Source organism: Zingiber officinale, chromosome 4B, assembly GCF_018446385.1.
Source record: "Zingiber officinale cultivar Zhangliang chromosome 4B, Zo_v1.1, whole genome shotgun sequence".
In the NCBI taxonomy this organism is placed as follows: domain Eukaryota; kingdom Viridiplantae; phylum Streptophyta; class Magnoliopsida; order Zingiberales; family Zingiberaceae; genus Zingiber; species Zingiber officinale.
The window spans coordinates 95414561-95486649 of record NC_055993.1 but is presented as its reverse complement, the minus strand read 5'-3'; the positions used below and the strand labels follow the sequence as shown (position 1 = coordinate 95486649).

General features: G+C 42.3%; 2 protein-coding genes across 2 annotated transcripts; both read right to left on the bottom strand.

Annotated features, from left to right (window-relative positions):
* Nucleotides 1–38411: 38411 nt before the first annotated feature.
* On the bottom strand, nt 38412–40539 carry LOC121975597 (scopoletin glucosyltransferase-like). Its single transcript, XM_042527338.1, has 2 exons — nt 40425–40539; nt 38412–40191 (listed from the first exon to the last, which is right to left on the bottom strand). The coding sequence occupies exon 2, from the start codon at nt 40026–40028 to the stop codon at nt 38520–38522; it is 1509 nt and encodes a 502-aa protein (XP_042383272.1). The 5' UTR covers nt 40029–40191; nt 40425–40539; the 3' UTR covers nt 38412–38519.
* Nucleotides 40540–44581: 4042 nt separating this feature from the next.
* Nucleotides 44582–46029, bottom strand: LOC121978412. The gene is made up of 3 exons (XM_042530761.1): nt 46024–46029; nt 45786–45920; nt 44582–45421 (listed from the first exon to the last, which is right to left on the bottom strand). Exons 1-3 carry the CDS (start codon nt 46027–46029, stop codon nt 44582–44584), a joined length of 981 nt encoding a protein of 326 aa, XP_042386695.1.
* Between the last annotated feature and the right edge of the window lie 26060 nt (nt 46030–72089).

Sequence of the window (72089 nt, the reverse complement as noted above, 5' to 3'; positions counted from 1 at the left end):
TAATTTTTATTATTTACCCAAGCATAATCATGGATTTAGATATAATGATAGGAATAGAGTTAATGTAGGTGATAACCCTAGGAAATCATTTTCAAATGATAGACCTAAAAGGAAACAACCTATCTTGCCTAAGGAGAAGAAGGTTGTTGAAAATCTAGGCATTAATCCCAAGAAAGGGAGACACATGCCTAGGAAGGGTAGGTCTAGGAATGTCCATGATGGACATGTTGATTCTAGGGTTAAAACCCTAGAATTGGAAAATCAAGTTTTGAAGGCAAAGATTGAGGAAATGGAGAAAGTTCTAGAGAGGTTTATTATTGGACCTAAAGGACTTGACATGTATTTGCATGGTCAAAGATCCAAAAATGTCAAATTGGGTCCCTCTAAGACTAAAAGGAGATCAATTGCTAAGGTGACACATGACATTGGTAAGGGAGCTAGGAGTGACCAAGGACAAGGGAAAGTCATCCAAGGCCAATAAGAAGGAATATGCTAGGGTGACATATAATTATGGCAAGGATGAGGTATCCAAGGTTAAGAACAAGAAGAAATTAACCAAAGACAAGGTGTCTAAGGTTAAGAAGGTGAGTTTTGTAGGCCAAGTGCCACCCGAGGTGCACCGAAGTGGCCTAGCCATAGTGAATGAGTCACCAAAGGAGGTGACTGAGGTTGAGATTCCTAAGGTTAGGAAGAGCCTTTAGGACCCATGGTAGATGAGTTATCAAATGTGCCAAGTGGTTAGGAGACGGACTTAAGTCTTTAACCTAGTGGGTTGACACAATTAGGATGGTGTCATGCATGAAAATATGACATTGGGGTCATATTGCATGAAAAATAGTTTTTGATGTATATATTCTATATAAACTCATGCTAGGGAAGTATTGGGGTTTAGTATGGACAGATACATCAAGAGAAAGCCAAAACTAGGACTTTAGGTCAATGTTCAATTGAACTATTTAGATAGTTTTGAATTTTGTGTCATTCTTGGGATCTGTGATAAATATATTTTTATATATTTTTTCCAAGTAGACAAGGATAAAATATACCTCTCCATAAAATTTGGGATTTTTTGGAGATCTGTGGAATTTTTGGCGCATTTCTGAATTTGGTCAGAAAAGGTTGATTTTTGTAGAAATAGCATACCAATCAACTGGTACAGTTACCAGTCGACTGATAATAGTAATTTTGAACATAAAATATCTCTGTAAGCTCATTTTGATAATGACAATCTCTTGGGACTTATTACAGTCGACTAATATGGTTTGAAAATATTTTTCATCATTGGAAAATGACCAAAAGAGTGGTGAACATGCATGTAATCTTATGGGGGATTAATACATGTAGTTTATGGTCATTAGAGGTCAAAGGGTCCAATAACTGGGATATTGTTGGAGCTCTTTTTAATGTATGGTAAAGGGAGATAAGTTTAGGTTTAAGTGGGAAACCTACATACCTTTGCAAGAAATCCTAACTCAAGGAGGAGCTTAGGTGAAGGGGGAGTGATTGCTCATTTATTTGTAAAAGGGGGGAGTTTGCCTTTTGCGGAGGAGCTTAGGTGAAGGGGGAGCCTAGGATTAGGTTCCATGATTTATGCATGTGTAGATTGTATATTTATTTACATATGTATTGCTATATTATTTCCCTAACTTAAACGGGTTGCCAAACATCAAAAAGGGGGAGATTGTTGGAGCAATCTGGGTACCCTAGGTTTTGATGTTTGGGCAAAGATTTAAGTTAGGTTTATTGTTGTATTTGATATGCATTGTGAGTGTGCAGGATACAGGTACAACAAGGAAAGTCCAAGAGTAATCTTGGAAGAGGAAAGTTCAAGGATGAATCTTGGCAGTGTAAGTCCAAGCATTTAGTCTTGGCAACGTAAGTCCAAGTGTGACTTGGCAATGGATGAAGTCCCGGAGGCACAACCTCTTGGCAAAGAAAGACCCGAAAATAATGACAAGGCCGATGGAAGCTCCAGAAGGCAAGACGTAAAGGATGGGGAGGCATTCGAGGGGCGCAAGGCTGATGGAGGAGGCTAGAAGGCTAGGTATAGGTTGGTCGGCTGAGGACAAGTGCTGAGTTAATGTACTCAGGGGTTAAATCCTAGGATTAGGGTTGACTGTAGCAGTACTGTAGCAGTCGACTGGTGTTTTCATCAGTCGACTAGTGTGGTCTGTTGATGCAATATCCCTTGGGTTAAGGTTGACCAGGCTGACCAAGCTTGAGTTGGCTCAAGTTTGAGTCTTGTTGTTTAGGTTTCGATGTTTGACAATACATAGAGACTGACAATATATGGATTGTAGGTGTAATTATCCGATTGAGGAGATTGCTGGAGTAATTCTCTTCCAGTTAGGGTTTGACCAGATTGATGTAAAGAAGAGTCAAGTAGGTCAAGATTGACTAGATACTTGACTGGGAAGTCCTAGTGAGTAAAGCTAGGCAGTATAAAAATCTTAGTGAGTGAAGCTAAATGAAAGTCCTGGTGAGTGAAGTCAGGCAATGGGAAGTCCTAGTGAGTGAAGCTAGGCAGAAGAGAAGTCCTGGTGAGTGAAGCCAGACACGTGGAAATCCAGGTGGGTCAAGGTTGACCAGGACACCTGGTATTGAGAAATCCAAGTAGGTCAAAGGGTTGACCGGATACTTGGCATGAGGAGAAAAGACTAAGTGGATCAAAAGGATTGACCGGATACTTGGTGAGGAAATTCTAGCAGGTCGAGGGTGACCAGATGCTATGCATGATGTCCCAACAGGTTATGGTTGACCGGATGTTAGTTGTAGGGACTTTGGACTTGATTTAACAAGTCGTGTGTGAGCCGAATCGATCAACCGATCGATTGGCTCATGCCCAATCGATCGGTTGATCGATTGGGTGAGTCCCGCGACAAAAGCTTCTCCCAATCGATCGAGTGATCGATTGGGGAAGAATCGCTGGTGCACAGAACTCCTGCCAATCGATCACCCGATCGATTGGGAGCCTCCAATCGATCGAGTGATTGATTGAGAGACTGAAATCGCGCGAGGGTTAGTGAATCAATCGGGATATCGATTCAAACGAGTTCCAGAGAGCACAGAGATGCTCTGGATCAATCAACCGATCAATCTAAAGCCTCCCCAATTGATTGAGAGCAATTCAATTGATTGGGAGCCGACCGTTGGTGCTGGATAAAGTCGTTGTGAGCGTTTTCTTTCATACGACTTCCACTACTTCACCCGATCCTTTTACAATCTTGACAGCGCTTTCTCCACTACTCACCGCTAGTTCTTAAAGTTTCTTGGAACAAGGTGTTTTTGCACTTCCAAGGTCAAGAGGCGTTCCAAACAAGAAGGAGAAGCTAGCCAGGGTTTACTGTGTAAAATCTTGTAAGATTTACTTGTATTTTGCTTCTTTTTTTCTTCTTGTTGTTGTGTGAGTTTGTACGGGGTTTCTCCACCTCCGGCTGCAACCTTGAAGGAGTGTTTTATTAGTGGAGAGTGTGCTCGTGCGTGTGGATCCTTGGATTAGTCACCTCTTATTGAGATGGATACCAAGTAAATCCTTGTGTTAGCGTTGTATTTTTGTTTCTTATATTTTCCGTTGCATATCATCACCAAGAAGCAAGCAACGACGAGCGCGACGAGCTATTCACCCCCACCCCCCTCTAGCTACATTTTGACCCTAATAAGTGGTATCAGAGCGAGGTCACTCTTCACCGGAATCATTGTCGGAAAGGGAAACAAGGCTAGAGGGTGAAGAAGTTGGAGCAAAATTCTTCAAGTCAAAGATTTCATCAAGCTCAACTTCAAATGGAATTCGGAAATGGATTCAGATTCGACGCAAGGGTGCCTCCACCATTCACTTCAACAAGCTTCGATCTTTGAAAATCAAGGATCGAAAATTTCTTGATGGTGGAGATAGAGCAATGGTTTGCTCTAATGGAAGGCTTCGAAGCTCCAAGAAATTCAAAGGAAAGATCCTCAAGAAGATTAAATGGAGCCAAGAGCAAGTTCAAAGGAGCGAGGCAAATGATAAGGTGACCAAGCTATTGGTCAATTTATTGCCACGCAATATTTTGGCTCAAATTGGAGAATTCAAGGATGTCAAGGAGCTTTGGAGCAAATTGGTAAAGGTTCATGAGATCCCCTCCACTGTATCAAACCAAGAAGAATCAAATGAGGGTAATTCATTGAATCAAGACCAAAAGGAAGAGGGAGAGGACTCAAAAGTTGAGAGATGCTCAACTTCCGAAGAAGAGGAACAAGAAGCTTCATCCTCTATGAAATGCAAAGAAAAATATAAGGAGGGAGCATACTCCTTATTTTATGTAAATGAGGATAATGATGATGAAGCCTCCACCTCTAGGATTGAGGGGGAGTGTAGATCATTGACACCGGAGCAAGAAGAGGCCTCTACCTCTGGGTCAAGTCAAGAAAAAGGTGCAACCTCCAAAAGCCATGAAGAATCAAATGGATGATCAAGTGTCATCCCTACATGTGAAGGTATAAATGTTTCAATTAAAAATGAAAATCACATTATATGTTTTGAGTGTAGGGAACATGGACATTACAAGAGTAAGTGCCCTAAATTGGCCAAGAAGAAGGGTCAAGTGACACCTAAGGGCAAGGAGAAGCCCAAAGAGACCGTCCCCACAATAAAGAAGAGCAAGGAGCACATTGTATACTTCTCGTGTCATCAAAAAGGACATTATCGGAGCCAATATCCAAAGGGGAAGAAAGCGGTCAAAGTCAAGGGAGGAAGCACAAGTCAAGGGGGAGCTTCCAAGGTAAAACCCAAGGTATCATTTATTGAACCTATTCCTTTGACAAATGGTAAAAAGCATGCTAGTTCAAGTTTATTTCATTTTAATGCTATTTACCATAAAAATAGAAAACATGATAGCATTAAGGAAAAACATGTAGCTCTTCATGCTAAAACTACCACACCTAGGATTAGGAAGGTAGATAAAAATTTAGACAAGAACTCTAAGGATTTTAGTTATAAGCCTAAAAATTAAAATGCTCAAGGGCACAATGAAAAACTAAAATCTAGGGATTTATGGGAAGAAAATCAAGTCTTGAGGTCAAGGCTTGATAAAATTGAAAAGACCCTAATAAGGATGGAAAATATCCTAAAAGGGCAAAAAGAGCATAAAATAGGCCTAGGAGCACATAAGTCATCCAATGGTCATAGGGATTTGGGATATAAACCTAAAACCAAGAAGGATGTGTCTTCTTATCATAGGGTTCCATATAGCTATGGAACCAACCCTAAGTCTAGCGGTCAAGTCAAGGATACAAGGAAAGTTATCCCTAGGAGTATCTTTGTAACAACAAATGTGACTAAGACTTCTAAGAGGTCTAAGAAAGTCACTAAGAAGGTCACAAGGAAAGCAATCCCTAGAGTTGACCTAGAAAAGGTGACCAAGGCTTCTAAGAAGCCTAACAAGGTCATTAGGAAGGTATCTAGGGAAGTTATCCCTAGTGAGTACCTAGAGCATCCAAGGAGCATCAATAGGTTTTGGGTTCCTAGGAGCATTTTCTCTACCCCTTAGATGGGTTAGAGAGTGTCAACTCAAATTGGAAGGGTAGTTAACCCAACTTTGATGAAGTTGACACTCGGAAAGTATTTTTAAGGTAATTATTAACCTTTGAAAATGAAATAGATTACATGTTTACTCTTTGTAAGAGTAAAATGTGCCAAGCTTTGAGGGATTGAATTTAATTTTGATTGGCACAAACAAGAAGAGCACAAGAAATGCCAAGTTAGAATTTTGGCATTTTCTTAAGGAATTAAGGGCAAATTTAAGCCTTATTTTAATTTGCTTACTCTTTGGAAGAGTAAAATGTGTCAAAAATTTGAGGAATTGGATTTAATTTAAATTGACACATTTGAGAAAATGATAAGAAATGCCAAGTTGGGGTTTTGACATTTTCTTAGAAAGTTAAGGACAAGTTATGCCTTAATTTTAAATAATTACTCTTTGAAAGAGTAAAGTATGCCAAACCTTGAGGATTTATGTGTAATTTTAATTGGCACAACAAATCAAGAGTAAAAGAAATGTCAAGTTGGGGTTTTGGCATTTTCTTAAGAAGATATGGGCAAACCTAGGATTACTTTTAAGTTTAGCTAAGGATTTATGGATACTTAGAAAGACAATCTAGGTATATTTTATTTATGCTAATTGTCATACTTTGTTTATCCATCACATACCATGACATCATTTTTACATTCATGCTTATTATGAAAAATAAACAAAAATACCATATCATGTCATTCATATATCATGTAGTTCTAGCGAATTTTCTTTTGGAAAATTATTTACTTTGATGTATCCCATATCACATCATGCATTATTTTAATTCCTTGCAATTAAGGATAATGGCATTTACAAACAAGTAACATCCTAGGTGGATGTTTATAATCCCAAAATGTCTAGATAGATATGCATAATCCCTAGTTTACGGCAAAAACAAACTTTACATCTCACAAAGACCTAAAAGGTGATTTATATGTGTTTTAGTGCACATTAGATACAAGTGAGATGTTAGGATGATGAACAGAACTCAAGATGTTGATTTAGTGCATTCTTTTGAGTTTTAGGTTCATCAAAACATATAATTATGTGGTTTCCAATCATTGGGAAAGCTAGTGTACAAATCATGTGCATTGAGCCCAAAGAATATGGTTAGATATTGGTTTTGAAAATGATTTTAAAATACTTTTAGAAAACCTTGGTAAAGACTATCTTTTAATAGTAATCATCATTGAAAAGTTGGACACAAACTTGAAGAAAACACTAAAGATTTTACAAGTTTCCAAGTTTGTGTCAATCTTTGAAAATAGGAAGTATTTTCTTAGAAAACTATTTTTCCTTGATAGTGTATACCCTAAGTAATGTCTACAAGAAGTTTCACAATTTTTAGAATTTTGTAGAATTTTTGGAGAGTTTCTGAACTTTGCTGAAATCAATTTTCAAAAATGTTAGGCCTTCAATCGATCACCTTATCGATTGAAGTACCTCAATCGATCAGGTGATCGATTCAGAAGGTGTTTATCGCGGACAGAAACTCACTAGATCGATCCACTGATTGATCCACACCTATTGAATCGATCCATGGATCGATTGGGTCAGGTTCAATCGATTCAACCCCCAACTTCAATAGATTGAAGTGCTGATTTTCGCTGGGAAAGCTTAATTTCAGCACTTTAGACCATTTTAGTCTATACAACCATTCCTAACCCCTCAAAACAAATTTGTATACATTTAGGAGGAGTTTTCATGATGAAAACAAGATTGGATTGGTTAAGGGAGACTAAATAGAGGTTGAGGTTGAGGTTTGGTTTCATTATTGAATTTTTGAACCTCAAAACTTCTAAATTTGGGTTTCCTAAAGATTTAGAGATTCCAAGTCATTGTTGGTGCAATGATGGAAGTTACGAGCATGTCTTTAGGTGGATTACTCTTTAAGGACATGAAAATTGATTTTTTTTTCCCCGAAATCATTGAAGGTGGTTAAACCTTCATTTAGAAAAATAATGCTCAAGGTTGAGCGTTGAAAAATAATGGAGAGTGGATATCTTCATTGTGGGGTTATGGATGCTCTAGGTTGAGCATCATAACGTGGAATAATGCTTCAGGGTGAGCATTTAATACAGTGAAGGGTATGGGACCTTCATTGTTGGACTGGTTAACGCTCAAGGGTAAGCGTTGAAGATAATAAAGGGTATTGGACCTTCATTATGGTATTGTGAACAATGAGTGAAGTTGTGAACAACGGTGAGTAACTCTTCAGGGGGAGAGTCCTTTTTGATGTGTGCCAATAGGGGAGAATGAAGGATTTAAGTTAGGCCTTCATTACCTAAAGAGGGAGTTTACCCTCTAGGAAAGGGGAGAATGAAGGGAACCCTCATTCATACTTTGGTAGGAAAGGAAGTTGAGGCTATGTGATTAGCCTAATTTAAAGGTATTGTCAAATATCAAAAAGGGGAAGATTGTTGGTGAAATATCCCTTGGGTCAAGGTTGACCAGGATGACCAAGCTTGAGTTGGCTCAAGTTTAAATCTTGTTGTTTAGGTTTTGATGTTTGACAATATACAGAGACTGACAGTATGTGGAGATTGCAGGTGCAATCATCCGATTGGAGAGATTGCTGGAGCAATTCTCTTCTGATTAGGGTTTGACCAGATTGATGTGAAGAGGAGTCAAGTAGATCAAGATTGATCGGATACTTGACTGGGAAGTCCTAGTGAGTGAAGTTAGGCAGTATAAAAATCCTAGTGAGTGAAGGTAGGTGAAAGTCCTGGTGAGTGAAGCCAACCAGATGGGAAGTTCTAGTGAGTGAAGCTAGGCAGAAGGGAAGTCCTTGTGAGTGAAGCCAGACACGTTGAATTTCAGGTGGGTCAAGGTTGACCGGGCACCTGGTATTGAGAAGTCCAAGTAGGTCAAAGGGTTGACCGAATACTTGGCATGAGGAGAAAAGTCCAAGTGGATCAAAGGAATTGACCGGACATTTGGTGAGGAATTCCTAGTAGGTCGAGGGTGACCGGATGCTAGGCATGATGTCCCAATAGGTCATGGTTGACCGGATGTTAGTTTTAGGGACTTTGGACTTGATTTGACTAGTCGTGTGTGAGCCGAATCGATCAACTGATTGATTGGCTCACGCACAATCGATCGGTTGATCGGTTGGGTGAGTCCCGTGACAAAAGCTTCTCCCAATCGATCGAGTGATCGGTTGGGGAAGAATCGCTGGTGCACAGAACGCCTCCTAATCGATCACTTGATCGATTGGGAGCCTCCAATCGATCGAGTGATCGATTGAGAGACTGGAATCATGTGAGGGTTAGTGAATCGATCGGGAAATCAATTCAAGAGAGTTCTAGAGAGAACAGAGGTGTTCTGTATCGATCAACCGATCGATCTAAAGCATCCCCAATCGATTGAGAGCAATTCAATCGATTGGGATCCGACCGTTGGTGTTGGATAAAGTCGTTGCGAGCGTTTTCTTTCATACGGCTTCACTACTTCACCCGATCCTTCTATGATCTTGACAGTGCTTTCTGTAGGACCGTTGGGCCGGCTAGAGGGGTTGGTAAATAACCTGTCAATTAAAAACAGACAACCCTTCCTCGAACGATTAAGCTAACACTTGTAAAATGAATTAAGCAGATAAACAAAAGCATAAAAGAAAAGATGAGGCACCAGATGTTTACTTGGTTACAACCGATGTGGTTGTTAATCCAAGGAAGATTAAGCTCAAAAACTCCTTTAGGCGAAGAAGCCTCTTACAGCGTTTAGGCACAGAAAACAGAAGCTTAACTACAACTAAAGCATACAAGTGTTTGGAAATAGAATGATCGTGATTATTGAAAAGCTTCTGGACCAAGGCTATATTTATAGCCTTGGTCGGGGCGCCTGGATGGGTTCCGGGCGCCCTGGGGGGATAAAATTTATCCCCCAACGGTTGGATCGAGTCAAAGCTCGATCCTGTGAAAAAGTCCCTTCCGGGCGCCCCGGATGGTTCCGGGCGCCCCGGACAGCTCCGGGCGCCCCGGATAGTTCCGGGCGCCCCGGAGCCAAAAGTCAACCCAGTTGACTTTGGTCTCTGGTCCGGGTCTTTCTGCTCCGGCTCCGCTTGCTTGGGTGATCTCTGACATCCGGAATAGGGCTCACCCGAACCCATCTTCCGGTCTTCTCGAGCGTGCTTCCCTCCGGCTTCTCGTCCCTCGGAATTACCGCGTGTCCCTTCTCGTCCACCAGCGTACTCATCCGCAGACTTCGTCCCTCGGTCGCACCCCGTGCCGACCTTCGCGCTAGCTGCGTCTCTTGCTCCCCAAGCAATCTTCCGCTCCGGCTTTCGTACCTCGGAACCACCGCGCGCACTTCCTTCTCGTCCACCGGTGTACTCTTACGCAGCGCCTCGTCCCTCGGACGCACAGCGTGCCGTCCTTCTCGCTAGCTGCGTCTTCCGCTCGAGTACCTGTGCTCCTAAGCTCCTGCACACTTAGACACAAGGTTAGAAACAACGCAGGACCTAACTTAACTTGTTGATCACACCAAAACAACCTTGGGGTTCCAACAATCTCCCCCTTTTTGGTGTGATCAACCCAAGTTAAGCTAGGGTCAACAATAGATATGAAATTAAACAGTTTATTGCAATAACATGCAACATGATAGAAAAAATTAAATTTCAAACATTCCAAATTTTAATTTTCAATTTTTTCTACCTCCCCCTAGACTTATACTTTCCCTTCTCCCCCTTTGATCACAATAAAAATGGGGTACAAACGAAATCTAAGGGTTGACATTAAAAAAAATTTGAAACTATATTTCAATAATTTTCAGGGAAATATTTCTAAGTCAAGACAAATTTCTAAGTCATTCGACATCAAGATTAAGAAGTTTCTAAACATAAAGCTTTATGCAAGAAAATTTCAGAGAATTAATAACATAAAGAGAAATTTTCTATGCATTTATTTATTTATATATTTTATGCTTTAATCAGAAGGTTTAAATTTCCATTTTAATTTATCAGAAATTCTTAAGTCACACTTTTTCAGATTTAAAGCAAAAAATATTAAACATGCAACAATTTGTATCATGTTAATTTCTATTATTTTTTGAATTTCAAGTTCACAAAAATATTTCGATAGCATAGATTCTAACTTGATAAAATTTTTCGATGCTATAAAAAATTCTTTCGACAATGTGCAAAATTCGTTTGAAAGAATATTTTGTAATTTGCAAGAATTTTTTAATAAAAATTCTAATTTGCAGGAATTTATTAATAATAGATTTCTTAATCCGAAACACTTTTTCGATGACTCATTTTCTGAATTGCAAAACTCTTTCGAGAAAGTAATTTGTAATTCGCAAAAATATTCGAAGAAAGTTTTTGACATCATTTCTAATTTGCATAATTCTTTCGAAAAAATATTTTGCAATTTAAAAAAGTTTTTCGACAAAATTTCTAACTTGCAAAATTCTTTTAATAATAATTTGCAAGGCAAGTTTGACAATTGATTTTCTAATTCAAAAAATTCTTTCAATGATTCAATTTCTGATTCGAAAGACTCTTCAGGCAATTTTTCGATTGAATCATTTAATTGATCAGAGGTTCGAGTCCATACCTGACTTACCTTTCCGGTAGTTGATTCTCCCCCTGTCGAGTTGCTTTTATCCGAAGATTCTCCCCCTTCATCACTCTCGGGATGTACTTCGGCTGTTGGAGCTGTCTCGGTAATTTCTTCCATCTCGGTGTCTATCAAGGTGTCAGCTTCAGTTGGTTCTTCGTAGAGTTTTAAGAACTTTTCCCAAAGTTATTTTGCGCTGTTGTATTCGCCAACTCTATCGAAATCTTCATTTGGTATTGCGGTTAGAATGTGAAACTCTGCCCGACCGTTTGCCATTGACTCGTCACGCTGCTTCTTGTTCCAGAGGCGTAGATCGAGTCTTTCTCCATTCGTGTTCTTCGGTGCTTCATAACCTGTTTTCATTATTAGGGAAATACCAATATCAGAGTTAATAAATACAGTCATTTGTTGCTTCCATGAAGAAAGCTCCCCCTTGAATGCTGGTGGGTAGTCGCTAGCTCCGGCCATTGTTGCTTCAGACGGCGGTTAGTCCTTCTGAGGCGTCTCAGCTCTGATACCACTTGTAGGACCGTTGGGCTGGTAATAGTCTGTCAATTAAAAACAGACAACCCTTCCTCGAACGATTAAGCTAACACTTGTAAAATGAATTAAGCAGATAAACAAAAGCATAAAAGAAAAGATGAGGCACCAGATGTTTACTTGGTTACAACTGATGTGGTTGTTAATCCAAGGAAGATTAAGCTCAAAAACTCCTTCAGGCGGAGAAGCCTCTTACAGCGTTTAGGCACAGAAAACAGAAGCTTAACTACAACTAAAGCATACAAGTGTTTGGAAATAGAATGATCGTGATTATTGAAAAGCTTCTGGACCAAGGCTATATTTATAGCCTTGGTCGGGGCGCCTGGATGGGTTCCGAGCGCCCTGAGGGGATAAAATTTATCCCCCAACGGTTGGATCGAGTCAAAGCTCGATCTTGTGAAAAAGTCCCTTCCGGGCGCCCCGGAGCCAAAAGTCAACCCAGTTGACTTTTGGTCCGTGCTCTCTTCTCTGGTTCAGCTCGCCTCTGGTCCGGGTCTTTCTGCTCCGGCTCCGCTTACTTGGGTGATCTCTGACATCCAGAATAGGGCTCACCCGAACCCATCTTCCGGTCTTCTCGAGCGTGCTTCCCTCCGGCTTCTCGTCCCTCGGAATTACCGCGTGTCCCTTCTCGTCCACCAGCGTACTCATCCGCAGACTTCGTCCCTCGGTCGCACCCCGTGCCGACCTTCGCGCTAGCTGCGTCTCTTGCTCCCCGAGCAATCTTCCGCTCCGACTTTCGTACCTCGGAACCACCGCGCGCACTTCCGCAGCACCTCGTCCCTCGGACGCACAGCGTGTCGTCCTTCTCGCTAGCTGCGTCTTTCGCTCGAGTACCTGTGCTCCTAAGCTCCTGCACACTTAGACACAAGGTTAGAAACAACGCAGGACCTAACTTAACTTGTTGATCACACCAAAACAACCTTGGGGTTCCAACACTTTCTCCACTACTCACCGCCAGTTCTTGAAGCTTCTTGGAGCAAGGTGTTTTTGCACTTCCAAGGTCAAGAGGCGTTCCAAACAAGAAGGAGAAGCTAGCTAGGGTTTACTGTGTAAAATCTTATAAGGTTTACTTGTATTTTGCTTCTTCTTTTCTTCTTGTTGTTGTGTGAGTTTGTACGAGGTTTCTCCACCTCCGGCTATGACCAAGAAGGAGTGTTTTATTAGTGGAGAGTGTGCTCGTGCGTGTGGATCTTTGGATTAGTCACCTATTCTTGAGGTGGATACCAAGTAAATCCTTGTGTTAGCATTGTATTTTTATTTCTTGTATTTTCCACTGCATATCATCACCAAAAAGCAAGCAACGACGAGCGCGACGAGCTATTCCCCCCCCCCCCCTCTAGCTACATTTCGACCCAAACACGGTCGATCGGGCAGTCAACTGGTCACGAATAGAATGCTTCTGTTTGTTCAGTTAGTGTGGAGCAGTCGACTGATGGAAGTATCAGTCGACTGGTATATACTCGTTGGATTGTAATGGTCGAATCTCCACAATGGGCAGTCGACTGATGATTTTAGCAGTCGACTGGTAGGCGGAGTTTTCCAACTCATGGCCTATATAACCAAGCATTAGAAGCTTGGTTAAGGTTGACGAAATAGAGGTGGTTAACCCCTATAAGTAGTCTACCTGTGCCCTAGCATCTCAAGTGTTCTTGTGAGAGTTGTGGTGAGGTTTCTCCACCCACAAGGAGCTACGTGAGCTAGCCGGAGTTTGCCGGGGAGTCATCCACCGACGAATCAAGATCGTCCACTTTACGGGCAGCAGTAGAGTAGGAGCCCTAATCTTTGAACCTCGTTAAATGATCGTGTAGCTTGGTTTGCATTTCTTGTCTGGTATTTAGATTAGCTTTCTAGTTGTTTGTTTGTATTTCCATTACATAACTAACAAGTGTAGGAAGAAGCGATCGATTTTGGTGATACGCTATTCACCTCCCCCCCCCTCTAGCGGACGTCAAGGTCCCAACAGGGATGACCCATTTTCATCAAAGGAAGAAGAACACCACGTATCCCATTTTGCTCTAATGGGAATTGATGATGTAGTCTTCACCTCATCCGAACAAGAAGAAGGAAGGAGCTCAAGTGTAGATGAAGAAGGGAGCTCAAGTGAAGAGGGAGGTTAAACTTCGGATTCGGACTTCTCGGTAAGTGTGGTATATAATTTTCCTCCCCATGTTTTAATTAAGATTATTAAAAGTACAAATAAGGATTTGTTCAAGGTAAAAAGGAAAAATAAGTCCTTAAAAAATGATATTATTTGCCTTGAAGAAAAATTAGAATCCATTACTCTTAAGGAAGATGATATGCATGTTTCTTTTTCTTCAAGTTCAAATGTTTCATGTCTAGAAGAGGAAAATAGGAAACTAAGGGAAAAGGTAGAATATCTTAGCGAAGCCCTTAGAAAATTTAAAATTGACTCCAAAATCCTAAACATGATAATTGGGAGCCAAAAGGTAAGTTTCAACAAAAAGGGTTTAGGGTATAAGGAATCCAACAATGAAAAAGCCTATCATTGTCTAATTGCTAGGGGGTAACCCAAGACAAAGACCATAGATAGGAAATGGATTCCTAAGGAGTATTTGGTAAACTCAATTAAGAAGAACCTCTATTGGGTACCAAAATCAATCCACAAGGGTTAGAGGATTTTAGGTCAAATCAACCATGGAAATCATAATTCCAATTGTTATGGTTGACTTGAGACCTTCAGGGGGAGCACTTAGACTTGATAGAAATTCATGATTGTAGCACCCCACCCTCCTCACTACCAGTCTGTGAGAGTGGAGCCCTACTGGACTACTAACTATACTTAATTAGAGTTGTTCACATGTAATTATCAATACATAAAACTCTCTAAACATGCAATTAGTGACAGCGGAAACATGAATAACTTATCTCTACATTCTACTTCAGCATGTATACACAACTAAAACTATACATCAATCTGAACATGCTGTAATATATGTATTAATCTAAACATGCATGCAACAATGGTACAACTCAAATAGTGAGACTAATATGCATAGACATTTTAATGAGAAAATTCTAAATACATAAAGTCATTCTATGAATAAAAATCATCCACATGAATATACAATTTCAATAGTCTAAATCAAAACAATCTTAATAAATTATTATGCTAAATCTCAAGGCTTCTATAGTCCAGGCATCACACATCCATCTGCACCTCCTTGTCGCCTTCCTTTGCTATAGTTTTTCCTTTCCTTTATCTGCATTAAGAGGAAAATACAACTATAAGCCAAATTACTTAGTAAGCGCTATCTAACTCACAAAACTCGATGTGCATATGCATATAACAAAACTGAATGCAAAAACATATAAAGTTGCTCATGCTTATAAAATAACGAAGAAACTAAATCTGCAATGCTATTAAACAGGGTTGATCATGTTTATTAAATAGCAAAGAAAACTAACACTATGTACTTAGATTAAGGGTTGTACGTGCCACCTCATAGCACAAAAAAGAACTGAACTTCTAGAAACTTTAACTTCTATAAAACTTGCTTTAGAGGTTCAAATAATAATTGTAACGACCCACCTCCTACTAACTAGACTGTGAGGCCGATCATTACATTAGGCTAACTAATTCATGTGCGGAAAGCTGATCTGATGAAAATTTTGCTGAACTAATGAATATGCTTCAGTTAATCGCTATACTATCTGAACTTAATGTTTAAACTACCCCTTGAATTGCGGTGGCTATGCTAGAAGGGGTGTTCTAGGTCTTTGCTATCATCTGGGACTGAACTAAAGTGTTTTCAGCTAGTACTAGGCCTCTGATCGATCCACGGATCGATCCAGCGTGCTACTGTGCACGGAGACCAATTTGGATCGATCGGCTGATCGATCCAGGTTAGGCAATCGATCTAGTGATCGATGCAGGACCCTACTGTACGCGGGAACTAGCATCTGGATCGATCGACTGATCGATCCAGACTGGTCAATCGATCCAGTGATCAATTCTAGAGCTCTCTGTTCTCGGGAGCGATTTCCCGATCGATCGAACGATCGATCCCCAAACTCTCTGTTCGCGACAGAATGCGACTGGATCGATCGGCTGATCGATCCAGAAGCTTACTGTTCGCGGAACCAGACTCCTCAATCGATCCACTGATCGATTAAGGGCCCCAATCGATCCGCTGATCGATTGAGGGCCCCAATCGATCCGTTGATCGATTGAGGGCCCCAATCGATCCGCTGATCGATTGGGGTTGCTGATTTCGCAGCAAAGCTCTGATTTCAGCACTGTTTCATGCCCAAATCACATGTACAAATTCTAAACTAACTGAAATGCATTCTAACATCAATTACCTAGCATTCTAAACATGGCATAGTGCATATTTCACTAGTTCATGACTTTTAAGCAAACTGAGTTGCGAAAACTAAACATAACAAGGTTCTAATAGTTAGACTTGCTAAATCCCTAAGATCATCATTCCAAACTCCTTTTCCACACACATCTTCGTTGCATTGTCCTCCAGCCTCTGCTAGTCCATCTTTCCTTTACCCTTATCTGTAGTATAAGGAAAATAGTATCTGTAAGCTTGAGAGCTTAGTAAGAAACCATCTACCTCACTAAAACATGCATACGATGAAATCATGCTTTTAAAACATGCTATTTGAAATATATGTATACTGAACATGTAAAAGCATAGCATGGCGTACAAACAAACTAGTCATGGCAACAAGTGCTAACATAAGCCATCATAATGTATCAATAGAAACTAAACTGATGCGAACACTGAGTTGAGCTAATTCTAAACTAATGCTAAAGATGTACTGAATCCATATAACTATTTGTGAAGTTTTGAAAGTTATTTTCATAAATAGGTTAAAGTAATAATCATGGTGCTGTGTGGGCCCGGCAACTGTACTTGCTATGCGCGCATCCCTAACAAGACCCGGGTTTCCAAGTCCCTAATTTAGTAGGGTTTACTAGGTTATCTAAACCTAGGGACGACTATGGGAGCCCAACCCAATGGATATCTGATCCAGTACAGTGCCCCTGCTAAAAGTAAAATACTGACATAAGCTAATAATACTTGTCTTGCTCTTACTAGGTTGTCTAAACCTAGAACTAGGTTGTCTGAACCTAGAGGCGACTGTGGGAGCCCACCCATTGGACATCCAGTCCTGTAAAAGCTGAAGCAAGACTACTATATTATCTTAAATGCTTCTGTTGCATCTAACTGAGCTGTTAAACTGGTTAAAACTATACTAGTTATTTTATCGAACATTTGGTGTACATCAACTCTCCTCTCTATTAGGGAGATCACCTCTAGGCACCCGACAACGTCTAAAACCTCCAACTGAAGGGAAAACGTGTCCAGCCCATCTAGAGATGCTCGACTAAACCCTAAACCTGTGAGGAGGGTTAAACACACCCTGTTTGTCGACAAAAATCTGCATATAACTAATTTAAGGGCACACAATCATACGAAAGCTACTTATACTGCAGGTGAGGGGTTTCTTACCTCCTGCGCTAGTTTTCTTACGAATCTAGTCGCTAGTTTTCTGGTGGAGACGATCTTCTCGACGATTCTCTTGCGTCTACGCGTTCTTCTCGTGGAGAGACGTGCCCTCGTGCCGGAGTCGTCGCCGGAAAGTGTTCTTGGAGCCTTTGGGACGGAACCCTAGCCTCTCCTTGGCTTTGGCGTGAAGAGAGGGTGCGGGAGAAAGGGGTTTGGCGGTGAGGGTTTGAGAAGAGAAAATTTCCGATGAAAAAAATAATAACTCCTCACTTAAAGTCCCTATTTATATTAAGTGGGTAATTCAGCCCAACTCAAATATAAATATAACTGATTCCCTTTCTTTTCAGCACGGCCCTGCTGGGTTCAATTGGTTACTAAAGTTATCTATAAGACATAGGGCCTCCTAGGTCTCAGGTTCAATTCCCGCGTAGGCTATTCTACGATTCTATTTATTTTTGCTACTTCTGCTACTCTAAAAATTCTGTAAAAGTATCCTAAAATTCCAGAAAATACTAGGATATTTCTAATAATTATTTTGAGAATTTTCGGGCATTACAATCCCCCATACCTTATAAAAAATTCATCCTCAAACTTAGAATAATTCTGGGTACTTCTGCCTCATACTAGCTTCTGTCTCCCATGTTGCCTCTTCCGTGGTGTGATCTTGCCAAATGACTTTTACTAATGGTACCTCCTTGTTTCGTAGTTTCTTAACTGCTCGGTCTATTATCTGAATAGGCCGACTATCATAGCTGAGGTCTTCGCGGACTGGTACCGACTGGGGCTCAATCACCTGGGTGGCATCTGGGATATGCTTCTTCAGCATAGAGACATGAAATACATTATGGATGACGGACATCTCCTGTGGTTGCTCTAGCTCATATGCTACCCTGCCCACTCTTTTAGTGATAAGGTATGGTCCCACGTATCTGAGACATAGTTTGCCCTTCTTCCCAAAACGCATTACTCCCTTCATGGGAGCCACTCTGAGGAATACTGAATCCCCAACTGAAAACTCTAATGGTCTGCGCCGTGTATCAGCATAGCTTTTCTGGCGGCTCTGAGCTGTCTCTATCCTCTGGCGGATCTGCTGTATAGCTGCTGTGGTATCTGCTACTAGATCTGTCTGAAGTTCTAGTTCTTTCTGTTCACCACTCTCATACCAGCAGATTGGAGATCTACACCTCCGCCCGTATAGAGCCTCGTAAGGTGCCATGCCGATGGTGTCCTAATAGTTGTTGTTGTATGCAAATTCTGCTAAACTCAGATATTTGCACCAACTACCCTTGAAGTCTAGGGCACATGCGTGGAGCATATCTTCGAGTACCTGATTTACTCGCTCCGTCTGACCATCTGTCTGAGGATGGAAAGCTATGCTAAATTTCAACTTAGTGCCCAATGCTGACTGTACACACTCCCAGAAGTGTGATGTGAATCGACTGTCTCTGTCTGAAATAATGGTCCGTGGAACTCCATGTCGTCTGACGATCTCCTTGAGATACAACTGAGCTAGCTGTTCCATGGAGTAGGATATCCTGATAGCTAAGAAGTGGGTTGATTTAGTCAACCTGTCAACTATTACCCAGATGGTATCAAAACCATTCGTGGTTCTGGGTAGTCCCACTATAAAATCCATAAAAATGTCTTCCTACTTCCATTCTGGGATCTGGATAGGCTGCAGAACTCCTCCTGGTCTCTGATGTTCTGCCTTGACCCTCTGACAGGTTAGACAGGTGCTAACATATCTAGCGATGTCTCTTTTTATCCCGGGCCACCAAAAATGTTTCTTTAGATCTTGGTACATCTTGGTGGAACCTGGATGCATCGCATAAGGAGTCCTGTGAGCCTCGTCTAAAATCTTCCTCTTTAATTCCTCCTGATCTGGAACACAGAGTCTGTCACCGAAGTACAATACCCCACTACCTGACACTCTGAATTCTCTACTTTCTGATTCTGCTAACCCTTGCTTGATTTTCTGGATTTCAGGATCCTGTTCCTGAGCTGTCTGAATGTCACCAAGCAGGTTAGATGCTAATATTATAGTAGAGAGTTGTCCCACTATAAGTTCGAGACCAAAATCTGTGATCTCTTTCTGTAGGGGCGGTGACATGGCTGCTAGTGATAGTAAGCTGGCGCTGGACTTCCTGCTAAGTGTGTCTGCCACCTTATTGGCTTTTCCTGGATGGTAGAGGATGTCTATGTCATAGTCTTTGACCAGCTCTAGTCATCTGCGCTGTCACATATTCAGATCCTTCTGAGTGAAGAAGTACTTCAGACTCTGATGATCTGTATACACTCTGCACTGAGCTCCATACAAGTAATGTCTCCAAATTTTGAGAGCGAACACTACTGCTGCAAGCTCAAGGTCATGAGTAGGGTAGTTCCTCTCATAATCCTTGAGTTGTCTGGAAGCATAGGCGATCACCTTACCTTCTTGCATCAGTACTGCTCCTAGTCCCAACTTAGAGGCATCACTATAAATATCAAAGCTGTCTGTGTTTTCTGGTAGAGTCAAAATGGGAGCACTGGTCAATCTCCTCTTTAACTCGCTGAAGCTGTTCTCACAATCCTCTGTCCACTAAAATTTTCTGTTCTTTCTGGTAAGAGTTGTCAGTGGGGAGGCTATCCTGGAGAAGTCCTCTACGAATTTTCTGTAATAATCTGCTAATCCCAGAAAGCTTCTGATTTCACTAGCATTCTTAGGTCTCTTCCAGTTACTCACAGCTTCTATTTTACTAGGGTCTACCATGATACCATCCTTTGAGATGATGTGACCCAGGAAGGCTACCTGATCTAACCAAAATTCACATTTCTTGAACTTGGCGTACAGCTGGTTCTGCTGAAGGGTCTGCAATACTATTCTCAGGTGCTCTGCGTGTTCTTCCTGAGTTCCTGAATAGATAAGAATGTCATCGATAAACACAATAACAAATCTATCTATATAGTCCCTGAATACTCTGTTCATGAGGTCCATGAAAGTAGCTGGAGCATTTGTCACGCCAAAGGGCATAACTACAAACTCGTAGTGTCCATATCTAGTCCTGAATGTTGTCTTGGGTATATCCCCTTCTTTAACTTTCACCTGATGATAACCTGATCTGAGGTCTATCTTAGAGAACACTGCTGCTCCCTTTAGCTGATCGAACAGGTCATCTATTCTGGGAAGAGGATACCTATTCTTGATAGTGACTTGGTTCAGTGCCCGGTAGTCTATGCACAGGCGCATGCCCCCGTCCTTCTTCTTCACGAACAATACAGACGCTCCCCATGGTGAGTGACTAGGGCGTATGAAACCTTTGTCAAGCAGCTCCTGTAGTTGCTCCTGAAGTTCCTTCAGTTCTGCTGGAGCCATGCGATAAGGTGCTTTGGAGATAGGATTCGTACCAGGAATGAGCTCTATCTCGAATTCGATCCCCCTGTCTGGTGCTAGGCCTGGTAACTCTTCAGGAAAGATTGCTGGGTAGTCACATACGACTCGGATCTCTGCTAGTTGTTGGTCCTTGTCCTGACTGGCATTGACTACATGCGCTAAAAATCCCGTACATCCTGAATCTAACAATTTCTGTGCCTTCAGAGCTGAGATAAATTTCTTCGCTTTTCTCTTTGGTCCTCCGCTATACTCAAATTGTACTTCTGCTTCAGGTTGGAATATGACTTTATGTTTACGGCACTCGATAGAGGCACCGTATCTGATTAGGAAGCTCATTCCAAATATGACATCGTAATCAGTCATGTCTAGCACTATCAGATCACAAAAGAGCTCTCTGTCTGCTATAATGACTGGCACTGCTCTGAGCCAGTGCGTGGATGCCATAATTTCTCCTGAAGGTAGTGTTGTCAAAAACTGACCACGGAGTACCTCTGGAGGTATTGCTAACTTTTCGGAAAATGCCCTAGATACATAAGAATGGGTTGCCCCAGTATCGAATAAGACAGTTGCACTTTGCTGTAAAATACTAATCTGACCTGTAACAACTGTCGAGGCATTCGCTACGTCTTCTCTGGTTAAGGAGTAGATCCTTGCATTCGTCATAGCTGGAGGGGCTTCTAGTCTGTCCTGGCTGATGTGTGGACCATCTAAAACTGCCTACATCTGATGTAGCTGTGCTGGCTAGCCTCCATACTGTATCGGCTGTGGTTGAGGAAGACTTGTCTTTTTCGGGCATTGCTTAGCCATATGCCCTTCCTGTCCACATTCAAAGCATCCTCGTGTGCCCTTGCGACAAACTCCTGGGTGAAATTTTCCACAAGTAACACATTTGGGATAACTAGGTTGTTTGCTGGCTGGTCCTCCCTTTGGGTAACTCCCGGGTTTGCGCTTGTTGCTGGAGTTCCCTTTCCAGTTAGAATTATGGCCCTGTTGTTTCTGAGTACCTGAGCCTCCTTGCCCTTTGGACTCTGAGGGGACTTGCTTCTGCTGCTTGATATTGTTCTGATAGTGCTCGGTGGTCAGAGCACTGTTGACTAGTTCTTCGGTGGTTTGTGGCCTATGAACGCCGCCAGCCACGTTCATTGCTATTTTCGGCCTCAGCATCTTGAGCATCAACCGGACTCGTTCTTTTTCTGTGCTGACTAGTTCAGGGCATAGACGAGCCAGTCTATTGAATTTCTTCACGGCTTCCTCAACTGATAGGTTGCCCTGACGAAACTCAGTGAACTCGTCGTAGTGGCGGTTCGTGACCCGCATGTGAAAGAACTCCTCGAAGAATTCTTTCTCGAAGTCAACCCATGTCATCTGGTTCACTGGGCGCTTCGCTCTAATTCTCTCCCACCACATACGTGCATCTCCGCAGCGTAGGAGGCGACTTCACTTTTCATGCTCGCCGCCCGTAAGCTCCATCGCATTTCTCAGCGTTTTGAACCGTGCTTGAGCATCTCATGGTTCACCGTGCCCGAGAAGTTCTCGCTTGACTCTCCGCCATTGGATCGATAGGCTTCTCTCTTTGCCTCTGCTGACGGGGGACTGGTGGAACCTCTATAACTACTGGGGTTGCTATGTTTGGTTCCGGGGTGACCGTGGGAGTATTCTGCTGATTAGCCTTTAAGGTGGCTATCTCATGTTGCTGTTCTGCTAGCTGCTTCTGTAACTGAGCCACTACTGATGTAAGGTCTAGGGGAGGCACTGAACTGCCTGCCTCATGCTGAGGCTCAGTAGCTGGTGCCCTTCTAGCTGGGCGTCCTCGTGCCATTTCTAAAGGAACAAAGGACAAACATAACTAAAGCATCATGTTTACATAGCCAATACTATCATGTTAGTTACTATCACAGATAAGCATACTTTAGTTATCTACAAACATGAAAGCAATAAACATAACAAAGTAAGAGGTATTCTTACTTGGAAGCTGCAGGTTCAATGCTGAAGTGTGTGTAGGAAGTATGGAACTTTCTGCTCTGATACCACTCTGTAACGGCCCACCTCCTACTAACTAGACTGTGAGGTCGATCATTACATTAGGCTAACTAATTCATGTGCGGAAAGCTGATCTGATGAAAATTTTGCTGAACTAATGAATATGCTTCGGTTAATCGCTATACTATTTGAACTTAATGTTTAAACTACCCCTTGAATTGATGTGGCTATGCTAGAAGGGGTGTTCTAGGTCTTTGCTGTCATCTGGGACTGAACTAAAGTGTTTTCAGCTAGTACTAGGCCTCTGATCGATCCACGGATCGATCCAGCGTGCTACTGTGCACGAAGACCAATTTGGATCGATCGGCTGATCGATCCAGTGATCGATGCAGGACCCTACTGTACGCGGGAACTAGCGTCTGGATCGATCGACTGATCGATCCAGACTGGCCAATCGATCCAGTGATCGATTCCAGAGCTCTCTGTTCTCGGGAGCGATTTCCCGATCGATCGAACGATCGATCCCCAAACTCTCTGTTCGCGACAGAATGCGACTAGATCGATCGGCTGATCGATCCAGAAGCTTACTGTTCGCGGAACCAGACTCCCCAATCGATCCACTGATCGATTGAGGGCCCCAATCGATCCGCTGATCGATTGAGATTGCTGATTTCGCAGTAAAGCTCTGATTTCAGCACTGTTTCGTGCCCAAATCACATGTACAAATTCTAAACTAACTGAAATGCATTCTAACATCAATTACCTAGTATTCTAAACATGGCATAGTGCATATTTCACTAGTTCATGACTTTTAAGCAAACTGAGTTGCGAAAACTAAACATAACAAGGTTCTAATAGTTAGACTTGCTAAATCCCTAAGATCTTCATTCCAAACTCCTTTTCCACACACATCTTCGTTGCATTGTCCTCCAGCCTCTGCTAGTCCATCTTTCCTTTACCCTTATCTGCAGTATAAGGAAAATAGTATCTGTAAGTTTGAGAGCTTAGTAAGAAACTATCTACCTCACTAAAACATGCATACGATGAAATCATGCTTTTAAAACATGCTATTTGAAATATATGTATACTGAACATGTAAAAGCATAGCATGGCGTACAAACAAACTAGTCATGGCAACAAGTGCTAACATAAGCCATCATAATGTATCAATAGAAACTAAACTGATGCGAACACTAAGTTGAGCTAATTCTAAACTAATGCTAAAGCTGTACTGAATCCATTTAACTATTTGTGAAGTTTTGAAAGCTATTTTCATAAATAGGTTAAAGTAATAATCATGCTGCTGTGTGGGCCCGGCAACTGTACTTGCTATGCGTGCATCCCTAACTAGACCCGGGTTTGCAAGTCCCGAATTTAGTAGGGTTTACTAGGTTATCTAAACCTAGGGACGACTGTGGGAGCCCAACCCAATGGATATCTGATCCAGTACAGTGCCCCTGCTAAAAGTAAAATACTGACATAAGCTAATAATACTTGTCTTGCTCTTACTAGGTTGTCTAAACCTAGAACTAGGTTGTCTGAACCTAGAGGCGACTGTGGGAGCCCACCCATTGGACCTCCAGTCCTGTAAAAGCTGAAGCAAGACTACTATATTATCTTAAATGCTTCTGTTGCATCTAACTGAGCTGTTAAACTGGTTAAAACTATACTAGTTATTTTATCGAACATTTGGTGTACATCAACTCTCCTCTCTATTAGGGAGATCACCTCTAGGCACCCGACAACGTCTAAAACCTCCAACTGAAGGGAAAAACGTGTCCGGCCCATCTAGAGATGCTCGACTAAACCCTAAACCTGTGAGGAGGGTTAAACACACCCTGTTTGTCGACAAAAATCTGCATATAACTAATTTAAGGGCACACAATCATACGAAAGCTACTTATACTGCAGGTGAGGGGTTTCTTACCTCCTGCGCTAGTTTTCTTACGAATCTAGTCGCTAGTTTTCCGGTGGAGACGATCTTCTCGACGATTCTCTTGCGTCTACGCATTCTTCTCGTGGAGAGAAGTGCCCTCGTGCCGGAGTCATCGCCGGAAAGTGTTCTTGGAGCCTTTGGGATGGAACCCTAGCCTCTCCTTGGCTTTGGCGTGAAGAGAGGGTGCGGGAGAAAGGGGTTCGGCAGTGAGGGTTTGAGAAGAGAAAATTCCCGATGAAAAAAATAATAACTCTTCACTTAAAGTCCTTATTTATATTAAGTGGGTAATTCGGCCCAACTCAAATATAAATATAACTGATTCCCTTTCTTTTCAGCACGGCCCTGCTGTTGGTGCAGTGAGCACCAGATGATCGAACCTGAGTTTTGATTATGGCAAAGGGCTCAAAGTTAAGTGGCGGTGTTATCTAACAAAGTTCATGGAGTTTGCAGGAAAGTCCTAAGTGATACTTAGGCAAAAGTCCTAGCTGCGGTTAGACAGGTGAAAACCCTAGGGGGTGGTAACCCTAGGTCATAGGGGGTGGTAACCCTATGCGGAAAGTCTTGGCAGGTCGATAGCTTCAGGCAAAAGTCCTAGGGGGTGGTAACCCTAGGTGAAAAGTCCTGGTGTCGCGAACCAGGTGAAAGACTGGACTAGCCGGGAAGCGGATGTCCAGCAGAAAGTCCGGAAGCGTCGAGTGCTGAGCAAAAGTCCAGTCGATCTGGAGGATCGCACTGGCATCAGGTAAATCTCCTGAGAGGAGTAGGACGCGTTCCCCGTAGAGGGTCGACCTAGGGTTTCTGGAAGGAAATCTGAAGTCAGACCCGGACAGTCCGGAGACTGTCATAATATTCTTTATCATCTTCATATTTATTATTGTTTTGTGCTAACTTTGTGCTGCAGGGTATTTTTGGGATTAACATATCTTGCAGGGGCAAAAGTGCACAATTACTCTCGGATGAACAGTGTCCGAGGCGCCTCCATGGGGCTTGGAGGCGCCTCGGGTGCAAAACATAAGCTGGCTGCGAAGCAAGCTTCAAGGCGCCTTGGATAGGCTTAAGGCGCCTTAAACAAGTTGATGAAGGCGCCTTGGAGAGGTTGGAGGCGCCTTGAACAGGATAGAATTCGACCATGTCGGTTCTGATCCACGCGGGTGATGCGGCCAGCCTGGAGGCGCCTTGGAGGGGTTTAAGGCGCCTTGAACACTGTTTATAAAGGGGATTCGACCAGCAGCTTCTGCATTTAGCTGCTAACGAACTCGTCCCGAAGTGCTGCAACTCGACACCGACAACCCAAAGCTTCAATTTAGTATTTTCCATTGTCGGTATAAGATTATTTACTGCATTACTTGTAATTCATCTTTGTATACTTTCGAACTTATAGTTGTTGCCCACCGAAAGCGATCAAGGATCGCGGGCCTTCGAGTAGGAGTCGCCTTAGGCTCCGAACGAAGTAACTCCTTCGTGTCTGTGTCTCTTTTAATTTCCGCTGCGTTTTAACTCTTACGATTCCGATAATCGTTGAAAATAGCCACGAGCGCTATTCACCCCCCCCTCTAGCGCGTCTCGATCCAACAATTGGTATCAGAGCGGGGTTGCTTTGAACTGGTGCAACCACCATTCAAGCATTTTTCGTGGCTTTGTCGTGTGTATAGGGTAAAAATAAAACCTTACGCCTTTCGTTTTTTCCCTCCAAAATTATTTTCGAAAAATTCATTTTCATCCTTTCACGGTTTATTAGTATTGATAAAATATTGAATTTGGCAAAATTTGAAATAATATTTTTTAAAATATTTTTTTAATAATATTTTATTATTTTATTATTTTTTGAAACTGGTGAACTTCTATTTCTATCCTTCCATACCGCACTGCTAATCCAGGATCAAGTCCTGGTACATTTTTTTTGCTATTTTTTGTGGGCAAGGTTCTTTTAAATGGCCCTCCAAGAAGGCTTTAGCACTTCTCGCCCCCCGCTCTTCTCCGGCGAAGACTTTACCTATTGGAAGAACCGGATGATCTACCATCTCAAGACGCAAGTCGAGATGTGGATCATCATCCAGACCGGTCTCGAGCTACCACTTGACGGCGCTGGAGAACTCGTTTCATGCACTAACTGGGATACCAGCATAAGAAAGAAGGTCGAAGCTGATGCCAAAGCAACCTGTATGCTGCAATGCGGGTTGACAAAAGAAGAACTGAATAGAGTCGGACCATTTTCAAGTGCGAAGGAGCTGTGGAACAAACTAATCGAGCTGCACGAGGGCACGTCAGACGCTAAAGTAAGTAAGCGTGATTTAATTTTAAATAAATTATATAATATTAAAATGCAGGAAGGTGAGACGGCGAACCAGCTTCACGCACGCATCCGGGACCTACTCAACGGGCTTCATGCGATCGGCCAAAAAGTGGAAAACCGCGACGTAATAAGGTACGCGCTAAGTGCTTTTCCGAGGAACACTTTGTGGGCATCCATGGTTGATGCTTACAAAGTTTCCAAGGATTTATCCTCAATAAAACTAGATGAATTGTTTTCTGAATTAGAATTGCATGAGCAGACTAATGCACGCCCGGTCGAGAAAGGTGTTGCTTTGGTTGCAGGTACTAGCAGAACGCGTGAACCGACGTCAAGGCGCAAATCTAAAATATCAGAGGACGAAGACGATGAATCAGACGCAGAAGATGAAGACGAAGTTATTTCCAAGTTGATAAAACTCGTACGGAAGATGTGCAAGTCGAAGAAGGCAACTCAAATGAACACAAAGGACAGATCAGATGTCACCTGCTACGAAGGTGTTGTGTTATTTGCAGGAACAAGCAAGACGAAGAAGGCATTGAAAGCAACCTGGTCCGAGTCGTCAGACGAATCCGAGACTGATAAGGAAGAAGAACCAACGAGCTTTCTCGCATTACCGGCGCAGGCTAACATAATTGACGAAATCGAGTCCGAACTCGAGTCCGAAGCCGAGAACGAGTCAGAAACAGAGTCCGAGCGAAGCCACGGATCCGCATCCGTTTCCGAAGGCCCGATCCCCACTGTAAGTTCTTTTCTCGCCGAAACTCAAGTAGATGACTTAAGAAATTTAGTTCCTTATTTGCTTAAAAAATTGGCTAAATCCAACATCCGGGTTAGGTCGCTCCAAAAGGAAGTAATAGCCCTTAAGGAAGCGACTGACTCGAGTTCTTTAACTGAGTCAGTTCAAGTTGGAAGTTCAACTCAAGTCCAACAACTTGAGGAAGAAAATTCCAATTTGAAAACTCAAATTAAAGAACTCAAGGATACGTTAGAACGCTTTACGTTGGGTTCCAAGAATTTGGATCTGATTCTTGGAAAACAGCGTGCCGTTTACAACAAATCCGGACTTGGATTCAAGCCCAAAACTAAATATAGATCATATCTGTCGTTGGTAAATAGAAATAAAAGGAACATAATTCAAGCATGGGTCCCCAAGTCCAACCTCGTTAATCAAATTGGACTTGGACAATATTGGGTCCCCAAGGATCAGGTCCACTACCTCGATAGACCATATCGAGGCTATGATCCAGGGGGAGCAAGAAGGAAAACAATTTTAATAAATTAAATTCAAAATTCATAAATCTAAAATTCACAATTAAATTAAAATTCAAATTTTAATTAAAATTCAAAATTCGAAATTAAAATTCAAAAATTCAAAATTCAAATTACAAATTCAAAATTCGAATTCAAAATTAAATTCAAAATTTGAAATTTAAAATTCAATAGAAGGAGGATCCAGAATAGTTGGCACTCCTAACTAAATTACCCGACTGGGTAACCGAACTTAATCTACTCGAAATGGGTAAACAAGAGTAGACTACCCGGCAGGGTAATTAAGGTTAGATAAAATAGGCTAGGTTTAACTTTACTAACAGTACTGGTGAAGTTTTTGGATGATAGTACGTTAGGGAAGCTTGAGCATCGCATGTCTAGGAAGATATGACTTCGACCTGGTGCATTTGGCCAAGTGGAACTGACCGAAGCTACCCTTAAATGGATCCTAACTAGTTAGACCAAGTTTTAGTATTAAGTTCAATGGGTAAGACTATTTGGAAAATCTCGAAGGCATGGTTACTTTAATGAGTTCCTTGTGACTCACCATAGCCCAGAAGTTTATCCAAAGAATGCTTACTTGTTGAACCCAAAACTAAACCTGAATCTAACACAAAGTTAAACCAACCCCTTAAACTGAACCACAATTCATCTCCCCACAATTATAGGATTACCTGATTGAAAATTTAGATTGGGTGAGATGACTAAGAAATTAAAACTAAAATTAACTTAAATCAAGTTAATTCAAAATTAATTTCAAAACTATTTTAAAACTTAATTTCAAAATCATTTCAAAAATCTTTTGAAAATCAATTTCAAAATTATTTAAAAATCATTTCAAAAGTCTTTTGAAAATTAATTTCAAAATTATTTAAAAATCATTTCAAAAATCTTTTGAAAATTAATTTCAAAATTATTTAAAAATCATTTCAAAAATCTTTTGAAAATTAATTTCAAAATTATTTAAAAATCATTTCAAAAAACTTTTGAAAATTAATTTCAAAATTATTTAAAAATCATTTCAAAAATCTTTTGAAAATCAATTTCAAAATTATTTAAAAATCATTTCAAAAATCTTTTGAAAATCAATTTCAAAATTACTTAAAAATCATTTCAAAAATCTTTTGAAAATCAATTTCAAAATTATTTAAAAAACATTTCAAAAATCTTTTAAAAATTAATTTCAAAATTATTTTAGAAAATCAATTTCAAAATCCTTTGAAAAATCTTTGAAAAACTTATTTAAAAATCCTTTGAAAATTCATTTCAAAATTATTTGAAAAATCTTTGAAAAACTTATTTAAAAATTATTTGAAAATTTTATTTAAATAAAAAATCATTTTAAACTTAATTTCAAAATCCTTTGAAAAATCTTTGAAAAACTTATTTAAAAATGATTTGAAAAATCTTTGAAAAACTTATTTAAAAATCCTTTGAAAATTCATTTCAAAATTTTTTTTGAAAATTCTTTTCAAAATCTTTTAAAATTAATTCAATTATTGTCAAAATATTAATTTAAAAGGATTTAAAAATATTTAATTATCAAATTCTGATTGCTAAAGTTAACTCTAATTAATTTTTAATAAATTCTCAAAAGTTTAGCATTTTCTCATTTGGAACTTAAATTTTCAATATTTTCAAATAATCTCATCTCAAACTCATTCGTAAGCTGCACATGTTTGATAATCTAGAATGGATGAGCTGGAATTAGGATAATATAAAGTTCTTCTTATGCTTGTACTCTAAGACCCTAAGAATTTAATTTGGCATTAATTAAGGGGGAATGAACAGAGTCATGCTAGTACTTTAAGGCTAAACAAATTCCTTTAGGGCTCTGATACCCAATCAAGTTTGACTCATGCTTGGACACCTAAACTCAAAGAAGTTATTAAGGCATTAACTTAAAATTTAAATTATCTATGCAACAATTCTTTTCAAACACCTTATGAATTGAGCTAAGTACTTCACCTAATTTTTTTTTTAAGTCTGAGTACTTAACTATGCTACCCTTTAGGGGGAGCTTAAATTAACTAGACTATTTCTCTCTTCTTAATTCTTTTTGATTTATGTCAAAGGGGGAGAGAAAAGTCAAAGTTAAGAAATCAAGAATGAAAGGGGGAGCATAAACTTTAAATTTTATTTATGCATTGATGCTTCTGGTTAACTTTCATTATTTATTCCTTTATTTAAAAGTTATGTTTTACTTAACTTTGAACCAAGATTGTCATAATCAAAAAGGGGGAGATTGTTGGTGCAGTGAGCACCAGATGATCGAACCTGAGTTTTGATTATGGCAAAGGGCTCAAAGTTAAGTGGTGGTGTTATCTAACAAAGTTCATGGAGCTTGCAGGAAAGTCCTAAGTGATACTTAGGCAAAAGTCCTAGCTGCGGTTAGGCAGGTGAAAACCCTAGGGGGTGGTAACCCTAGGTCATAGGGGTGGTAACCCTATGCGGAAAGTCTTGGCAGGTCGATAGCTTCAGGCAAAAGTCCTAGGGGTGGTAACCCTAGGTGAAAAGTCCCGTGTCGCGAACCGGTGAAAGACTGGACTAGCCGGAAGCGGATGTCCAGCAGAAAGTCCGGAAGCGTCGAGTCTTGAGCAAAAGTCCAGTCCGGAGGATCTTGGCATCGGGTAAATCTCACGAGAGGAGTAGGTGAGGACGCGTTCCCTAGGGAACAGAGGCGTCGGGTCGACCTAGGGTTTCGGAAGGAAATCCAAAGTTCCGAGACTGTCATAATATTCTTTATCATCTTCATATTTATTATTGTTTTGTGCTAACTTTGTGCTGCAGGGTATTTTTGGGATTAACATATCTTGCAGGGGCAAAAGTGCACAATTACTCTCGGATGAACAGTGTCCGAGGCGCCTCCATGGGGCTTGGAGGCGCCTCGGGCTGCAAAGCAAGCTTCAAGGCGCCTGGATAGGCTTAAGGCGCCTTAAACAGTTGATGAAGGGGTTGGAGGCGCCTTGAACAGGATAGAATTCGACCAGGTCGGTTCTGATCCACGCGGGTGATGCGGCCAGCCTGGAGGCGCCTTGGAGGGGTTTAAGGCGCCTTGAACACTGTTTATAAAGGGGATTCGACCAGCAGCTTGAAAACAGAACATCCAAGTCTTCCTTCTGTATTTAGCTGCTAACGAACTCGTCCCGAAGTGCTGCAACTCGACACCGACAACCCGAAGCTTCAATTTAGTATTTTCCATTGTCGGTATAAGATTATTTACTGCATTACTTGTAATTCATCTTTGTATACTTTCGAACTTATAGTTGTTGCCCACCGAAAGCGATCAAGGATCGCGGGCCTTCGAGTAGGAGTCGCCTTAGGCTCCGAACGAAGTAACTCCTTCGTGTCTGTGTCTCTTTTAATTTCCGCTGCGTTTTAACTCTTACGATTCCGATAATCGTTGAAAATAGCCACGAGCGCTATTCACCCCCCCCTCTAGCGCGTCTCGATCCAACACCTGCTGGGTTCAATTGGTTACTAAAGCTATCTATAAGACATAGGGCCTCCTAGGTCTCGGGTTCAATTCCCGCGTAGGCTATTCTACGATTCTATTTATTTTTGCTACTTCTGCTACTCTAAAAATTTTGTAAAAATATCCTAAAATTCCAGAAAATAATAGGATATTTCTAATAATTATTTTTGAGAATTTTCGGGCGTTACAATAATAGCTTTATACTTCAAAATAATAATAGCTTTATACTTCAAAATAATAATCAATTCTTTCTTGGGCCCAGGCGTAGTACCAAAGCGCGCTCCCTAATAGAGACTGAGATAGCGAGCCACCAGTCGTATGAGGGTAAAGACCTCGGTCTTACCAGGGCCGAGACCTCGGAAACGGTCACCTGGATTTGTTTAACGACAACCTCGGAAGTCGTGTACTAGCCTCTTCAAATAAAATACTTGTTACTTATAAATACTTCTAATAAAAGATTACCTCGGCAATTAAACAGTAAGCTAAACTGTATAGCAACTCAAAAGGGATGTTCATGTTTGGAGTTTGCAAAGTGATCTGTACTAGAATGCTAAACTGCACAATCAATAATTCTAAAACCTGGTAAAGCTTAAAACCTAATTAAACCTGTTCAAAACTCAAACTTTTACAGAGCAACAGAATTCCCAACCAGTTGAAGCCATCTGCAGTACCACGGTAAGAAAACAAAAAGGAAACCAAATGCTACACATAGCCATTCAAGACTAACACCTGTTGAAACTTGAAACCTATGTAAAAACCTATGCAAAGCTTATACTTTATAGAGTAATAGAGATCTTTGAGCATGTTACAACATGATCTAAACTGGAATACTAAACCATAAGCACAAACTGAAAACTAGGGTCCGGATTATAACACTTGAAGCCATCAACAACAAGATTCTAAACTGATATGATATATTAATGACTGTTCTTGATCAGATTCAACAGATAGTCTGCGGCAGGAACGCTACACTACATACCATAAACCCAGAATTTATCTAATATCATCTAGGTTGCCTCTCTTTGTTCCCTTTTGAGACTCATGGCAGAAAATTCAAAAGAAACCACTGCTCTTTTCAACAAGCTCCGGAAAAAAACAAGAAGCTAACAAGAAATCCGAAACTACTCCTACCGCAGGTGAGAAAGCACTTACCTTGGTGTTCTTGGACTTACAACCGAAGAAAGGCAGCTAGGGCTTCGGGAAAACTCAAGCTCTCGGCCTCTGCTTCGTGCTTACGGCTTCTCCTCAACGAGAGGATCACAACCGTGTAAAGAACCCACGAAATTAACCCCTTGCCGGCCGCCGGAGATGAACCCTAGGTTCGACTCTGTTTTCGCTCAAGCACAGAACGACGCCGCTCGAAATCGGGATCGGGAAAAGGTATTCCCTCTTCTCCTTTACCTAAGCCTTTTTATACTTAGGTATTTCCTGATTCTGTTATGGCTTAAGACCAATTCGTTATTGATTTGTTCACAAAATACTTGTTGAACGCTTGGCTATCGCGGTTTGCTTAAGTTTTGGATCGGGTCGGAGGTCGTGGGTTCGAACCTCGGCTGAACATCTTTTATACTTAATATTTTATGTTTTCTATTACTGCTTAAGTTTATTTCGCTATATATTTAATCAGCACGGCCCTGCTAGGTTCCTGGTCATCTGAAACAACTTAAGGCTTTGCTTAACTAGAGGTCTCCGGTTCGATCCTCGGCCGAATCTCTTTATTTTTTGCAACTTCTTTCTTTTGGTAAAAATATCAAACGAACTTCGAAAATTACATAAAAATACTCTAAAAGTTTCTAAAAAACTCTAGAATATTTCTAAAGTATTTTTAAATATTTTTAAGTATTATTAGGGCTTGTAATGAGGAAATTTAGGCCGCTCACTTTTACCAGGATTCATAAACTCTAGTACTTAAGCCTGGAGGTCTAGAGTTCGAATCCTAGGGGAGACAAAAATCCACTGGCCAGGGGTGGAAAGTCCTAGTGAGTAACGACACGGCCAAAGGGTCGTCGGTCGATGACATTAGAGGTCGCCAAATGGGCTGACGACATAAGGGTCGCCAGTGGGCCGCCCAAGAGGCCAAAGGGTCGGGTCGTTACAATAAAAAGGTGTCTTTTATTGTAACGACCCGACCCATTTGGCGACCGTCGACCGTGCCGTTACATTTACCTCCCCCAGGATTTGAACTCTAGACCTCCAGGCTTAAGTACTAGAGTTTATGAATCCTGGTAGCCAAGTGCTCACTTGGCTACCAGGATTCATAAACTCTAGTACTTAAGCCTGGAGGTCTAGAGTTCGAATCCTGGGGGAGGTAAAAATCCACTGGTCAGGGGTGGAAAGTCCTAGTGAGTAACGACACGGCCGACGGTCGATGGTCGACGACCCGAGGGTCGCCAAATGGGCCGCCAAATGGGTCGGGTCGTTACAATGATAAAGAGGGTTAAGTAGAGGTTACCTTTATTTCATCTCACAATGACTTGCATTATTTTCTAAATACAAATGTGAGATGATAGGATGATACTAATAATTCACTTATGCCTATGACATTTTGACAAGTTATAGAATGTATCAAATTTTTGAGTAATCATAGACCAACTATGGGGAAAGCAAATATTTAATTAATGGACATCTTACCCATAGATCATAGTTGGACATTTAAAATATTTTGAAAATAATTCTATGTTTTATTTATAGTGAATAGTTATTTTGAAACATATGAATTTAAAACTAGGGTTTAAATTGATACAAACTTGTATTTTTTTTATGACTTTTGAGATTTGATCAAAATTTCAAAAATACTTTGACTTTTCATGAAAACATATTTTTCCTAGTTAAAAGACATTTCAAGAAATATGTTGTCCAAATTTCATGATTTTTCAAATTTTCTAGAATTTTTTATGAATTTCTGAAATTAACTTCAGAAGGCTGAAATTCAGTTTCTGTGTGTACCAGTCGACTGTGTCAGCTACCAGTCGACAGCCTTTTGGCATTATGTTGCTTTCTGAACTCAATTTTTTGGTCAAAATTTGGTCATACTTGATGCCATAGAATGTATGATTGTTTGGTACATTTCTTTTTATGGTATCAAAGGGGGAGAAATGAATAAGTTAGAAACCTACTTGTGTGCAAAACTTGAAAATTAAGGTTGAGAGCATATGTTTAAGGGGAGCTTGGTTTTATGCTTCATGTTTACATATTGCTTATAATTGTCAAAGTTATTATTTGTGTCTAACTTAAACATATTGTCATATATCAAAAAAGGGGAGATTGTTGGTGCAATCAACCCAAGATTTGGAGTAATTAAAAATATATGTGTTTCTAAATTATTGTTACAATAAATTTATTTAAATTTTGTCATTACAATACAAGAAAATTTTGATGAGCTCGGCATAACACAAAGGAGTTCATGTGTTAGTGAGGAAATTGAGTCATCTGTCGATAATAATTTAGATTTATGACTTGTAGCTAGTGGGGAACAGAAAGAGGGAAGGATATTGAAATGAGTTCTTTAAGCGAAAATCATAAAGTTTTTCGAAAATCCTTTTCTACCCCAACAGCAGTCACAACTCCAATCAATACCTTGACTAAAGAGGTTTCACATTTGAAGGGAATGATATTAGAAAGAGATGAAGAAAGGAGAGCTCGAGATGTAGAAATGAGAGGTAGAGATGAAGAAATTAGAGCTATGCATCAACAACGATATTTTATTATGAGACATTCAGTTAAGTTTGCTCAAAGTCAATTTCCTTCCAATTTCGATGATAATAGTGATGATGGTGACGACAATGATAGTGGTGATGGATCTCCTTAGATGAATATTATTTATCTTATATAATTAGTATTTTTGAACATTAACTATTTAATTGTGAACGTTCTTTTTTTGTTAATACTGTTATTTTGTTTCAAAGGTTGGTCAAACATAATGAAAATCAATGTTGAAATAAGTAAGTATTAATTTTAGTATTCATATGTAGTAATTTTTTTCTTGTAATCAATGATATTGTTTGTATTTTTATTTTATACAGGAAAAAAAAGGATATTGGAAGATGGAGAAGATTATTTTGGTGATGTTTGAATATTAGATATTTGTTGATGTACGGATAGTTTAAAACTTCTTGTGATGTTTAGATTGTATGGATATTAGATCGTTTGTAATGTTTGGATTTTGATATATGAAATACTTGGATTGTATAGATATTAGATATTCTGGTGTTTGGATTTGATGTATGAATTGTGATTTGGTTTAATGTATAGTTTTATTTTGTTTGATATGATGTGTTGGGTAGGATGTGTATGGATTTGATGTACAATTTGATAAATATTGTTGTATTAACTAGATTAAATGCAAAAAATGGTTAGTTATTTAACGACGAATTTAGTCGCAAATCTATCGTAATGTATTGAAAATAACTATGACAAAATCTACAACAAATTTAGAAATTTGTCGTGTATTCTGCGATAAATCTAAAAATTTGTAGTAGAAATTTATGGTGATTTTCAAGATTCGTCGCATATTTCAACAACGAATTTAGTTATTTAACACAAAATTCAATGACAAATTTCTTAATTCGTCATAAAAATCATCAACAAATTTGAAAAATCATTAGAAAATTTGTGATGAAATAAAAATTCATCGCAAATCTGTATTTGTAATTTCCAATTAATTTTGCGATAAAAATTAAATTCATCACAGAAATTTTTAATTTTTATCACAAAAATAAGCACTGAATTTGAAAATTTGTTGGAAAATCTATGACGAAAAAATAGTCACAGATCTGCGTTTCTAATTTTATGATATTTCTAACTAATTTAGCAACAAAAATAAAATTTGTAGTAAAATTTGAGATGAATTTTTTTCGTCTAAAAATTTAGGGACGATTTTTCTACAACGAAAATTTTTTATCATGGATTTCATTGCAATTATTTTTTAACGATTTTTTAAATTCAACATAAAATTCATCGTAAAACTTTTTTTTTTCAATCGATTACAAGAATTGATAAAAAAACAAAATAAAATAAAAACCTTCTTTCATTAAGTGGGACCACCTGCAAGGGAAATTTTTTTAGTTTTTGTTTCTGTTCTTAGAATCGATTCAAATCGAATCCATAAAGGATCGATTCTTTATAACTTTAGTCAATTAGAAATAATTCTAATTAATTAGAAACGTATTCTAAACTCTAAATCCTAAATTATTATGTGACGTTTAAGGTTGACATCAATTTTAATCGATTGAAAATTTCAATCTACTCGTTAATTGATTCCAATTGAGTCTACTATATTTCTAGAAGAAAAATTCTCAAGCAATTAATAGTAAAATTTTATCACAACTCAAAACTTTTAATCAATTAGAAAAATTCCTAATCGATCAGGAAAAATTTAATCAATTGACCGATCAATTCCAATTGTAATCATTTCTGTGTTTGATTTTAAAGTGCTTAATTAATGGATGAAAATCCCTAATCAATTAAGTAGTCATAATCAAACATGTAATTAATTAAATCAATCGTGTATTCGATCTTCGTTGAGTCAATCGATTGTCAAACCAACGCAATCAATTAGGGCCAATTGATCGATTAAGTCAATCGATTCCTGATAGTTTTGTTCGCAATTTTAGACTCAATAATCGATTGGCCGACCAAGCCAATCGATTACACTATCGTGCTTTAACCGAAAATTAGGTTAAACGGCGATGGTTTTTGATAAAGAAAGCTATAGTCCATTCGTTGAGAGATTAAAAATAAATTATTTTTTTTTAAGATAGAAATTTCATTTCCTAAATTTAGAAAATCACTATTCATCAAATCTAAATTTAAGACATAGATAAGGTAATTAGTAGAGAAACTCTATCTTAAATTTAAAATAAAATTTTTGAATAAGATAATTGATATCGATGCTATAAGTCCAATAATAATCAACCGACTAGCGAAGTAACAATTCGAAACTCTCAAAGAACTCTCTTTTTATTTTTTTTTATGTTTTTTTCATCATCGCTCAAGCTTATTCTCAATCTGCGATCTCAGTGGACATATTGGCATCTGCAATCCACCACCAGACAAGCTAACGGCAAATGAAACTGCAATTTGCCTTGTTTAGAATTTTTGAGAAATAGACCTACTCATGTTTTTTCTGCAAAAATTAAAAAGAAATAAAAAAGAAAAAAAAAAATTTAACGAAATGAAAAATGCATTTCATACATCTCCAATGCAAACTTTTTATAAGATTTATAAAATTAAAAAAACTCAACAAAAAAAACTTTAATGAGTGAGAAGATAAATTTTGAGATTTTTATTTTAAACAGATTTAATTTTTCAAACTTATTTTTTTTCTACTATTAATCATTGAAAAATTAATATTACATGTTTGACTTTTTAAAATTATTAATTATTTTATTTAATAATTAAATTTTATCACTTTTCCTTTGAAAATAAATATATTTGATAAATTAAAAAAAATACAAATGACTATAATTAAATTAAAATTCATAAATTAATTAAATATTAAATAAAAATTAAAAATTAAATTAAAATTCATAAATTCATTAATTTATTAATTAAAAATTACAAATAAATTAAATGAGAATTAAATAAAATATTAAGTAAAAATTATATAGAGATATAAAATGAAAAAATAATAAATAAAGATGTGTGATTTATAATGTAGGACCCATAAAAAAATTATATAGAGATTTTTTTGATTGGAGAGAATAGTAAATTCTTTCATTTGGTATTGACATGATATATTGAAAATTATAAAAGAATTTATGGTGAAATTTAAGTATTGAAAGTCCCCTTAGTTGAAGTCGCGTTTCCCTAAATTATACGTGGCAGTTGGCACTGATATTTTCCTCCAATGAATTTTGCAAGCTAATTTGCCAGTCGATAATATTTATTATTATTATTTGGCTTTAATATATAAACTTCTCTAAAACAATAAATTTTAAAAAAATAAGAAGTGCGTCCCTTTTTAGATTCATAATAATTAAGATAAGCATTAAGGCATCGGGTACCAATAGGATCCATACTTATCGTCCTACATTTTTATTAATTGCGACTAAATTGGAGTAATTGATTAAGCTAATTGGCTCTCTACCGTTCCACGGCGGCCCGCTGCCACCAGTTCGTCGATCAGATTCTCCAGATCTTGCTGCGACGACCCGCCCTCCTCCACCGCCGCCCTCGCCGCCGCCGCTAATTCCGTGGCCTTCTTCGCGGCCTCCTCCCTCCCTCCGCCCGCCTCCATGAACCGCGTGACAGCCGAGGCTATGGCCTCCCGCGGTACCACCGTCTTCTCCGCTTCGGCCTCGGCGCGCGGCCCCTCCCACACCCGCCGTCCCGCGCCGACCACTTCCACCACCAGCCGCTCGTTGATGAACTGCTCGAATACCAGCGGCCACGTCAGCATCGGCACCCCGGCGGTGACGGCTTCAAGAACAGAGTTCCATCCGCAGTGGGTGAGGAAGGCCCCCACGGCCCGGTGGCCGAGGATGGCCACCTGCGGTACCCAGCCCCGGGCAACCAGTCCCCTCTCCTTCACCCTTTCCTCCCATCCCTCCTCCATCCATTCGTTCTCCTCCGCCGCCCTCACCGCCCACAGGAACGGCCGGCCCGATGCTTCCAGCCCAGCAGCTAGCTCCCGCTGCTGCTCGTCCGTGAAGAAGCACCAGCTCCCGAAGCACACAAACACCACCGACCCCTCCTCCCGCTCGTCCAACCACCGCAGGCACTCCTTTCCGGTCGCCTCCCCTGTTTCGCCTGCTCCCCGCTCGATGCCTGCATTGGCGGCCAGCGCGACAGGGCCCACGAACCAGGCGCGTCGGGCGTCCACCCGGCGGTACTCCTCGCAGTACTCGCCTTCGAGGCCGCTGAAGGTGTTGACCACCACGCCGTGACACTTCAGCTGCGCCTGCTTCATCCGATCCCACGCGGCGGTCATGTGATTGGGCGTCTTTAAAAAGCTCGGGAGCTCCGCCCGCGGGATGGAAATCGACCTCCCTGGCAGACCCGGGACGGTCACGATCGGAGTAGGACTACTACTCCCATTGTTGATGGCTAGCTCCGACCGGATGCGGAAGAGGTTGTTCATGACGAGCTGGGGGAAGCAGCCGACGGCGTGGAAGGTAATGCGAGGGATGCCGAGGTCAGCGGCGATGGAAGTGGTCCACCAGTAGGGGATGTCGGCGACCACGGCGTCGGGGCGGTGGAGTCGGATGAGTTCGTCGTGGACGGACTGGGCGAGCTCGACGGCCTTGTGGACGCGCCAGGTGTCAGAGGCGGGGGTGGTAGCGATGTTCTCAACACCATCGGGGAGCCCGACGGAAGGGAAGGGGAAGAGGAGGAGGCGGACGGAGCGGCCAGCGGCGGCGGAGCGGTCGAGGGTGGAACGGATGAGGTCGGCGTTGGCGGGTGTGAGGACGAGTGTGGGCTCGACTCCGGGCCGACCGGCGAAAAGGCAGGCAAGGTCAACCATGGGAATCATGTGGCCGGTCGCGAATAAGGGGATGAAGAAGACGCGGAGGGGCGCGGTCTCGGTGACAGCGGCTCCATCGTCGGAGGTGGCAGAGAAGGATGCGGCGGCCATGGCGGAATGGATTAACAATGTGTAGAAAAGGGCAATGGTATTGGTGGAGGAGGAGTTGATGAGCAGAGCGAGCGCCACTCAGGCCATTTCTCCGGCGCCATATATATCTAGAGAAATCATAGGGAGGACGAGAGGTGACAAGGCGGCAGCGACTGTGCTTTGCCTGCCACGTTTAAATGATCCCAATTTAATTGCGAATTTCTTTTTGCAAATTTATGAAGTGCAACTTATATTTATAATTTATTTAAAACATTAAGGTAATGCGTTAAATTTATTTATTGTTAACATATTAGAAAAAAGTCAATATGGTAAAAATAAATATAAATATTAATTATTTTTAACAGATTTGCTATGGGGAAGAAATCTCATTGCGGTGATACAGAAATAGAAATTCACCTTGCAATCCAGGAGATGACGCCGAAATCTTCTACTAGCTCTCTTCTCGTGACATGATGATTCTTGCATCGAATAATATGCGTCAGAGGAATCAAGAGTGCTCCTTTCCTTGGGAACTCAAGAAGTCAGGAAGTAAAGAGCTAAAAACTCGAGACGTCGGACAGCTCAAAGTTGACTAGGAGCAGGATCTCTGATCCGTTTTTAACGGATCAGATCCTGATCCACTATATTAATGGGAGGAATTTAATGATCTCTATTTTTTAAATTGATGGGATCATTGAATCTCTTCGATCATTATCCTGGATCCAGGCTGGATCATAGCAGATGGGACCAAAAAATCTCATCTGGTTGATTCGATCGTGCTGTCACCCCTTCTAGGGGTGGGCCTTCCTAATCCCTACCCCGAGTGGGCTCCCTCTCACCTCTGTGAGGGGATCGGCACTGCTCTTAAGAGCAGGTCGAATCAACCTTGCTCGGGATGCTTAGCAAGTCGGGAATGAGCCATGTAGATATATAATCTGGAGTCAATTAATACCGATTGTATCTATATTTAGACATAAATTTTATAAATAATTAATAATTAGCTATTGTACAAATATAATAAATAATATTTAAAAAAAGTATTCATAAATTTATATGTGTTAACAAAATGAATTTACTAGTGTTAAATTTTTTTTATTCTTTATATAAATCATTTATAGCTCTGAATATGTCTAAATATTATATACATTTTATCTTTTATTATTTTTCCATTTTGATTTTTCTCAATATATATATTTTGAAATTTTCCTTTTCCCATGTTTTTTAAAAAATATTTTTTCAAATTTTAAATAAGGGGCTGAGCTTGCACACAGTTCGTCCTCGACTTATAAATGTTGTCAATTCATAGTGCACCTAACCCGAAATATAAATGCACCAATAGAATTGGCGCTTTTGGTCCAATTCAATCATTATGATATATTCTATACACATACCTTTCTACACTTTATTTATTTTAATGGTCAGCTATAAGCTGACTTGTGGTTTACTACTTTCTTTTAGATAATTACACTACATTCTATCTTTAACTCTAAAGTATGCAAAAGTATTTTTTTTATTGTAAAAACTAATTCAATTTCACCAAAATAATACTTAATTATTTGATATTTCTTAAAATCTTTTTCAAAAGTCAAAATCCATTAAACTTTTTACTTCCTAATTGTCTTAAATTTATCATATATTAGGAAGCACAAACATCCATGAGGAACATCTATGAAGTCAGTGAATAAGAACGGATCTATTATAAGATAGGTGGAACGTATCCCCTAAAAATGAAGAAAGAGTTTCAAGATAGTTTATTAAAATATCCTTAATATTTTAATCTAGTTCTAATTATATCCTTATAATTTGTTCTGAGCTATTTATATCCTTCATGTTTTACAAACTATCTTAAATATATCCTCAGCATCAACTCCTTTGTTAACTGATACAGAATCAGTCACGTGATAGCCACATGACTAACTTGTGACGAGATTCTTAAAGAAAAAAAAAAGAGAAGGTCGGCTTCGTTTCGTCTTATTTCACGATCCCCCTACACTAAATCCTAATTCTCGCGGGATCGTTGGCGGTGAAGTCGCCAGGCGATGAAGACGTCTAACTCCGATGGTGAAGATATCTAACTCACGGACGACAGTGGTACCATCAACACGCATCGGTAAGTTGCCTGTGAATGTGTTTTAACATTTGATTCATTCAAATGGCTGGCAAAATGTGACTGCATCTTGATTTAGAGGAGTTGAGGGGATTCCAGAGTTGAGGAGACTAGATCTGAGGAGTTGAGGGGATCCCAGAGTTGAGGAGACCAGATCTAACGGGCTAACAAGCGGGCTGGAAAACAAATCGTGATCATCAAAATCGAGCAAGAGAAGAATGAAGAGTAAATAAGTTTGGAAATAGTGAGCCATTTTAGGGATTTTAATATGTGTTTTTGATTATTTATTGTATTTTGGAAATAAGTTTGAAAAATTTTGTTGCAATTATAGGGAAAGACAAAGACATATGTTGTTTTTCTTGGACGAAATCCTAGTGTTTATAGCACTTGGGAGGAAACGCATATGCAAGTTAACAAATTTAGCAGAGTTATACACAAGTCCTATAAAACTAGCGAGGAAGCAATAGCAATATTTACTACAAACAAAGAGAAACAAGCTACTACCTTTACCTGTGCTAAAAAGAAACCTTCGAGCTCAACTTCCAAATCAAACTCAATAGTTGCTTCGAGTTCTAGTAAACCCGACTAATTTGAGATGCTAGCTAAACTTATGGATGCATAGTCAGAGTTAGCAAGCATCGTAACCATTATTTAAAGGTTGCAGGGATGTTTAAGGACATAGAATAAGAATTGAAATCTCTCCGTATTAGAGATGATGTCAAGTAATTTTTTTATATTGTAATGAAGGTTTGAAATCTCTCTGTGTTAGAGATGATGTCAAATAGTGTTTTTTATGGTATAATGAAGGTTGATCGATGTATTGAGATAAACATCAAGTTTCTTTTTCACTTCATTGAAATGTCATGTTTATTATTTAAGAAATCATCCAAGAAATAGAAGGGAAATCATTGGCTAAATTGTAAAAGGTTTGTCATTGAGCAACGATCTAGCCAAGATCATATGGATCAAATCTAATTCTTGGTACATGCATCTATAACTTCAAGAACTATTATCTTGATCAAAAAAGATTATTGTCTCATTGGTTGCTCATTAAAACCTTCTATTTTTTTGAAAAATTTGTCCAGAAAAATGATTTGCATATAGACGTGGAAAATAATACTCAGAGACAAGTTCGTTGTGATCAAACACAGTACTTAGAGACAAGTTTTGTGACCAAATAAGGGAACTACCAAGTTCACAAAAAAATAGACCGAGATAGTTTCTACAATGCATATACTACATTACATCTACTGAAATGCATTACATCTATTGACATGTATCTACAAAAAATTATCTCAATACATCACTGCATTACATCTACTGAAATGCATCTACAAAAAATTATCCCAAAACACCATTGCATTACATCTACTGATTCTGAAGATTCACAATTGAAGATTCTGAAGCACATGTAGTTGATTTAGTCTTTGAAACAAGCCTTGTATTTCCATGGCTCTTCTATCTTTGATAAGCTAATGATGACCTGAGTCCAGAAAGATTCACAAAGTTTTTTCTCCCTTTCACGATGCTCTGATCAGCTAACAATGCTCCGACTCCAGTTGATCTTGGTCTCCCTCTTACTCCATTTTACCCACCACAAACCGACCTTCTCACCTGTGTAAAGCATAATAAGGGATCTTATTAATTAACAGCAGATTGTACAATAGAACTAAAAATTTAGATATTAACACCAAACAACTTAACAACAGAATATTAATAGCAACTTAAATAACAACAAGTCTGCCCACTTTCAAAGCAGAATATTAACAGCAAGCAACTCAAAACATAACAGCATCAAAGCAAAACATCATCAAAGCATAACAACAACTTAAATAACATGGATTAAAGATTGAAACCAAGAATAAAATTCGGATATCCAAACCTACAATTTTTTCCTTTTAATTTGGCTTGAATCAACAATAGGCGTTGTTTGGCTTTGTTGTATCGAATGTTCTTACATAGTCTCCCTGGGTTCCCTGGGTGGCCAAATTCTCCATATTTTTTTGCATTTATTTTTTCTTCTTACTCCATGTAGATGTGTTTTGCTAGAACTAGGAGGTTTATCTCTTTCCCTCCTTCACAATTTAGCAGGTCTACCCACTTTCTCTTTAAATATCGGAGGTATTGGAGATGACAATGAACATTCAGGCTATAAATCAAAACCAGTAATTGGCAAAATAGATTTTTCATAGCATTTCTTATATGTCTCAACCCCATAATAGGAATGCACGTAATCAAGTGGATCTTGATACTTGTATCAAATTGCACACACCACATGTTGGCACGGGATGCTAGTTAAGTCCCATCTCTTGCAACTGCACGAATTTGCACCAAACTTGACTGTGTGCTGACCAAATGGTCCATTGATCTGGAAATGCATATGATCAACTTGTATCAGGCTATGTTGTGCCGCGTCATTGCAATTTTGTGCCAAAATCTTTATAATTTTTGAACAAATCTTGTTGTCTCATTTCTCAACCTTTTCTCTATGAAGTTGAAATCGAACTATGAGTAAATTTCTTATAACTTCAAACATCAGAATAATTGGCTTCTCTCTGGCCTCCAAGATAAAACTGTTCAAGCACTTGCACATATTATTCAAAAGTGCATCACTTTTGGGGGTTATGGTAAAATGTGACTTGGACCAATGTTCCTTGGGTTTCTTAGCCAACCATTCGTACACTTTCACATCAATTTGTTTCATCTCCTCCATCCTATGACGAAATTCTGCAATTGTTGTTGCTTTGGCTACGGTCCAAAGTGAATTTCTAATAGACATACCTGGAAACCCTTCCCTTTTCATGTTGCTATGCAAATGCCTAATACAAAAACAATTCTCAGCAGCAGGAAACAATCTTTTGAATGCCAAAATCAGCCCCTTTTGTTTGTATGACATGAATGTCCATCTATGTCCATCTCCAATGCCTATATCAGGGTCTAACAACTGCAGAAACCACATCCAACTATCTTTTGTTTCTCTTTCAACCAAGGCATAGCAAATAGGGAAGATATTATTATTGGGATCTAGCCCAACTGCTGCCAGCAATTGTCCACCATTCTTACTTTTAAGAAAGCATTCATCAACACCAACAAGAGGTCTACATGCTTTCTTAAATCCTTCTTTGCATGCAGAAAAATAAACGTACATACGCTGAAACGTTGAACCATCTTCATCCTCAGTTAATTTTAAATGATTGTGGCACTTGGATCTACCTTCATCAACTCTGCACAATAATTTTGATCCTGCTAAATTGCTGGCTAACAGACCCCTGAACCATTTTAACAACTTTTCTCTTAGCCAAGTAAGCTATTTTCCTCGAAACACTCAATCTTAAGCTATCGAAAATCTCATCTTTGAAAACTATAGTCCCCAAATTTGAATTTGATTTAAACTTGTTGACAAAAGTCTTTCCTAGCTAAGTTGAGGTTGCATTTCTATTAGCATCATCCCAAAAATAATTGTTGTATTTGGATTGAAAAATCTTAATCTGCCAACAACTATCATGACCCATTGGTGACACATGAATCACCCAATCACAACTTTTATTTCTGCACTTTCCCTGCAACCTCTTCTTATCCACTTTAACGAACTTAACAGACCTTCCTCGTCGAATGCAATGACTTTCAATGGCAAACTTAGCTACATCTTTTGAGCTAAAAATTATACTAACCTGCAAGTCAGAGTTTTCTGCATCCTTAATGGGGTTTAACAAAGGAAATGTCTGGGCTTCATAATCATCATCATCAGAATCCACATCACTAATTAATTCATCAATATCAATACAATTAGCATCACCTTCTACATTCTGCAAAAATATTGATATACTTAGTAATTATTAAGAATAAAAAACTTGTAAATATTGATAATATGTGCAAACAATCCTTAAACAAAATGCGCAAAAAACCAACCTGCATGTTAAATAAAACCCCATTTCGAATTACTCTATTATCAATAGCCACTCTATTTTCCAGTATTTCGACATCATGATCAACGTGACTATAAAAAATCCTATCATCTTTATCAAACTCATACCCACTGTCATGAAAAGCTTCATCGTCCTTGATCCTGTCCGAACCAGGAGTCAACGGACACTGGGCACGTGGCGCTCCCTGCTGGATCCTCGAGCGCTCCGGCGAACCTGCAGCAAAACTGAGTCGGGAGGGGTGTCCCGGCGACGGCCCTCCGATGCTCAAGTCAGGCAAGGAATAACGAATAGGTGGCTTCAAGATGAAAATTTTCATACCTCCGGTGAAGAAATGGAGGCCTTATATAGACCTCTCGAAGAAGCCTGGGCGCGCCAGTCGAAGCAACCACCTGCCTTTGACCATGCCCAAGTATGGGTCTGTCAGAAGGGCCATGCCCAGATATGGATCTGCCAGGAAGACGTCCATGAGGCCATACTGCTACTGTATCAACCTTCCCATGATGTGACGGCAAGATCCTCCATCGTGTAATCTTGTGTACGGCCTAATCATCAGACATTCTTCTGCTGATATCCCATAACCCGAGCCGAGCGCCTAGGCCGCTCGGCCACCTTTGTACCCTCGCCCCTATCCTGGCCGAATGGACCACCCGATCGGCCCTTCGGTCCCAGCCGAGCGGACTTCCGCTCGGCCCTTCGATCTTCCTGCCTTGGCGTCGGAACCCCAAGCCCATGGATGGGTTATCTCTAGCTCCGCTCGGACCATTACCCGCTTGGCCAGCCCTCCATCCGTCCTTAGGTTGGGACCCTTCAGAAGGTGGGCCCCGCATTCTTATCGCCGGATCACTTGCCTTCCCTTCAAGTCTAGTCGAAGGAGGAAGTGAGTCTGACTGACTGGACCATATGTGTCCGAGCGGGCGGTCGCCGTCTTTCCGTAGTTTATAATATCCATGGGGCCGTTCGGCCCTTTTGCCAAATTCAGCCGCTCGGCTCTTCGTTTTGGTTGTCTTGTCGCTCAACATGGGTGTTTGCTTGTCTAAATCTTCTCGGAAATCGTGCAATCTTTTTCATTAAGGCTAAGCGTGCGCGGTATGGGCGCATTAATTGTGCTTGATGACAGGGCGCCACGTGTCGACCATTGTGTGGCGGCGGCGTCACTTACGATGGGACGCCCCCGTTTGAAATGGACGGCCCGATGGCGTCCTTGTCCTTCTTGACCTGGATCGGACGGCGGAGGCCGACGGGCCCCGGCTGTATAAAGTCTCAGTTCTCCTCCTCTGCCGTACGCTCGCTCGTGCTTCCTCCTTCTGCCTCCTCTGCCGCTGTAGGCTCCGGCGATCCAGTCCCACTTTCCGGCTACTACCTTTTCCCCGGTGATCTTTTCCGCCTGTTTCCTCCTCAATGAGTCTTCTTCCTTCACTTACTAGGTTTTCCCTGCTCATTTCGCCTCTTTCGCTCCCCTTCTTTCGATTTCTTGCTATTCTTTCGCCTCTTCGAGATGGCAAGCTCCTCCGAACCCGCTGTTGGCGTTCAGGGCCCTTGGTACCTGACCATGGAGAGCCGATTTGATGAGGAGGGTGCTCGGCGCTTGGTTCGGACGTATGGGATTCCTGATGACCACGAAATAATTATAGCCAACCCGACCGACCGGCCACATGACCCGCCGATCGGCACAATTTGTTTCTTTTTAGATCAATTCCAGGGCGGCCTCAGATTTCCTACCCATCCCTTTATTTTGGAGGTTTGTAACTATTTCCGCATCCCGCTCGGCCAACTTGTGCCGAATTCCTTTAGGCTGCTGAGCGGAGTGGTCGTCCTCTTTAAGTTGCACAGTATTCCTCTTGACCCTAAAATATTCCACTTCTTCTTCTACCCCAAACAATCCGAGCCGGGCACTTTTATTTTCCAAAGTAGAATAGGCTTTAAATTTTTTGATAATATGCCGACCTCCAACAAACACTGGAAGGAGTTTTTCTTTTACATCCGACTTCCCGAGCGGCCAGCATTCCGAACCAGATGGCAGACCGCTGTGCCGACTCAGCCGGAGCTTGGCAAGTTCAGAAGCAACCCAGCCTATCTTCATGCGGCGAACTGGTTGTCCGGTCAGCGATACAAGATCGACCAGTTGCTGCTCAAGGGGGTGTTGTATATTTTCGGATTGTCTCCCGTTCGGGCAAATCTCCCCTTCCGCATGAGTAAGGACCCTTTACTCCCTTGGTCTTTTTTTGTCTAATTGATTTTAATTTCTTTTATTGCAGCTGAAGTCATGTGGCGTTCCAAGGCTACCGCTAACCTGAAATTGAAGTCCGTGGAGATTGAAGCGGCTACGAAAAAAGAGCTCGCCGAGCGGGGACTCATCCCCAGCCGCCCGGCGGATGCAGGAGAGGGGGGGGGCACAGTCCGCCCCTGAAACAGAAACTGCCCCATCCGCTTCAACGGATCCACCATGGAGGTTCGGCGGAAACGTCGAAGAGACCCCACCTTCCGACCCAAGGGGAACCACAGCGCCGATCGGCGTAACCGCCCGACCGCACGCCCACAGATCGGGACCCCGTGGCCTCGCCTATCGCACAGCCCTCCGGCTCTCCTCCCCGAACTCGCCGCCGCTTACGTCGGTTGGGCGAAACTTCCACCATAGGGGAGTCCCCGCATCAGGCGGCCGCGACTGAAGAAGCGCCGTCCGGCCACCCTACCATCAAGACCACCCTCCGATTCCCGTCAGAGGAATATTTACTGTCTGCCGATCGGCCATCGAGCCCCATTCACGAAATAACCCTGACTGGTCCGCTCGCCAAGCTCTTCGAGGACGCCCAGATTCAGGTGGCCCTTATGACGCCCAAGCAGCTCGGCGATAACAATATGCAGCAGGCCACTCAGGTAAACCCATCTTCATTCCCGTGTCATGCTATTGTTTGATTCCTGACATTATTATTTCCCTTACAGCGCTGGGCTGAGCAAATCACCACGAGCCATCGGCTAGCCGAGTTGGAGGATCTCCTAGAAAAACTCCAAGTGTCGGGAGGTCCCACGGCCGAGCGGGAGAAACAAGCTCTTGAGGCCGAACAGAAGAAGGCTGTCGATCTGGCTGCAGAGGTGGCTCGACTCGAAGACTTGGTGAAGAAGCGGGACGGGGACGTGAAGCGCGCCACAGGTCGGAAGAGGCGAGCAATTGCTGATCTAGATAAAATGAAAGTTGAAGTCCGGGCCTTAGATCAGCAGTCTAAGAAGCTAGGGGCCGAGTTGGATGCCGAGCGGGAGATCCGTTCGGCAGAACGCACAAAATCTGAGATGGACTTGAAGGCAGTCCAAGATACCTTAACCGCTTCCTGAGCGGCACTCAGAAAATATAAGGAGGGCGAGCCAAGTCGGCTAGCAGCAGCGCGCCAGGAATACATCCGCTCGGAGCGATCTGGCGAAAAGTTTGGTGGCAACGTCTCCTCAACCTTCCTCGAGGCGGTCAAGGTCACCACGGCGTACTTCAAGAAGGGGGGGTATCTTCCTGCTGACCTGAGCATTCCCCCTCCCGAACTGGCGGCCATGATTGACGACATCCCAGACACCTTTTTTAATTTTGAGGATCCGGAGTGATGCGGGTTATTTCAAGCACTTTCTGTACTTCATCCGCTCGGCGGATGTAAAATTTTTGTACGTGCCGCTCGGCATAATTTTTCTTCTAATGAAACGATGCCCCTTTTCCTGTCTTCCTACTCATTGTCCATAATATTCTTCTGTTTGCTTAACATTGATGCTTGTAAAATTTTTGCCAGTCATGCTCTTAAGCTTTCTCCCTCACGCGTCCGATCGGCTTGGCTCATTGCATAAAGTCCGAGCGACAAGACCTACTCACTCTGCACGTATCCTGCTTGCGTGAAGTCAACAAACGCCGAGTATCGAAGGACCAACCCCCAATCGGGCCTGAATGTTTTAATATTTGTAGTTTCCGCGGTTTCTTACTCGGATATTCGTTCTTCCGCTTGGTATATTTATAGCCGATCGGCGCGGCTCTCGATTTTTAACGACGGGGCTCGTCGGCGCGGATGTTTATAGCCGATCGGCGCGGCTCTCGATTTTTAACGACGGGGCTCGTCGGCGCGGATGTTTATAGCCGATCGGCGCGGCTCTCGATTTTTAACGACGGGGCTCGTCGGCGCGGATGTTTATAGCCGGTCGGTGCGGCTCTACGGTTTAACGTCTGGGCTAGATGACTCTGGCTAATTTTGACGCTTCCGTTCAGCGAAGCTTTTTGCCCTCCTTTTTATCACTTTTGGTTCCTTTCACCCAGCTCGGATAACGTACTCTTGGCCGAATGGCTCAGGGTCTGCTTCGTCGAGCATCTGGGCTAGGATAATATACCTCCGTCCGAATGGTACGGGGCCTTCAATTTTAGAGCGCTTGGCCCGACCCATTTACCTCCGGCGGAGCGGCTCGGGGCCTTCGTTCTTTTGTTGGCAATGTCTTATTTGTTCTCTTGATTTTTCGTTTCTTCATTTCAAGTATTCAGTCGAAAAAAAGTACACAAGATGATTTACATAGGCACACCTTTCACCCTGCCCGGTAAGCCTGGAGGTGGTTCGCACTCCACGGCCTATCTAGCTGTCGACCTTCCTCATCCTCCAGATAATACGCGCCCGAGCGGAGCTTTTCGATGATTCTAAAGGGACCTGCCCATGGAGCTTCAAGATTGCCGACGTCGCCGACCGGCTTGACTTTCTTCCAGACAAGGTCGCCGATCTGGAATGATCTGGGAATGACGCGCCGGTTATAGTTTTGCTTCATTCGTTGTCGGTACGCCATCAGCCGAACGGACGCCTTTGCCCTCTCCTCTTCTACCAAATCCAGCTCCATGTTTCTCCGTTCGGCGTTGTCCTCATCGTAGCTCTGGATCCGGGCGGACTCCACGCCGACTTCAACTAGAATGACGGCCTCGCCACCATATACCAAATGGAACGGTGTGACTCCTGTCCCTTCTTTTGGCATTGTTCGGATGGCCCACAAGACGTTCGGCACTTCATCCGGCCAACTTCCTCCCAAATGGTCGAGCCGAGCGCGCAGAATACGGAGAATTTCCCGGTTGGCCACTTCAGCTTGACCGTTGCTCTGAGGATAGGCCACGGATGTGAAATGTTGCTCAATGCCGTAGCTCTTGCACCAATCCTCTAACATCTTCCCTGTGAACTGCCGCCCGTTGTCGGACACTAGTCGGCGAGGGATGCCGAACCGACAAATGATGTGTTGCCAGATGAATTTTTTAACCATTTGTTCAGTGATCTTTGCTAGCGGCTCGACCTCCACCCACTTGGAGAAATAGTCTACCGCCACTAGTAAGAATTTCCTCTGCCCGGCCGCCATTGGAAATGGACCGACAATATCCATTCGCCATTGGTCGAACGGGCATGAAACGCTTGACGCCTTCATTTCTTCAGCCGGTCGGTGGGAGAAGTTGTGATACTTCTGGCATGAAAGGCAGGTAGATACCGTCCGAGCGGCATCTGTTTGTAAAGTTGGCCAAAAGTATCCGGCCAAGATGATCTTCTTGGCCAATGAGCGCCCGCCCGGATGACCCCCGCATGATCCTTGATGTACTTCCTGGAGGATGTAAGCTGAGTCCTCCGAGCTTACACATTTCAGCAACGGGCGCGAGAAAGCTTTCTTGTAAAGCTGATCTCCGATGAGTGTAAACCGACCGGCTCTTCTTCTGAGGAGCTTGGCTGCATATTCATCTGAGGGTGTGGTGCCCGAACGAAGAAATTCTATAATAGGTGTCCTCCAGTCGCTTGGAAACGTGAGGCCTTGCATCCGATCGACGTGCGCCACCAGCAGTACTTTTTCAATTGGTTGCTGAATGGCAACTGGTGTTATTGCGAGTTTGGCTAACTCGTCTGCTGCCTGGTTCTCCGTTCGGGGGATCTTCTGTATAAGAACCTCTCGGAAAGTAGCTTTGAGCTTTTCAAAGGCCTCAACGTAGAGTTTAAGCCGAACACTATTGATTTCAAAGGTGCCAGAAAGTTGTTGAGCGGCCAACTGTGAATCCGAATAGAGAGTCACCCGGCCGGCACCCACATGCCGGGCTGCCTGCAATCCGGCTATGAGGGCCTCATATTCTGCTTCGTTGTTGGTAGCTTTGTAATCCAGCCGGACGGATAGGTGCATCTTCTCTTCTTGAGGTGAGAGCAGCAATATTCCGATCCCACTTCCGAGCCGAGTGGAGGACCCGTCCACATATATTATCCACATAGCTTCCGGCTCTGGCCTTTGCACTTCGGTCACAAAATCAGCCAAGGATTGGGCTTTGATCGCCGAGCGGGGCTGATATTGGATGTCAAATTCACTTAATTTTGTCGTCCACTTGATGAGCCGTCCGGACGCTTCGGGATTCAACAGTACTCTTCCGAGTGGACTGTTCGTCCGGACAATGATGGTGTGAGCCAAGAAATACGGTCGAAGGCGCCGAGCGGCTAGAACCAAAGCAAAGGCCAACTTCTCGAGCCCGGTGTAACGAGATTCAGCATCCTTTAAAATGTGGCTTAGAAAATACACCGGCTGCTCTTCGCCGCTTGCCCTCACAAGTGCTGAGCCTACAGCATGCTCAGTCGATGACAAATAAATATAAAGTGACTCACCCCCGCTCGGCTTGGCTAACATTGGCAGAGAATTAAGATACGTCTTCAATTCTCCGAACGCTCGGTCACATTCTTCGTCCCACTGGAACTTAGTAGCCTTGCGCAGGATCTTAAAGAATGGAAGCTCCGGTCGGCGGTTTTGGAGATGAATCTGGACAAAGCAGTTATCCGACCGGTCAACCTCTGCACTTCTCTTGTATTTCTCGGGGGCGGCATGTCTTGCAGAGCTTTCACCTTGCTAGGATTTGCTTCGATTCCCCGTTCGGTCACTATGTACCCCAAGAAACGCCCTCCTTTTGCTCCGAACAAGCACTTCTGGGGATTTATCTTGACTCCATATTTGCGCAGCGTTCGGAAGGTTTCTTCTATGTCCTTGAAAAGATCGGCCGCTCAGACAGACTTAATGAGAATGTCGTCCACATAGAATTCCAGATTCCGCCCAATCTGCTCCCTGAACACTTTGTTCATCAAGCGTTGATAGGTGGCCCCAGCATTCTTCAGTCCGAACGGCATCACATTGTAACAATACGTGCCGTCGGCAGTCACAAAGCTAACCTTTTCTTGATCTTCACGGGCGAGCGACACCTGATGATAGCCTTGGTATGCGTCGAGCATGCAAATCAATTCACAACCGGCCGTAGAGTCCACCAGCTGATCTATCCGGGGCAAGGGATAAAAATCTTTGAGGCATGCTTTGTTTAAGTCCCGAAAGTCGATGCAGACTCTCCACTTGCCGCCCGGCTTGGAGACCAATACCACGTTGGCCAGCCAGCTAGGGAACTGCACTTCTCGTATGTGGCCGGCCTCCAGAAGTTTCTCTACTTCCGCCCGGATGATGGCGTTCTGCTCGGCACTGAAATCCCTTTTCCTCTGCTTCACTGGCCGAGCGTCCGGTCGGACATGCAATTCATGCTGCGCCAGGCTCGGCGAAACCCCTGGCAACTCATGTGTCGACCAGACGAAGACATCATGATTTCGTTGGAGGCACTGGATCAGCTCCTCCTTCTGCTCCTTCTCCAGATCAGAGGCGATAAAAGTTGTGGCCTCCGATCGGTTCGGATGGATCTGAACCTCCTCCTTTTCATCATAAATTAAAGCAGGAGGTTTCTCGGTGATGGCGTGTACCTCGATTCGGGGCGCCTTCCGAGCGGAACAAGCTTCTGCTCGGATCATCTCTATATAGCACCGCCGAGCTGCTAGCTGATCTCCACGCACTTCTCCCACTTTGTCCTCCACGGGGAACTTTATCTTCTGGTGGAAGGTTGAGACAACCGCTCGGAATTCGCCGAGCGCCGGTCGTCCCAAAATGACGTTGTAGGATGATGAAGAGTCGACCACCACGAAGTTTATTGTCCTGGTCCTCCTAAGCGGCTCTTCTCCCAGCGAGGTGGCCAGCCGGATCTGTCCGACCGGCTGAACTTCGTTGCCCGTAAACCCGTAGAGCGGGGTCGTCAGCAGCTCGGCACGATCAATTTGCAGCTGATCGAACGCCTTCTTGAATATGATGTTGACCGAGCTCCCTGTGTCAACAAATATGCGGTGAACGGTGTAATTTGCTATTACCGCTTTAATGAGCAGCGCGTCGTCGTGGGGCACTTCTACTCCTTCTAAGTCTCCGGGCCCGAAAGTGATTTCCGGTCCACTTGCCCGCTCTTGGCTACAGCCGACCGCGTGGATCTGCAGCTGCCGAACGCCCGCCTTTCTGGCCCGGTTGGAGTCTCCTCCGGTTGGCCCGCCAGCAATGACGTTGATCTCGCCCCGGGAAGTATTGCTCCTGTTTTCCTCTTCCCGAGTGGACGGTCGTGACCGTTCTCTGGACGCCCGGCGATTCTCCTGTCTTGGAGATCGGTGCCGATCGGGTGTCTGTTGATGTCGCCTTTCGGTGCGGGTCCGGTCGGCTTCACGGGTCCTTTGTCTCCTGTCGATGGGAGGAGACCGTCGTTCGGCTTTCCTGGGAACGGGATTAGCCACGAAGGGAAGACTTCGACAATCCCTCGTGTTGTGCATATCTGACTGGTGGAAGGAGAAGAACATAGGGGTCCACCTCTTCTTTGGCTTGGGCCGAGCGGTGGACACTTCTTGTACATGCGATCTGGCGTGGGGGGATCGAATTGCTTCGGCCCTCGGTCCTCTGGGTGGCTGCTGAGCGGCGTGCTGTTTCCGCTCGGTCTGAACAGGTGCGCGCTCGGTTGGAGTTTCCTTTTTCCGAGCGGCTTGCGCTTCTTCCACATTTATGTATTCGTTGGCCCGATGCAGCATGTGATCATAATCTCGGGGCGGCTTTCGGATGAGCGACCGAAAGAAGTCCCCATCTACAAGGCCTTGTGTGAAGGCGTTCATCATCGTCTCCGATGTGGCCGTTGGGATGTCCATCGCCACTTGGTTGAATCGCTGGATGTAAGCTCGAAGCGATTCTTTTGGCTCTTGCTTGATGGCAAACAAGCTGACACTTGTCTTCTGATAACGCCGACTGCTAGCGAAGTGGTGGAGGAAGGCCGTTCGGAAGTCCTTAAAGCTAGCGATGGATCCGTCCGGCAGCCTCCGAAACCACCGTTGAGCCGATCCCGAGAGAGTTGTAAGGAAGACGCGGCACTTTACTCCATCTGTATATTGATGGAGTGTAGCTGTGTTATCAAACTTACCCAGATGATCATCCGAGTCCGTTGTTCCGTTGTACTCGCCGATCGTCGGAGGCACGTAGTGCTTGGGTAGAGGGTCTCGTAGAATAGCCTCCGAGAATTGGCGATTGATACGCTCGGGAGATGAGTCCGCCCGGGGAGCTTTTCCTTTTCTGTCATCCCGCCTTGGCATTTCGTCTGAAGAAGAGCCTCTATCTCTCCGAGCTGGTGCGGCTTCAGGGGTACGAAATAAGGCCCGGTGGAATGCGACGGTGGCCGGAGGTGCTTCCGCTCGACCGCCCGACGCAGATGTTGGTTGTTGCTCCGGCCGTTCGGCCGCTGCTTTCTGTTTTTGTTCCACAAGTTTGGCGGCCTTTATCTTGACTAGAGCTTCGAGTTCTTCCGTCGAAAGCGCCACCGTGTGTTGTCGTCCAGCCTCGTCCATCGTTCTTGTTCGGATGCAGGTGCGTTCCCACAGACGGCGCCAATTTGATCCTGTCCGAACCAGGAGTCAACGGACACTGGGCACGTGGCGCTCCCTGCTGGATCCTCGAGCGCTCCGGCGAACCTGCAGCAAAACCGAGCCGGGAGGGGTGTCCCGGCGACGGCCCTCCGACGCTCAAGTTAGGCGAGGAATAACGAATAGGTGGCTTCAAGATGAAGATTTTCATACCTCCAGTGAAGAAATGGAGGTCTTATATAGACCTCTCGAAGAAGCCTGGGCGCGCCAGTCGAAGCAACCACCTGCCTTTGACCATGCCCAGGTATGGGTCTGTCAGAAGGGCCATGCCCAGATATGGATCTGCCAGGAAGACGTCCATGAGGCCATACTGCTACTGTATCAACCTTCCCATGATGTGACAGCAAGATCCTCCATCGTGTAATCTTGTGTACGGCCTAATCATCAGACATGCTTCTGCTGATATCCCATAACCCGAGCCGAGCGCCTAGGCCGCTCGGCCACCTTTGTACCCTCGCCCCTATCCTGGCCGAATGGACCACCCGATCGGCCCTTCGGTCCCAGCCGAGCGGACTTCCGCTCGGCCCTTCGATCTTCCTGCCTTGGCGTCGGAACCCCAAGCCCATGGATGGGTTATCTCTAGCTCCGCTCGGACCATTACCCGCTTGGCCAGCCCTCCATCCGTCCTTAGGTTGGGACCCTTCAGAAGGTGGGCCCCGCATTCTTACCGCCGGATCAGTCCTCCTCATCTAATCCACTTCCATCAACATTTGATTCAATTCCAATCTCATCTAGTTCTCCAGCATTATATGTAAATAAAAAATAAATATACAAAACAAGTTTTATGAGTGTCATCTAATAAGTAATTAAACAACAAATATATAATTAAAATTCTGAAAAAAGGATAGAAAAGACTATAGTCTGGGTTGAATTGCAACAAGTATTTACTTTGTCTAACCATCAAAACTCAAGAAATGTATCTTCACTGTTCAATAGAATCAAATTATTAGTTGCAGATCCTAACGTTTTCTAACTTGTAAGATTAATCACAAAACATAGTTTTTTCGTAGAACTTACCAATTTGTGCTCCCAATGTTGTTAAACGTTGCCTGCAAAGTTGACAGTCAGAGTGTGATGTATTAGACGAAGGTGTTACACATCTTCACCGCCGATGATCCCACAACGAATTATAGGTTGTCACGGGAAGAATAACACGACATCGAAGGGTTGATACAAGGGGGATTAAGGGGATCCTAGAGATAGATGTCTTCACCATCGGAGTTAGACGTCTTCACCACCCGACGACTTCACCACCAACGATCCCGCGAGAATTAGGGTTTAGGGTAGGGGGATTGGGAAATAAGACGAAGCGAAGCCAAGCTTCTTCGTTTTTTCTTCAAGAATCCCGTCACAGGTTAGTCATGTGCCTATCACATGACTGATTTCTTTTTTTTGGATAAGGTAAATTATGTATATGAAGCGAAAAGAACGTACAACAACCTATGACACATAAGTCTTTGCCCGTCATATCCGGACCAATGCCAAATCAGAACGAGAAATCCATAAGGTCGCCTAATGATACAATGCTGCACATGGCTAGGCATTGGTATTGTAACGGTAGGTTGATGTGCGCAGACACCAACCATCATCACAAGTACACAAGATCTCAGGTACAAGCCCAACCATACAACCATACTAATAAGCATTACTCTCACTAATGACTGTATTAGCATGACCTCCACTGTGCCCTCCTTCGCTCTCCATCTCCGCAAGATGATTCCCGCCAACCTCCACATCCGGGAACAAAACTAGCCCAGCAACTCCTCAAATGACAACTTCGTGATAAAGAGAATAACATCCTTCAAAATCAACTCCCAAGTCAGCAGCTACCATCCTTTGAAATGATCAGAGAAATACTATAATCAATGCCTTGCATGTACTGCTGGCACACGACAATCGACTCCATGCAATGAAGTTGACTCGCACATAGTAACGATTAGAGAAATACTGTAATCAATCCCTTACATGCATTGACACACGGCAATCGAGTCTATGCAATGAAATTGACTCGCACATGATAATTGATTCCCAACAATCGGTAGATTCCAAGCAACCGGTAATCAAATCACATGCTATGAGCTTTGACCTTTGACACACAGTACTCTGGATTTGAATTCAAACCCAGAGCCGAATTTAGGGGGAGGCAGCCTAGGCAGTTGCCCAGGGCTTCCCCATTTTAGGGATCTCCATATTAGATTTTATATTTGTATTTAGATTTTTTATAATTTAATGAATTTAAAATCTTGAATATTGATAATAATTATGTACATTTAATTATCGGCTCATATTAATATTTTTATATTTAATAAAAAAATATTATATAAAATTTTTATCTAAATATTAATTTACGGTTTAATTTTCTGGAGACGACCTGTTTAAATCCAATCTGAGCTCCCACGTTTTGCTTTATCTTATTTTCAACCTTGAATTCAGTCACCGGTGATCACATGCAAAACCAATCTGAGCTTTGACTTTTGACCTTTGACCTTTGACCTTTGACCTTTGACCTTTGAGACACACGGCACTGCTGGATTTGAATATCAAAACCAACCTGATCTGCTTTATTTGATTTTCAAATTTAAAATCAGTCAAACGGTGGTCAACTTGCAAGCACGGAGATTTGACACGCACTGTGCGCTTGGATTTGAAATTCAAAACTGCGTCTGAATTCGAAACTGCCGGCTTCATTGGAATACCAATTTCGAATTCTCGCTCCCCTCCCTTTGTTACAACCGAATCCAATATGTCCTCTTTTTATAATTGATACAAAGTCGAAAAGATGAAAAATTAATGATATGACGCTTGCATTGACCGTCTGTAAATTTCATTTTGATCTACAATATAGATGTTGTTGGTGTCGAATAAGGGAAAGAATTCTTGACGTTGACCCTCCAACATTCAAGTCAGTCATCGATAATGAAATATAAGACGAAGCAATAAGAAAATGTAGCGCAAACAGTGAATATCGCATATCTTCGCCGATACTTGGACCCCGCTTTTTATATAGAGCTTCTGTAGCACGCGTGCACGCTCCATAAGGTAAGCATGCTTCCCAAAGTTTTTCCTGAAAAGACATGTCAGTAAAGTGTCCCTGATACAGTACTGTAACGATCCGAGCATATATATGAAGTGATAGTGAAAGTTTCCACCGTACGATCTTCTGGTACGGTTGTCCATGCCCGGTGTCGGCGGCACTAACTCCCAAAAGGATGTCGATGGATACCAGAGAGAGTATGCTGCTAGGCCGAGTGGGTTAACCGCTCGGCCGAAACTTCGCTGTTCCTATGTCCTGTCCGCTCGGCGGGGCTCCACTGTGTTTAGTCCGCTCGGCAACAATTCTGTCGTTCCTATGCCTCATCCGCTCGGTCGGAATTCCACTGTGCTTATGTCATGTTCGCTCGGTCGAAGTTCTGCTCTGCCAATGTCGAGTCTTGCTGCCTAGCCGAGCGGGGTAGCTGCTCGGCCCGGCTTCTACACATCGTCTCCTCCGTCCGGCGTCCGATACTCCATTGAGCGTCAGTCGTTTAACTCCCCCCCTGTGTCGAAGGTGGCGGCGGATCGGGACCTTCTCCCTCCGGTCGGGGCGTGGTCACCCAACTGGCCGAGGATATCAGAGCGTTGACCGTCTTGACTTTGACTTCCACCATAGCAACTATCTTCCGCGGGGTGGGGGCCCCTCCTCATCGTTGCATCACATGTCTCCCCCGCAAGTCTAGTCGAAGAAGGTTGCAAGTCCAACTGACTGGACAAAATTGCAAAATTGTCTATGAAGCTCGCCACCCGATCGGCTTCGACACTCCTTGGTTTCTGATCGAGATAACGTGGCGGAACGGTCGGCTATGTGACCGCTCTCTTGCGGTCGGCCTGTTCAATCTTATCGTTCGACCGTAGGTCTGCTCCTTAAGCCGATCGACACAACGAACATTTACACTTATGAAATCTTTTCTTGGGCTTCTCTGGGTGAGCGCGATCCAGACTTATGTCAGCCATATTTTTAGGAGACTGTGCAAATCCTGGCTCATGATAGCTGAACACACTCCCATGCCTCTTAATTGCCCTCATTAAATGTCGACCCGTGGCGAGGCACCATGTGTCACGCCCGCCGCCGCCGCATGCTTGACGTGACAGGAGGATATCCATTGGCGATGTGATGTTTGGCGCTTCAAATTCAACGGCCGAATCTCTGCTTGGGTTTTCGTAACCTAGATCGGACGGCTCCGATCGACCGGCCCCGAGGCTTATAAGCCCATGCGCGTCGCCGCCTTTGCGCACTTCTCTTCGAGTTCTTCGGCGACGCTCCTTCTATGCTCTAGCGATGTTCCTCTTTCCCTGCTCCTCCAGCGACCTTTTTCCAATAAGTTTCCTTCCAATCGCACCCGTCTTCTAGTTTTTCAGCATTTCTTTATGTTCTGGTGATACTCCGCCAGCAGTCTTCCTTCCCTTCGTATCCTTTGTGTTTTTTATGATAGCAAGTTCCTCACAGTCTCCTGTCGGTGTCCTTAGGCTTCGGTACACATCTACTGAGTCCAGGTTTGACGCCAGCGACACTGAGAGTTTGACTGCCACCTTTGAGTTTCTTCATGGCTACAAAGTTGTTCTTTCTTCTTCCTCTGATCGGCTAAACTCTCCGTCGCCCGGTTGTCTTACCTTTTTTAGATATCAGTTTACCGCCGATCTACGGTTTCCCATTCATCTCTTTTTTCTCGCTATTTGTAAATACTTTCGCATCTCCCTTCATCAACTAGTGTCGAACTCCTTTCGGCTGCTGTGCGGGGTAGTGTTCATGTTCCGCCTGCACGACATTCCTCTCACTCCCTGGATTTTTCATTACTTTTATTATCCGAAATTGTCCATGTTGGAACCCCAAGGTGTTTTGATGTAATCAAACAAATTAAGTTAGGTCATGTTTGGTTTAACCCTTGTGTCTAAGTGTGTAGGAGCTTAGGAGTACAGGAAGTCGAGCGGAAGACACGGCTAGCGAGAAGGACGGCACGGGGAGAGAGCTGATGGGCTCGGTGCATCCGAGGGACGAGGTGCCGCGGAAGAGTACACCGATGGACGAGAAGAACGTATGCGACGTTCGAGGGATGAGAAACCGGAAAGGAAGGCTGCTCGAGGAGAAGGTCGGAACTTGGGTTCAGGTGAGCTCTTTTCCGGATGGCTGAGATCACCTAAGCAAGCGGAGTCGGAGTGGAAGACCCGGATCGAGGCGAGCTGAACCGGAGCAGAGGTCCCGGACCGAAAAAGTCAATTCTGTTGACTTTCTTGGTCCGGGCGCCTGGAACCCTTCCGGGCACCCGGACATGGATGATTATCCAGATCTCGGTCAAAGCGATTTGTGCGAGAAGGGATAAAATTTTATCCCCTCCTAAGCGCCTAGAACCCTTCCAGGCGCCCCTACCAAGGCTATAAATATAACCTTAGTTCAAGAAGCTGAAACATAACAACTTGTAATTCACTTGTAATTTATTTCTCTGTGCTATACTTTTTCATGTGTTGTTAACGCTGTAAGAGGCTATTCCGCCCGAAGGAGATCTTCAGATAGTGCATCATATTCTCCTTGGATTAGCAATCTTCTGATTGCAAACCAAGCAACTCTGTTGTGTCTGCTTTCTTTTAATTACTCTCTTTCTTTTTTATTACAAGCATTCTTTATTTAGTTGATAGTCCGAGAAATGGTTGGTTTATTTTTTCAGGACAATTCACCCCTCCCCTCTTGCTAGCCTCAAAAGGGGCCAACAAGTGGTATCAGAGCGAGGACGTTTCAAAAGAAATAACCGCCGACCGAAGCAAAGCAACCAATGACCGGACCAAGCATTATTCCAGCAAAATTCGAGGGAGACTTCGCACACTGGAAACGTCGTATGGAGGTATTTCTGCGAACTGATTTTGAAATTCGTTTAATAATAAAATATGATTTTGTAGCTCCTACGAATCAAAATGGAGAGGAAAAAGAAGAGAGTCTTTGGACGAAGAAGGAGCAAAATGGTTCCGTAGCGAACAACCGAGCGGAGTATCACTTGCTGAGCGTGCTGCCACCTCAAGAAGTCAACCACATTGGAAGCTACTTGTCAGCCAAAGAACTCTAGGAAAAATTCCTGGAACTCCATGAAGGCACATCCGAAGCCAAGCTCGTAAGAAGAGATATATTTCGGAACAAACTGACGAACATCCGTCTGAAAAAATGTGAGAAAGTAGCCGATCTACACGTAAAGGTAAAAGAGTTAATTACCGTACTCGAGAACCTCGGTGAAACGGTAATTAATCGGGACGCCATACGTTACACAGTCAACGCCTTTCCCAGAACTCCAGAATGGACCTCAATCATCGATGCCTACTACATCTCAAAGAACCTCGAGGTAAGTACCTTAGAGGAATTATTTTCTACTCTTGAGTTACATGAAACTAAATGTGCAGGGACATCAAAAGACTCAAGACAGATTATGGCGCTAAATGCAACTAAGAAGGATGAACCCGAGTCAGATTCAGAAGAAGATCAAGAAGCTTATATGGTAAGAAATTTCAAAAAGTTCTTTAGATCTAATAAATTTAAAGAAATGCAGAATAAGAAAAATCCAAGAAATAGAAGAAGGGTTCGTTGCTACCAATGTCAAATGGAAGGACACTTAAAAGAAGATTGCCCAGAACTCAAGAAGGATAAAGTCAAGATACCCAAGAAGCACAAGAACCTAAAAGCAACTTGGGACAACAACTCATCATCTGAGTCCGAAATACAAGAATATGCAGGACTAGCACTGATGGGGAGCTATGAAGGGCAAAGTACATCAGAAGCCAGCATCGATGAAGGGGGAGTGACTTTAGATGAAAGCAGCGAAGCAGGGGGAGAGTAGGACTTCAAGTCTGATATGGTAAGTGAGGTATGTCTTTTACCTCCTGATCAGCTTTATTATGGTATTAAGTCAATGGCAAAATCCATATACAAATTAAAAAGTAAAAATAATAAATTAAAAAATAAAAACTTAGAAATAAAAAGAATTTTAGCAAAATTATGTTTGTTAGAAGATCTTGATAAAGTAAGACTTGAAAATGATAAATTAAAAGAAGAAATAGAAAACTTGAAAAATTCTACTTGTTCAAATATTTCTGCTTTTAGAAATTATAGAGGATTAAACTGGTACTATAGGTTTCACAAAAGTTAAATCAGAAAAATATCAAAAGCCTATATATCTAGAAAATATCTGATTAACCCTGTAGGAAGGAACTTCTATTGGGTTCCAAAAACTTGTTTAATTTAAATATAAAATTAATTAAGACCTAGCACTTTCAGCGAGAAAATTAAACTTTTAAATTCTTTACGAGGCTTTGACTAGAAAGTGGTTGTTGCTCCAATAACCAAGAAGACCTAGTACCTCGTCATTGCCTGGAAGCCAAGTATTGAAATAAAAAGTTTAATTGACTAACTGAAAAAACATTGAATTGAAATTACTTAATGTTTTTAAGGGTTATTCAATTTGTTTTAGAAAATTCTCAAAAATATTTATGTTTGCAAAAACTTAGAAATTTTTTTTTAGAAAATTAAATTGTTCTCATTTAGAAATTTTCTTAATAAGAAATTTTTTCTTTCTGCCTAAAAATTTTCTAACTTAATTTTTTTTTAACACAAAATTTTTTTAACTTAGAAAATTAAATTGTTCTTACTTAGAAATTTTCTTAATTATAAATTTTTTTGCCTGAAAATTTTCTTAAATTTTTTACACTTAAAATTTTAATTTTGTAAATTTTAAGTAAACCTTAGACGTGTTAAGAACCCCATATTTTTATGTAATCAAAGGGGGAGAAGAATGTTAAGTCTAGGGGGAGGTATAATCAATTTTTTCATAGAAAAATCTTATTTGCAAAATTATTTGTCTTTACATTATGTTTGTTTTACCCTACCTTAACTTGGGTTACTTACATCAAAAAGGGGGAGATTGTTGGAACCCTAAGGTGTTTTGATGTGATCTAACAAGTTAAGTTAGGTCCTGTTTGGTTTAACTCTTGTGTTTAAGTGTGTAGGAGCTTAGGAGCACAGGAAGTCGAGCGGAAGATGTGGCTAGCGAAAAGGACGGCACAGGGAGAGAACCGACGGGCTCGGTGCGTCTGAGGGACGAGGTGTCGTGGAAGAGTACACCGGTGGACGAGAAGAACGTACGTGACGTTCGAGGGACGAGAAACCGGGAAGGAAGGCTGCTCGAGGAGAAGGTCGGAACTTGGGTTCGGGTGAGCCCTTTTCCAGATGGCCGAGATCACCCAAGTAAGCGGAGCTGGAGTGAAAGACCCGGACCGAGGCGAGTTGAACCGGAGCAGAGGTCTTGAACCGAAAAAGTCAATTCTATTGACTTTCTTGGTCCGAGCACTCGAAACCCTTCCAGGTGCCCGGACTTGGATGATTATCCAGATCGCGGTCAACGCGATTTGTGCGAGAAGGGATAAAATTTTATCCCCTCCTAAGCGCCTGTAACCCTTCCAGGCGCCCGACCAAGGTTATAAATATAACCTTAGTCCAAGAAGCTGAAACATAACAACTTGTAATTCACTTGTAATACATTTCTCTGTGCTATTCTTTCTTTTGTGTTGTTAACGCTGTAAGAAGCTACTCTGCCCGAAGGAGATCTTCAGATAGTGCACCATATTCTCCTTGGATTACCAATCTTCTGATTGTAAACCAAGTAACTCCGTTGTGTCTGCTTTCTTTTAATTAGTCTCTTTCTTTTTTATTACAAGTGTTCTTTATTTAGTTGATAGTCCGAGAAAGGGTTGGTTTATTTTTTCAGGGCAATTCACCCCTCCCCTCTTACCGGCCTCAAAAAGGACCAACAGTCCGAGGCGTGGACTTTTCTTTTCTAAACTCGAGTGGGCTTATTTTTCTTCGATAAAATGTTGACTTTCAATAAGCATTGGAGGGAATATTTATTTTTTGTACGCTTCCCGAGCGACCAGACTTCCTGACCCACTGGCAGCTCAAAGTGTCGAATCAGCCTCCCTTGAAACAGTACAAGAGCCGATCGGACTACCTCAACACAGCTTCAATGTTGGCCAGTCAGAAGTATGACATCCACAAGTTGCTTCTGGAGGGTGCCCTCTATATCTTCGGCCTGAGTCCGATCTGCACCCAGCTTCCGTTCAGCCTAGGTATGCGACTTCTATACTCCTTCCTTTGATTCTAACTAATTTTTCTTTCTCTTTTGCAGTCGAAGTCATGCTATGCGCGCGTCTGGCCGGCAAGGCTAAACTTGTGGATGTCGCGATCAATGCGGCTGCTACGAAGGAGTTAGAGAGTCGCGGCCTTCAGCTGGTCAACTCTCAAGAAGACCCCCAAGATGAGAGCGAGGCAGCTCCAGTCTTGGCGAGTGGTGGGGCGGCTAGTGGATCATGCCCTCCCTCCGAACGGCAACCGGTCATCCAGGTTGAGGGGGCGTCAGGCTCGGGGTCCTCAGGAGAGCCACTGATCAGGCGCAAAAGGTGTCGGGTGGAGCCTTCATCACGCTCCGCATCTTCGGTGATGCGGTCTACCGAACAGGTCGAAACGTTGACCCCTGCTCCCGTCCAAGAGTCCGTTGTTCCTGAGTCATCCGATTAGACGCCATCCTTATCCAGCTTACTCGAAGGAACTGTCTGCGCGTCGTCGGTGGCCTTCATGCCAACACCATCAAAGGTCAAGAAATCGGGCATCCATCTGACGTCTTCATCCTAGCCGTCCGGACGAGCTACCTCTACCCAGTCAACCCCGAGCGGCCAGCGCCATACAACAACGGTTCTTCACTTGCCGACTAAAGAATGGCGCAAGTCAGCTGGCGCTACATCCTGAGCCCCCTAGTACCAAATAATTATCTAGTGTCCGCTCGCACATATATGGAAGGACGCCCGAGCCCGTGCGGCGGTGATGCCTCCTAGGGCGCTTGCGGATAGCGACACCCAGATGTCTACTGGGGTAAGTGTTGTGTTTTATTATACTTTCTCAATCTACTCCCCGGTCGACGCTAATACTTTCCTGGTTATTCGCGGTATTGGGTAGAGAGTCTGGTCATGTGCCAGATGCTCGCGTTTTTGGAGGAGGAAGTCAAAAAGATGAAGACGTCGAGCGGTCAATCCTTCGCCTCTCAAGAGAAGATGAACGCCAAGGTGGCTAAACTATGGGTCGATCGGGAGAAGAGCACCAAGCTGCTCGAGGCCGAACGGGGAAAGAGTGCAGAGCAGGCCACTCTACTAGCTCGGCTCAATAAGCAGGTCACCACCTTCGACGCCAAGATCGAATCGGTCAATGCGAGGAAGCTTCGGACCATCAAAGACCTTGACCTGAAGAATAAGGTGGCCCGAGCTCTCGCTAAGAAACTCAAGGAAGTTGAGGATTTTCTGGTCGCCGAGCTGAACAGCTAGTCGGCCGAAGAAGCATCCCTTCACGGTCAACTCTCCGCTAAGGATAATGCGCTGGCCACCGCAAAGGACGAGCTAGAGGCCTCCCAAGCTGCTTTGAAGACTTACCAAGATGTCGAGGCTGGTCGATTTGAGACTATGAGGAAGAACTACATCCGCTTGGACGCTTTCAATGACAAAGTTGTCGACCGGACACTTCGCCTGTTCGACCAGGTGATCGACGGGACGATCGACCAGCTCAGAGAGGGAAGCTACCTGTCAGCAGCTCTGACCAGCAACATCATTAGCCGAGATAAACTTACCGCGTCGTTGCCTGATGATGCCTTAGATTATCTTGAGTGAGCTTGAGAGTTTCTCCTTGTAAAATTTTTGGAGTTTTAATGAATGCTTGTCCGTCCAGCCAAGCTTTATCTCCTTATATTTGTTTTTTTTCAACTCATCTTAAGCATTGCAAGAACTCGTGGCCTCGTGACTCCTCCGATCGTCCACGATTAATCTATCCAGCCGATCGATCTATTTTGTCTTCAGAGTTCATTGTGATTCTGCGACCTTCCGGTCGGCCCTGGGAGTATTTGAAAAATAGTCTCGAACGATCACTGTATTTTGAAGACTTCAAGCTTTTGAGTAGCCCGGGTTCACGGTCGGCTATTCATCGACACTTGCCCGCTCACTGAGCCAAGGGTTTAAGGTCGCTGCTCGACCGTTGATGGAGACTCGGGTTTAAGGTCGCCGCTTGACCGTTGACATGGACTAGGTGAAGATTGGGGTTTAAGGTCGTTGCTCGACCGTTGATGTCGACAAGGGTTTAAGGTCGATGCTCGACCGTTGATGTCATAAGGGTTTAAGGTCGTCGTTCAATCGTTGATGTCGATTAGAGTTTAAGGTCGCCGCTCGACCGTTGATGTGGACCCGGGTTTAAGGTCGTCGCTCGGCCGTTGATGACGACAGGGGTTTTTAAGGTCACCGCTCGACCGTTGATGACGACAGAGGTTTAAGGTCTCCGCTCGACCGTTGATGCAGACTAGGGTTTAAGGTTACCGCTCAATCGTTGAGGGAGACGCACCTCAAGAGGCCTTCGCTTTTTATTCATATTTTGCCCTGCGTTCGGGAAACATACAAAAATACATGTATTCACTAGTGCACCTCTCATCTGGCCCTACAGGGTTGGAGATGATTCATGCTCCATGACCTCTCGAGCTGCCTTTCCTCTTCATCCTCCAAGTAGTAGGTACCCGAATGGAGATTTTGCATGATCTTGAAAGGTCCCGCCCATGCGACTTTGAGCTTGGTGATGTCACCGACCAACTTCACTCTCTTCCAGACGAGATTGTCGACCTGAAAGGACCTCAGAATCACCCTCCAATTGTAGTTCTGTTTCATCCATTGCCAGTACGCCGTTAGCCAAACAACTGCTTTCCCTCGCATTTCATCCACCAAGTCGAGCTCCATGAGCCTCCGTTCGACATTTCCTTCATCGTAGTACTGCACCCGATCGGATTCTTCTCCGACCTCCATAGGGACGACTGCCTCGTTGCCGTATACCAAGTGAAAGGGGGTGTTGGGATGTATACTATAAGCCTAGCTTTTGTATGAACATCTATTTTGAAATATTTTGAAATGAGAATCACTTTGGTCAAATGTCTGCATTATATATATATGTCAATGCAGTTGTCCATTTAATTTATATTGTAGATAACATGGTGTGTGGTGCCACACAAAAGATCATGTTATCGGTTCCTTATAAATTATAAATAGTAGCTCACAACCAAGATGGATTGGGACACACTATTGGAACAGTTGTAATGTAATTTGGTATTAGTCTGCCTTGACTATAAAATTATACTAGTACACTATGTGTGTATTGAGCATGAGCATTTGAGATTGTTCGATTTATACTGACTACATAAAAGAACAGAACCTCTGTTATTATGGATGTGTGTCCTCTTAATCCCTATATAATAACAAGCACGTATACTTAGTATTTATTTCTTTAACTTATCAATGGGTGAGATTTATTCGTTAAATCAATAGGCCCGATGAGTTGGGAGATAGCATTATTTATATGGTATGTTGTTGATTATAGAAGGAATCTGTGTCCTAATTATTTAGGTTGATGATACCTCCTTGAGGAGCTCATAAGGATTATCATGAAAACCTTGCAAGTGGACTTAGTCCGGCATGATAATAAAGTTGAGTGGTACTACTCTTGGAATCAGATGTTAATTAATTGAGTTGTCAGTAACTCATTTAATTAACGGACATATGATATCTTAAACACAGGGAGATTAACGCACTCATGATAAGAAGGAGCTTATATTGTAATATGAGATTGGTGTGGTAGTTCAATAATAACCTTTTAGTGGTATGAGTTATTATTGATGGACTTGGGTTGGGTGTTCGAGCAGAATATAGGAAGCCCAAGCCCATCAGGAGGCCTAAACCAATTCCTCCTCTAGGTCCCTATTGTAGCCTCTATATAAAGCCTCGCATCCACCCATCCACAACTTGGGTTGGTTTAACTTAACTTGGTTTGGTTTAACTTAACTTGGTTTGATTTAACTTAATTTGGTTTGATTTAACTTAACTTGGTTTGGTTTAACATAGTTTGGTTTAGATTTTTTCTAAACAAAATTCTGTTATTTTTCTTTCTTTGTAACCGACGGCAAGCCTATAAAAAGGAGTAGGTGGTGGCTCCTAAAACCTAATTTTCTAATTTTCCACAATTTCCCTTCCTCCTTGTGGCTGACGCCCCGCTTCCCTTGCTAGGGCCGGCCACATCTCTTCCTTGTGGTCGGCGCCCCTCCTCCTCCACAACAAGGGTCGGCGCCCCTTCTCCCTTGGTGGGCGGCGGCGTGAAGAAAAGGAAGAAGAGGAGGAAGAGGAAGAAGAAGATTAGAAGGTGCCCCATCCTAGAGCCTCCTTTTGTAGCCGGCGGTTTGGAAACCGAGAAGAGAAGGAGGGTGGTGTTGTCTTGGTAGATCGTCACCCACACGACATCCAAGAAGAGGAGAGGAATACGGAAGAAGATTAAGATGTCTTTAGCTACGAAGAAAGGTACAACTAGTTCTTTAATTCTGCTGCGTAACTAGTTTTGTTTTCTTCGTATCGATTTCGAATACCAACACAAGAGGCCGGCGATCTTGTATTTCGATCAAGGTGTGCTTTGATCATTCAAGAACTTGCTTGATTGATCAAACACATGTTTGATTGAAGATGCGGGTTGCTAGGAAAAATTCTGTTCTTATACAATTTTTTTGTACAGGGAAATTTAAACAGAACGAAATTCCAGAGCGAGGTTTCTGCCTCTATGTGATTGGTTTTTGGTTAAATTATGCACTGCTCATACATAAGTTTAGGTCGAATAATAGTAGGATGTGCTAGATAGATTAACTCCGTGGTTGCAGGCATCCTAGATCCAACTATTATGGCTTTTTGTGTGCTTGTGTGTGATTTGAACCCTCGGGTATATCGAGGTTGTTGTGTGTGCATGATTGTAATAATTAAATACGATCGGTTGTCGTATTATTATTATTTTTTTACATTCTGTTTGATTTAGATTACATGTAAATTCCTTTGTGGAATGTAGGATCGATAAATGTAAATTTTTTTTTTTTTTTTGCGGCTTGTATCCTTGTTATGCGTTGTGCTATTTTGTGGACCAGAGGCACGGCGAAGAAGGAAGCAAGATAGACGTGACGACTTGATCCATTGGCGGCATACGCGACGGCTTGATCCATTGGCGACATATTGGAGGACAGTGTTGGATGAGGTTAATAGTTGGAAATTTTATTTTCATATTTATTGCCTTTATATGTTATTTTATGTGCTGTGATGTGTGCTATAATGTGTGTGTATGTTAAAATTCCTCAATTTAAATAACTAAGTAGGAGAGAGATTATTTAAATAAATCTCACGATCTCTATTACTAGTTTGTAAGTGATGTATTCAAACTTGCGCGTTGGCTTTAAGTGCCTTCCTCCATATCGGATGAGTTTGTTTGCGGATCACTAGATCAAACTTCCTCTATGGATGATTATAGGAAATTATTTACATATGTGTGATCTTCTCCATCTGATGGGGCATAATCCTAATTAATGGACTAAGTATCAAGTAATGGTATATACTTAGGCACATTTAATAGTATCATCCCCATCGGAGTCACTGCTATTATTTGTGTGACCGAAGATGAACCAACTATTAATTTTATTTGTCATAAAGTTAGGTTGACAAGATAATAAAATTAATGGGTAAAACCTCCTCTTACAAATATTTGAATTAGTATACGTCTACACTATCGTAATATACGAAATTCACGGTGTTTTGAGGTGTTGGTGAATTTAAATTATATTGTTTGAGGAATCAATATTATTTTAAATTCTAAAGTTTTGACTAAATATTTTATTTTGTGATTCTCAGGATTTCAAAATAGCTTTCAATTTTCTTGCTGTTATTTTAAAAGAAAATAAACTTACCGGTCCAAATTATATTGATTGGAAATGAAACTTGGACATTGTCTTAACTGCTGAAGAATACAAGTTCGTACTTCTTGAGGTCTGTCCTAACGTGCCTGATAAGGATTCTAGTGAAGAGGAGATAGAGAGATATAGGAAATGGGTCAAGGCAGATGAGATGACCCGATGTTACATTTTGACTTCTATGTCAAATGTGCTGCAACATAAGCATTATACCCTACCCACTGCCTATGACATAATGCTCAATCTCAAGGAACTCTTCGGACACCAGAATCGGGCTGCCAGACAGGAGAACAATAAAGATGTATCTTATTCATTAGTTGTTGAAACATGTTTAGCGGTGTTATCTATCAGTACTTGATGTGTAGATACGGGAGCCACTGATCATGTTTGTAATTCATTATAGAGGTTTCAGAAAACCCGACGACTACATGAAGGGGAAATCACCGTCTACATGGACAATGCTACGAGAGTGGCGGCTGTTGCAGTGGGAGATGTTTATTATCTTTTGATAGGAATACAACTTTGATTTTGAGAAATTATCTTTACGCACCATGTTTTAGAAAGAACTTGATTTCAGTTTCTAAATTATTTATGGATGGATATTCTGTTTCTTTTGATGATAAAGTGGTTGTCAAGAAAAATAGGGTGGTTATCTATTTTGGTGCGTTGGTTGGTAATTTTTATACTCTTAATCCAATAACTCCCATGATGTAACAAATGAAAATTAATAACACATCTTCTAATTCTAATAAGAGAAAGCAATCTTCAGAAATGAACCAAACATATCTTTGACATCTAAGGTTGGGTCACATTAACTTGAGTAGGATTCAAAGGTTAATAGCCGATGGACCTTTGAGTTCATTGGTAGTAGAAAACTTTCCGACCAGCGAGTCTTGCTTGGAATGAAAAATGACCAAGAGACCTTTTAAGACAAAGGGGTATAGAGCCAAAGAAGTATTGGAATTGGTTCATTCTGATTTGTGTGAGCCTATGACAATCCAGGCAAAAGGTGGTTTCAAATATTTTGTCTCTTTTATAGACGACTATTTGAGATATGGGTACATTTACTTGATGCGCCGCAAGTCTGAGTGCTTTGATAAGTTCAAAGAGTATAAAGCTGATGTAGAGAAACATCACGGTAAAAGTATCAAGACACTACGGTCTGATCGTGGTGGAGAGTACCTCTTAGGAGAGTATCTCTTAGGAGAGTTTAGAAGTTACTTATCAGAGACCGGGATTTAATCCCAATTTTCTGCACCTGGTACACCCCAACAGAATGGTGTGGCGGAACGAAAGAATAGGACTCTTATGGAAATGATTAGATCAATGATGAGTTATTCAGAATTATCAAATTCGTTTTGGGGATATGCTATGGAAACGACGGCGTATATTCTGAACTTGGTACCTTCTAAGTCAGTACCCTTTACTCTCACAGAATTGTGGAA

Bases quoted from the DNA above. Each gene is read 5' to 3' on its own strand.
- LOC121975597 (XM_042527338.1), bottom strand. From the start codon at position 40,028: ATGGCCGCCGCATCCTTCTCTGCCACCTCCGACGATGGAGCCGCTGTC.
- LOC121978412 (XM_042530761.1), bottom strand. The intron at 45,422-45,785 runs GTTAGTATAATT...CGAGGAAAATAG, and splicing joins CAGAAAACTCTGACTTGCAG to CTTACTTGGCTAAGAGAAAA.